Here is a 64,145-nt window from a genome sequence, read left to right as displayed (position 1 = left end):
AAAATCTGCACAGTAACTAGTAACTAAAGGTTTTCAAATAAACAGTGGAGTAAGTACAATATTTTGATCCGAGATGTACAGTATAGTGGAAGTAAAAGTATTGGAATTTGGAAATACAAATACCTCAACATTGTACTTAACCCATTAGGACGGGAATCCCTTTTGGTGTTTTAAGCATTATGTTATACTTTAGCTATAGAACAATAGCTAAAGTATTAACTATTTTAAAAAGATCGTGCAAATCTGGTGCAAATCTTTGAATATTCTTTCAGAATGAACATGTTAAACTCAAAGGTTTGCTTCTGGCGGCGTCCCTGGAACAACATATTCAGATGGGGGGAACCATCTGAAAATATGTATTCTGATACAGAAACATAGGTTTTTCAGAAAACTGTCAGGATTTAGAAGACGTTTTGTAGAATCTGGTCTCAGTCCTAAATGGGTACAGTACTTAAGAAAATGTACTTAGTTACTTTCCACCACTATATATAAATATATATATATATATATATATATATATATATATAGATCCAGTTATACAGCCAGAGAGTATGTGGTTGTGTGTTTTCACGTTTTCAGCGCCAAAACCTCCAACACTGAAGAGAAGCAACGGAGGAGTGATCCGCATCGGGAGGTATACAAGTACAGCAGCAGAGAAATCACGGGGTGGGGTGAAGGAATGGACCACGAAGAACAGGAGAGGGAAGAGCGGAAGGGATGAAGGAGTTGCCTGTACTTATTGGTCATCAGCATAGTCAGGGAAAGAGAACAAGCAAGAAGGGATGCATGTATGGCTGGCTGGATGGATGGATGGATGGATGGATGGATGGGGGGTTATGCAATAACCGTGGTTATTTAAGCAACATAAGCAAGTAATTACGCTTTGCGTGATTAGGAGCGTCATGTTCCTTAAAATAACGAAATAAAAACTAAGCTACGATGACTATAACTAAGACTAGATATATTGCCAATTTTGTCAACACATGAAAAATAGACTAAAATGCCAAGGGAGTACTGGAGAAGAGATCCCAAGTATATCATTCCCAGGTGTGTTACATTTATCCCACAGCTCTGTAGCTCAACTGGGGAAAGGGGGGGGGGGGGGGGGGGGGCGCTTGATTGCCTTAAAGACCTGCAGGACATGCAGTGTGTTAATGTATAGATCCAGTCACAAGATGTACATATTGGCCACATGACGTCAATGTTTGTGTAACTGCTGTAAACAAGCAAATAGACTTGGCCCGGACGGTTAGCTCAACCGTCTGCAGCTGCGTGTCTTCCCCCCCCCATCTCTCTCTCCCCATTTCCTGTCAGTCTACTTTCATCCTATCAATAAAGGCAGAAAAACATCTAGACTTGGCTGCCACCTGACGTCACGTTTAGTGCTCTAGTCTAAAACCATTGGTTCCCAACCGTTTTATACTGAAGTACCACCTCAATAACTTTTTTTTTAACCCATTTAGACCTGAGATCAGATTCTAAAAATGTCTTCTACATCCTGACAGGTTTCTGAAAAAGCTATGTTCTAAGTGGTTCTTCGATTCTTCGAGACCTACAAGCTCGTATGCAGGAGCGCATGCCTGCCCTTTTTGTTCCATTCCTAAAGTCAATAATGCTGCTGCTCTGACAAAACTCTGTCTAATCACTAATCAGCACAACTGATCTCAAATATTCTATGAAGGTGTGCTGCCATGCTCATTTCAGCACGGTTGGATAGCCTATTTCAATTGCTTGGTCAGAAGAACTACCTGTAATAATATATATAAATATTTCATTCCACTTTTGTCTTTTTTCTCCTTTTTTTGGGGCGACTCCTCTGTGTAGCACCAGAGGGGGACTCAAGTACCACCAGTGGTGCTAGTGCCAGTGGCTGGGAACCTCTAGCCTGGTTAATAAACCAGACCGAATCAGCCGTTGGCCGTTCTGCCTGCCGGCGGATTACGGTCTGGAGAGGCTCAATTGTACGCCCATTTCCTACACCAGAGAAATGGGGCGGCCAATCGGGACACGGTATGCAATATGGGCAGGCTTTGGTACAGTGACATTCAATGCTTGAGACCTTTGACTGACAGTAGCTCTGACCAATTGCGTCAAAGAGAAAATGTTTCAACCCGCCCCCCTGGAAATGAAATCCAAGCTGAGCCTCCCCAGACTAATATCCCGCGGTCCGTGCGATATTAGTCTGGTTTATTAACCAGGCTAGGGAACCTCTCCTCTAAACAAACACTAAAAAGTCCCTAGACTTGCCTGCCAGATTAAATCATTCCAAAAGCGAGACATTGGAGGGGCGAGCGCCCCTCAAACATACAGGGTAATGCTAATAAGGTATTGCATGAGAGAAAATAAATAGCAGTAGAAGTATCCAACACGTCCCAAACAGGTTTCATTCGTCTATCCAGTCATTACCACACTACCAGCATTTAATCAGAGAAATAGGTAAAGGAATGTTCTGATATGGGTTTAAATGTTGTAAAAGGTGAATAAATAAATAGAGTAGTGAGTAGGACAAAAGAAAGAAAAGGACATTTGGAGCGAGATAAATAATTAAATAGCTGATTGAGCCAGTAACTGGGGGAGGAGGGAGAGCGGTTGGTTGAATGAACTGGAATGAACCCACACTATACGAGTAGGTACCTGCAAAGAAGCAGGAATATTACCTTTTGGCCAGATGGATGGATGGATGGATGGATGGATGGATGGATGGGTGGGTGGGTGGATGGATGGATGGATGGATGGATGGATGGATGGATGGATGGATGGATGGGTGGGTGGGTGGGTGGACGGACGGACGGACGGACGTGAAAGAGGGGAGGGTGAAAACACTTGGCATTTAGAAACAATTGCTCGCGTATCTATTCTTTTTCGTCTGAGAATAAAAAAAGTTTGGCTGCCAAAAAACCTTCAGTCAAAACTGCAGAGAGGGTATAGAAGAGCGAGGCATGGATGGATGAATGGATGGATGGATGGCTGGACGGACGGACGGACGGACGGACGGACGGACGGACGGACAGACGACTAGAAGGAGAGAGGGAGGTGTCAAAACCGTCCGCACAACTGAACGCATACTACAGTATACCTATTCTAACTGAACGTATACTACAGTATACCTATTCCTTTTTTTTACCAGCGCCCCGCGTGATTATATTTTTCTATTACCGCTTGGATACTTTCCTTTGTCACATCCCATCTCTCATTCCATCAATCCAGGTCCGTTCCTCCCTCCCTCCTCCTCCTCCTCCTCCTCCTCTCTCTCTCCTCCGTATAGCATCCAAGCAGAAGTCCATCGTCACCCCCACACCTCCCCCCCACAATCCACCAACTTCTCTCTTCATCATCCCCCCCCCCCTTCCCCATCACGTCTCCATCAGTCTTCTCCAGTTCCTGAATCCTTTAAGCGTCCCTTCAATCGTCACCTCCTCCTCCTCCTCCTCTTCCTCCTCCGGGCCACTTGTTCCCCCATGTCTCCTCGTCGTCGTCCGCTACATGGGGAACACCAGAAACCCGGAGAAGGTGGAGTACTTCCAGCCTCCCATCAGGTTGCCCCGCTCCAGTTTGAGGTAGGCCCGGTCTCCCTTCTCCATCTGGATCAGCACGCCGTTGCTGGCCGCCTCGCGCGTCACGTCCTGGTCGCCGGCGAACGCCGAGATCACCGGCCAGCCGTTGTGCATCAGGCTCACCTGGAGACGACACACACATGCAGTATAGCGGTGATTTTAACCTTTATGCATATAGATGCGTGCCAATGTCATGTCACAAACACAGGTGTTATAGAGAAAGGATACAAATGCATGTACACACACACATGCACGCACACACGCACACTCATTGTCACACACCTGTTCCCACGCCATCCCCAGCCCAGCAGGGCCACGCCCACAATACACACCTGCGAACACTTCCACAATCAACCTGCTCACTATAAGACTGGACTCAAACCACACTGTCGGAACATAATCCATTGTCTGGTGTTCCATGTTGGTGTTTTCCTGTACCTGGATTGTCCTTGTTCTCGTAAGGTTTTTGACTTCCTATATGTTTTGTGCCTTTGGCTAGTTTGACCTTGTTGGATTTCCTAGTTTCCCCGTTTTTGAACAGTTTGGCTCTCCTGAGTTACTGCTGCATTTTGGCATTTTTACTTTGCCGTAAACTAAGCTGCCTTCTGCTTAAATAAACTGTTTTTGAAACTACTCTGCCTCTGCATTTGGGTTCAGTCATTCTGCCACCGTGACAATTCCACAATCTACAAATGCCAGATAGAGTCTGGAACTGTACACCTCCCATCATCTATTTCGTATGTATTGGTGCGTTTTAAAGCATCCTTTAAAGCATTGTAAACTGTGGATCGATGTGAAAAGGTTATAATGTAAACAGTCGGATAACAGCAATTCAAACATTCAGGACATCTTAATCCTTAACTCACCGGGATTCATTTATAACGTGCCAGGATATCGCCCCGTGCAACCCTTATTTTGAAGATCCAAAACACCGCGACCGGATGTTGTGTCAGCTTAATGGTGTGTGTGTGTTGTCGGATCGATTGTTATTGTTTCACAAGCCGAGAAGAAGCATAGGCCGGCGCCATTACTGCAACCGCTAGGTTCTGTGCAAGGGGCGTTGTTTTGACCAGAAATGCCGCCTCGGAGGGGGATTTCGAGACTAAAGGAGGCACAATGAAGATGGCTCAGCCCAGGGTCTAAGCTAACAACAGATAGCCATCCGAAGCTAATGTGCGTAGCCTTTCCACTAGATTGGATCAAACACTTTTATACAACCGAATAAACGTATAGGCTACGTATTTTGGTAGTGTCGCTTCCCGACAAATAACGCAGGCTATACGTTTTTTTGGCGGGGGAAATGGTTAACAATGCTTCGTTGTGATGTTTAGCCAACAAAATATAACTGTACTGTATGAACAGACAATGCAATTATTATATTTTTAGAGAGACACCACGAACGCACGCGTGAGCGCACGCACGCACACACACACACACACAGTCACACACACACACACACACACACACACACACAGTCACACACACACACACACACACACACACACACACACACACACACACCAAACATTTGGAGGTAGAAAAGGCAATATGAAGGGGTTGGAAAGTGAACAGTCGACTCTATCCTCCATTGTCTCCCGTCCAATTCATCAGGCCCAAAACCTGGTGTCCCATCATCACACCTGGCACTGGTTCTCTGTCTCCAGAGCGAGTCCTCCAGCTAAGGAGGCTCACTAACTAACACACAGTCTGGGCCCTATCTGGTTCCCTTATCCCCACTAAGGAGGCTCACTAACTAACACACAGTCTGGGCCATATCTTGTTCCCTTATCCCCACTAAGGAGGCTCACTAACACACAGCCTGGGCCATATCTTGTTCCCTTATCCCCACTAAGGAGGCTCACTAACTAACACACAGTCTGGGCCCTATCTGGTTCCCTTATCCCCACTAAGGAGGCTCACTAACTAACACACAGTCTGGGCCATATCTTGTTCCCTTATCCCCACTAAGGAGGCTCACTAACACACAGTCTGGGCCATATCTTGTTCCCTTATCCCCACTAAGGAGGCTCACTAACTAACACACAGTCTGGGCCCTATCTTGTTCCCTTATCCCCACTAAGGAGGCTCACTAAATAACACAGTCTGGGCCCTATCTTGTTCCCTTATCCCCACTAAGGAGGCTCACTTATAGGGGATTCACACTGAGACGGACTGAATCCGTTTCATTGGAACCGTTTCCGAATATGGTTGCCTGGTCCCCGATGGCCATGATTCACATTACCCGAGATTCAACAGCGCACCCGGGTACACTTGCATAACACACTTTAACCCATTCTGACCTGAGATCAGATTCTAAAAATGTCTATTACATCCTGACAGTTTCATTATTAACCCATTCTGACCTGAGATCAGATTCTAAAAGTGTCTTCGATTTTTCAAAAATAGCAGACCTACAAGCTCGTATCGCGCCACTCGGTGGCGCGATATGAGCTTGTAGATCTGCTATTTTTCAATAGCTAAAGCATAACATGATGCCAACACCAAAATGGGTGCCCAGTCAGAATGGGTTAATCCTCCTGATGGCGGTGTGCTGGCGGCTGATGGCTGGCGCGCACGGACACTGACCATCAACTGTGCGACATTGTCTCAAATAAATCCAGACACACTGAATTGCATTGCCTCTTTGCCGTTATACTACTATACTGTCAGCCTAGCTGCTATTCACTGTGTCAGTCAGTTCTGTGCTCCAGTGTCGTGTTTGATATTAGTTTGCTATGGATTCTACTTTAGCATTATTATTATTTTGTTTTACTTTGGAAACTATGCCAAGCAAAGCCCAAGAGCCACGTGTAATAAGATCAGCGCGTACTGCGGTGCTGCGCGTATACGCAGATTCAACAGGAGACGGGCGGCGTTGAGAAATGAGCTGTTGTTACGCGTTGTGCAGCGGCTGTGTGTTTTTTTTTTGTTGACGCTTGGCTTGTCGACTAGAGATTATGTCACGTTCTTAAAAAAAAAACAGTCCACTTCCTTCCTTAGGTACGCATGCATTCACATTGGAACGATCCGTATCTGAATAGAGACCCGCCCCCCATGCGGTCCCGGGACGGTTGGGCAATCCGCTCCCGGGAACGGTACGCATCATTCACACTACCACAACATCTGCCAAGTGGTCCCGAGTGCGCACCCGGGACCATAGTGTGAATCCCCTATAACACACAGTCTGGGCCCTATCTTGTTCTCTTATCCCCACTAAGGAGGCTCACTAAATAACACAGTCTGGGCCCTATCTTGTTCTCTTATCCCCACTAAGGAGGCTCACTAAATAACACAGTCTGGGCCCTATCTTTTCCCTTATCCCCACTAAGGAGGCTCACTAACACACAGTCTGGGCCCTATCTTGTTCCCTTATCCCCACTAAGGAGGCTCACTAAATAACACAGCCTGGGCCCTATCTTTTCCCTTATCCCCACTAAGGAGGCTCACTAAATAACACAGTCTGGGCCCTATCTTTTCCCTTATCCCCACTAAGGAGGCTCACTAAATAACACAGTCTGGGCCCTATCTGGTTCCCTTATCCCCACTAAGGAGGCTCACTAAATAACACAGTCTGGGCCCTATCTGGTTCCCTTATCCCCACGAAGGAGGCTCACTAAATAACACAGTCTGGGCCCTATCTTTTCCCTTATCCCCACTAAGGAGGCTCACTAAATAACACAGTCTGGGCCCTATCTGGTTCCCTTATCCCCACTAAGGAGGCTCACTAAATAACACAGTCTGGGCCCTATCTGGTTCCCTTATCCCCACTAAGGAGGCTCACTAAATAACACAGTCTGGGCCCTATCTTTTCCCTTATCCCCACACGTATACTTGCCATCTTTTACTATTTAGAAAAACATTTTAAAATAGTTCAACTAGGTGATCTACATCGACACGTTGTGAGCTTGTAGATTGGCTATTTGAACTATTTTAAAAGGTTTTTTTTTTAATAGTAATAGTAAAAAATAGCAAATACGTTTAGGGATAAGGGATAAGGGTGGCAAGATACAGTCCCTATATATATATATATATATATATATATATATATATATATATATATTACCCATCAACGTCCCCATTGTCCCCGTCAGTGGTGTAAAGAAATGAAGTACATTTACTACTGTACTTTACTTCTACTCCACTACATCTTGGATCCAAATATTGTACTCCACAATGCACTGATTTGAAAATTAGTTTTGATTATTATTACAAAACAAAACATACACTAACCACATCAGCCCTATATTAATTTTGGGTATTTGAAAATAGATCTACAGGTTTGTAAAATTGTAATGCCAATATGTTTGTACTTTTACTTTTTTAGTAGAGAGTATGTCTATATTGCAGTATTGATACTTTATTTAACCCATTCTGACCGGGCATCCATTTTGGTGTCAGCATCATGTTATGCTTTAGCTATTGAAAAATAGCAGATCTACAAGCTCATATCGCGCCACCGAGTGGCGCGATACGAGCTTGTAGGTCTGCTATTTTTGAAAAATCGAAGAGCGACTGACATTTCTAGAATCTGATCTCAGGTCAGAATGGGTTCATCAGACCAGTGTGTGTCCGGTGGAAACCTCGTATGAATCTGATCTCAGGTCAGAATGGGTTAAGTACCACTGGTCCCTGTCGGTTTTGGTTTTTTTTTTTTTTTAACTTAAATTTTTATTAATTTTACAGGACAGACAAAAAACGCACAGTATACAACAACACCACAAACATACAAAGAAAGAAACAAAACAAAAAAGGACAGAAAAAAGAAAAAGACATCGACATTGCATTGCATTTCAAAATGGTTACATAAGTGTATCTAGGCATTTACTATTGACTCTCATTCCCCCATACTCTTAAATACTGTCCATTTATACCATTTGTCCTCCATTTTTTCTTCCTGTAGTCTCAGACGATGTGTCAGTTTCTCCATGAAATGAATCTCCTGAATCAAGTCCTCCCATTGCCCCTGTGTTGGAGGCTCCATCTGTCCCCATTTTCTTGTGATAGCTTTCTTTCCTGCCGCCAACAAAATGTTTATCAAGTATCTATCCTCTCCTCGAATCTTACCCCCCGTCAAGTTTCCTAAATACAGAACATCACACTTCATAGGCACCTCATATCCCAATATTTTTTGTATCTGATCATGTATCATCTTCCAAAAATCATCCATTTTGGGACATTTCCAAAACACGTGTGAGTGATCCACATTTACATCCCCACAACCTCTCCAGCATTGTATCTGTTGCTTCAACTGTTTACTCTTGATTTTTGGTGTTATAAAAAATCTGCATAGATTTTTCCAAGAGAATTCCCTCCATATCCGTGAATTGGTAGTTGATTGGTGCATACTCCACATATGTGTCCAATCTTTTTCTGTAATTTCTATGTTTAGTTCTGCTTCCCATTTCTTTTTAATGTATTCCGTTGAATGACTGCCACTCATCAGAGTTGTATATAATGCTGATATAATTCGAATCTTATTCCCCTTGTATATATTTTTAATGATTTGGACAATACCATTCACTTCTATGGAGGGCCTCCCTTTGACTTCCTTATTGTAATAATCCCTTAGTTGCAAATATCTGAAGAAATCATGTTTATCCAACATGTATTTAACACTCAAATCCGTGAAACTCTCCAATGTACCATTTTTCTCCAAAACACACCATGCTGTCATTCCTCTATTACTCCATATTTTAAATTCCTTATCATACCCTGCAGGTTTAAATAAACTATCAAATGCCATCCATTTTAAAATCTTTATATCCTCTTCTAACTTATAATTTTTTACTATTTTAAACCAGATCTCCAGTGTAAATAGGGTGATTGGATCTATACTGTGTTTTATTTTCTTAAACTTCTCCTTGTCTCCTATAATATTCTGAATAGGATGTTTGTTGAATTCTTTTTCCATATCTTTCCATTTTGCTATATAATCTGGTTTACACCAACATCCTACATACCGTAACTGGGCCGCATGGTAGTACATTTTTAGGTTGGGAAGACTCATACCCCCTCTTTCCTTTGGGAGTTGAAGGGTTTGAAATCTGACCCTTGGCCTCTGTCCGGCCCACACAAACCTAGAGATCATTCTGTCCCATGTAATAAATTGCCCTTGTGGGACCTCTACAGGCAAGGACTGGAATAGAAAGAGCAATCTGGATAATACATTTATTTTAACTGCCTCCAACCTTGAGTTCAGGTCTAGTGGCAAAGTAGCCCATCTATCAATGTCTTTTTTTATCTCCTGATTTAATTTTTCGTAATTGGCTTTATATAGTGTGGACAGATTTTTTGTTATGTTTATACCCAAATATTTAATACTTTTTTGTTCCCAATTAAAGTTGAAGGCTCCCCTTATAGCTGGATTTGGAGCATAGTTTAAAGCCAAAATCTGTGTTTTGGCTATGTTGATCTTGTACCCTGATAAACGACCAAATTCTTCTAATACCTTGCTTAAAATGGGGAGTGAGTCATTTGGTTTCTGGAGGAAGGCAATTACATCATCGGCAAAAAGTCCTATCTTGTGTTCGTTACCGTTTACCGTCACCCCTTGTATACCTTCATTATCTCTCACGGCTTGTGCTAGGGGTTCAATAAAAAACGCGAACAACGTAGGCGAAAGACAGCATCCTTGCCTAGTCGATCGTTGTAGGTTGAATTTCCCAGACAAGCTCCCATTCACTTTAATTCTAGCCGTAGGTTGTTGGTATAATGTTTTTACACACTGTAATGCTTTCTTATTGAACCCAAATCTTGTCAATACAGCGTAAAGGAACCTCCAATTGACCCTATCATAGGCAGCCTCTGCATCAACACTCACTAATAGAGTGCTTGTTTTAGTCCTCTGTGCTTGATCTACAACATGTATAGTTCTCCTTACATTGTCATGAGTTTGACGACTGACTATGAAGCCTGTCTGGTCCTCGTCCAAAAGCTCGTTGGCTATGTTCGCTAACCTTCTAGATATAATCTTGGTGTAAATTTTATAGTCCACATTCAAAATGGATATGGGTCTATAGCTCCCACATTGCTCTTTATCCCTTCCCGGCTTTGGTATCACTGAGATTATTGCTTCGGACCAAGATGGTGGTATTTTATGTTTGTTTAGGGTCCAATTAAAGGATGCTATCAGCATAGGTATCAACTCTTCTCTGAACATTTTGTACCACTCCACAGGGAACCCATCACTTCCTGGTGATTTATTATTTTTAAAGGAACTAATTGCCTCCATAATGTCGTCTGCCGTAATATTAGCCGTTATTTTACGGTTCTGCATTGCCCCTATATTTGGCAGGTCCAGCTGATCTAAATATGTTTTCATTTCTTCTTCCTCTGCCTGTTCGGGCTGTGTATAGAGCTCCTCATAATATTGTTTAAAAACTCTCTCTATTTCCTCTGGTTCAGTTGCTAATTTCTTGGTTTTAGGATCTCTGATTTTGCTAATATTGCTCAATGTCTGTTGCTTACGCATACGTTTAGCCAATAATTTAGTGGCCCTTGCCCCGGCCTCATAATAGTTTTGTTTTACATATTTACTTTTCCTTTCAATTTCGTCTAATTGGGCCTCCTTTATTTTAATTTTCAAGTCTTTAATATTTTTATATATTTCCTCATTTTTTGTCATCTGGTATTCCTGTTCCAATGCCCTTAAATCTTCATTATTTTTCTTATAAGTTATTAGTTTAGCCTTCTTCATTAATGCAGTCTCCACTATCAATTTACCTCTCATGACAGCTTTCATAGCGTCCCATACTATAGTCGGATCCACTTCCCCATTGTTATTTTCCTCAAGGTATGTACTTAAATCTGTCCTGACTTTCTCTTTTCTCACTTCACTGTTCAACATACCCATATTAAGTCTCCATGCTGTCTGCCTCTTCCTATTATTTAAACCAATTTTCAAAAACAGTGGGTTGTGGTCCGATAGATCTGCCCCTCCTATCTCACATTCCTTAACTCTGTAACTATCCCCCTTATTCACAAAAAATTGGTCGATCCTAGAGTGGACTTTATGTGCAGCGGAGTAATGGGTGAAGTCCATATCTGTCGGGTGGAGTCTCCTCCATATATCTACCAGCCCCATCTCACTCAATGATGCGTTTACAAACTTAGCTAAATGTGTCTTGCTTCTTTTCTTACTTGTTGTATCTTTTTTATCAGATAAAACCACATTTGTGTCCCCTCCTGCAATCAAAATACCCTTTGTTTCCACAGCTATAACGTCAAACATGTCTTTAAAAAACTTCTTGTCACTTTCTGGCGGTGCATATATGTTTACTAAAGTTACCGGTTCATTATCTATTCTCCCCTTCACAATAATGTACCTCCCTTCTTTATCTTTAATCTCCTTTTCAAAATCAAAGTTGACTGTATTAGCTATTAGTATTATAACTCCTCTTCTCTTCCCGTTTTTGTATGAACTATAATATGAGTTCCTATAACCAAACCTTTTTAGTTTATCATGTTCTGTTTTGTTTAGATGAGTTTCTTGTAGAAAAAAGACTTGCATTTTTTCTTTTCTCAATTTTGTCATGACCCTTTTTCTCTTAACTGGTGAATTCAACCCATTTACATTCAGCGACATTATCCCCAACTTATTAGACATTGTTATTCCTTATGGTTCCCTTCATATTTGATTCCTGCCTAGTTACATTACAGTATTTGCATCCGCTTGTCGATAAAACAAAAACATAAAACACTAAACACACACATAGCTTCCAAACACGATGTAAAACATCCGTGACCCTTAAACCCTCATAAAGGGGTGAGGGGACAGTCCCCGTCTTGCACGGGGGCCCCTCTCTAGACAAACTAGTACTACTCTCAACCTGTGAGTTTCCCCAGTGCCTAGCCATTCCCTACCTAATTAAGCAAACCCCTCCAGTTGGTACATTTAAATATCAATGAAGCCCAAGATAACATATTCCCTACAAAGCGTTGGTTATGTACAAATAAAACAATATATATGGGATTTCAATCTTACTTAGAAATGAACCAAATTGTTATATATATGGTATCCTCTGTATATCCATTTATCTTTCTTTTCCTTCCTTTCTTTCTTTCTTAAAAAATAAAACCAAACAGAAAAAGTCCTTCTTCGCCTATTTACCCCCCTCGTTCATTCAACCCAACTCTATGTTACCTCTTTTCCCAGCCTATTTCCTCATAAACATTCGTAGGTTGTCCTTAGCTCTCCACGCCGCTCCTCGCCTCTTTTCCATCTTCCTCCACTCCGGTTCCCACCGTTGTCCCCCTTCAGCTCGTCGCCGCTCTCTCTCCACCCCCGCGACTCCCGAGCCCTCCGCATCCACCTCCGCCGATGCGCCGGGTCCCGCTGCCGAGTCGCGGTTGTATTCTCCTTCCATATAGCCTCTCTCCTCCATGGCCTGGGCAACGTCCTCCGCACTTCTGTATGTCTTCTCACCGTCAGGCCACTGTATCCTCATCTTCGTGAACGGCGTCTGGAACCGGATTCCTTTTGCTTTCAACCTTCTTTTGAACGGAATATAGTCCTTTCTCTTCTTCACAACTTCGGGTGGGTAATCGTGATCGAAACCGAGCTGTTTGTCTCCTACTTGTATTTTCGCCTCCCAGGCTTTTCTCAGCACCAATTCCTTCGTCTCGAATTGAAGAAAGTTTGCCACAATGGATCGTGGTGTTGCAGACGGGCGAGTAGGTTTCTGAGCCAGTGCACGGTGCGCCCTCTGCAGCTGGAGCTGAGTCCCTGCTGGTAAATCAAGCTCTGTGTGAAACAGCTGTTCCAAATATTGAATTACAGTGGTCCCTTGTTCGCTGTTTTCTGGACAGTTGAATACACGGATATTATTCCGTCTTGCTCTGGCGTCAGCATTCAGTTGCCTTTCTTGTAGTTGTTCAATCTGGTCCACCAGTGTCATCATGGCCTCGGTCGCTCCCGTCCTCCAGTCCTCCACCTCTGATATCCGTGTCTGCGCCTCGGCCATGTTCGTCTTCTGCTCCGTCACCTCCTCGTCTTGTCGTTGTAGCTCCCGATCCACTATTACACGATAGTTTGTGAATTCTTCCTTCATTTCCCTCTTCATTTCTTCTTTAAACTTAGCCAGCTCCTGTTGTATGCCTTCTTTAAAAGTCTTTAGCTCTTTGGTGATTTCAGCGAGCCCGGCTCGTATGACTTCGGCGCAGTCCTCCGCCATGCTGTCGGTGTTTTCTTTCACTCCACTCCCGTCGTCGTTTTCTTTAGTTTGTTTATCTGCTCTATAACTTCGAGTTATCCTACGGCTTCCTTGTTGTTCACCACTCATTTCGTGTCATAACTTTTCCATTTTGAATCTGTTTTTCCGTGGTTATTTTAACTTATCATGCCCAACTTTGGGGAGCTCACTAATCAAGCAGCTCCTTCCTCCGCCATCCTACCGGAAGTCCCTCCGGTTTTGGTTTTTGATGGGGAAGACATCACTCACTGACACAAGGCTTCATTCCTGTTACTGTATAGTATAAAATAAATCACAACCCAATTAGCCATTCACTAAGTCCCTCCCCAACCCGTCCTTGTCCAATAGGCACGTTAGCAGCGAGGAGACAGGGCAAGCTGTCCTTCTCTCCCATAGAGATGCACGTTAAATGACGGGATTTCTCTTAATAATCAATTGTTTCAGTAGCAAGAGTATCAAAATATCTTCTAAATCCAGTCAACCAGGCCTGCAGTATAGGCTATGCAGTGGAGTAATTTGCATGACATTATTTAAATAAACTAGAAATACGAGGAAATCAACTTTTAACGACCATGGATTGGCCACTGGGGCCTATACATCAACAACATCAACCGCCATAATAGGATTGCCATTATGCCATAACTCGGAATTGATGCCCGAGTTGCCAAAAGAAGATCTGTTGTATAAACCGATCAGTTGTTTTGGTATGACATTTTCTATTTAACCCATTCTGACCGGGCACCCATTTTGGTGTCAGCATCATGTTATGCTTTAGCTATTTAAAAATAGCAGATCTACAAGCTCGTATCGCGCCACCGAGTGGCGCGATACGAGCTTGTAGGTCTGCTATTTTTTTTAAATTGAAGACACTTTTAGAATCTGATCTCAGGTCAGAATGGGTTAATAATGAAACTGTCAGGATGTAATAGACATTTTTTTAATCTGATCTCAGGTCAGAATGGGTTAACAAAGTATCCTATATCATAACCTGACCTGAAATCATGGCTCCATCTACACACTCACTGGTCATAGTTAGCTTCCGACCCTGGATAGCCCATCTCCCATGCTCAGGACTATTCTCTCAGGGTACCTCTTGTCCTATGTATATATATAGCTCCCAGCCTTATATATACAGTAAGGATTATTTATTATTTGTTCCATGGTTGTTTTGTCTGTACAGTATGTATGTGTATAGTTTCATGTTACCAAGTGGACCACAATGGAAACAAGCGAAGGCTTTTTTGTGTCTAAGTCCATTTGGCGTTTTTTTTTTAATTATGTCATTTTCTGTAATTTTCTTAAACTGCCAATAAAGTATATGCTATCTATCTATCTATAATTTAGCTACGGTAAATCTTGACTTGTTCTAAATTCACACAAAGCAAACCGCTTAAAAATGGGTTGAGAGTTATGATGATTTGAATTGAGCAGAGACCGAGCTCCTCGTTGGTTAGACACACATGGCAGGGGAATGCACACATCAGGAGGCTCGACTTAACCCTCTTAATGTAACAGCCGTGTTGACAATGAGCAGCAGCCTTTCCACAATGTTCATCTGTGGAACCGAGTCAAACTGAATGCAATGCCTCCATTCAAATAATATGAACATTTTTGAGGGTCCCCTGTTCAGTTATGATTATTGTTATTATTATTATTATGGGGGGGGGGAGGGGGGTGTCACGGCCTGAAAAGGTTGAGAACCACTGTGCTAGCTAACAGGACAATGAGCAAACCCATAATTACAGCCCTCATATCACCCTCACTCACACTCCACAGTGACGCAGTTCAGGAGGGTGTGTGTGTGTGTGTGTGTGTGTGTGTGTGTGTGTGTGTGTGTGTGTGGGAAGATGATTGAGGGCCTGTCAGAGTTAAGAGCTACTTTAGTCCACTACTGCTCTTAACAGCAAGCTGCACCCAAAACAGTCCATTGCTGCATGTCCTCCAAACACAGGTGGTTTTGTTTACAGAAATACTCTGTTTCTAATCTCATTCAAGATGACATCCAGACAGTGTATTACTCGTTTTAAACTTAAAGGCGTAGTGAAATGAAAAACATGTTTTTCATACTTTTAGACCATAAAAAGGGGTACATTTTCATTTTTGTGTATATACTTTTATATCAAGTCCATAAGAATCAAATTTTAATCAGTTCCTTAAAATTAAAACGTACTGCGTGATGACGATCGATAAAAGCCAATAAAAATAAAGCTCACCCGTTTGATTCCCCATATCTGCACGTCCGTCCAACACTGTCCAACACAGCTGCTATACTGATTACAGAAATCCTCTGTTTTTATTCCCATTCAAGATACCATCCAGACAGTGTAGTACTTAATCATCACCCTACAACATGTATCTGAAAACATTATAGGGTAGAAATAAGCCACATAACAGTAAACTGGTGCAGCTGGCCGACTATCTGACTTGTAAACAAACACACGCACTCCATGCGTCCTGCATATAGCATAGCTACCGTCCCTAGCTACCATCCCATCGCCTGAAGGGATGCGACGCTCTGATTGGTTCAGAAACTTCACAGCCAGTGTTTCAGGCTGAAACACTATAACACTATTATAACACTATTAAAAGGATAGAGAGTTAGAGACTGAACTGGCGCGAAGCTCCGCCCCCTCCGCTATTCATGTCAGTGGAAGTTGCTCAGTGGCGTTTTGAAGCCGCCGGAGGGACCGTCTATTTCCGCCTTTTTGGGCGCATTTCCGCATTTGACCTCCAAAATTTGGAGGTCAAATGCGGAAGTGCAAACGAGCGCTCAATGTTAAAGCCCAGCTGCACGGGGTTTCCTCGTCATGAATCCACGGGTCCGCCTGCAGTCCTTCCTCTTACCACTAGGGCCCAGCGCTTCAACATTGGAGTGCCTAGCTGGCCCCTTGGGCTGAAACCGTCTGAATCTTCAAAATAAAATGGTGTACAGGTTAAAAAAAGCCTCACATTGTAAACAAACTCTGCAACTCTGCATACCGGTATATGCATGCATGTGTCCGTGCATGAGACGGACCTACATCCCATAGCCTGGAGAGATGCGACGCTCTGATTGGTTCAGAAACTAAGATCCCGCCGCCTGAGGCTGAAACTTCAAAATAAAATGCCCAAAAAAGCAATTTCACTATACACCTTGAAAGAAATTGAATAAGGAAGTGCACTGGTCACTCACTCACTTAATAAGGGGACATTTGCAAAATGTGTGTCAAATCTGCAAAAAAAAAAGGCTACCACTAGCTTTCTTCACAAAATGTTTTTATAAAGATGTCTACTATCACTCATCTTTTTTCTAATTTTCTTCCCTTGGGAAACTTTGTGACAGCAGCTGGTAAATGGTGCATAGCGCCTTTATCCAAAGGGCTTTATTGTGCATTTGTGCATTACATTCACCCATTCACACACACATTCATATACCGATGGCAGAGGAAACCATGCGAGGCACCAACCTGCACATCGGGAGCAAAGGGGTTCAGAGTCTTGCTCAAGGACACTTCGATACACTATCTCTTACTTGGGGAAACCGGGATCGAACTGGGAACCTTCCGGTTCTCAAGTGGCTGAGCCACTGTCGCACAGTTTTATCGTGGCACCTTATGAATCAGATAAACCAGATAATCCCATTGCATGTAAGCTTTGGCGCGTGCCACTGAGAACTGAAAGCTTCAATTCAGCTTCACTCGCCAATGCAAAGTGAGCAAGAGAGACCGAGGAACAAGAGACAGAGGATAACAGATGGACAAAAGCAGGAGAGAAACAAAAAAGGTAATACTTAAAAAGGTGAATTAACAGTGAAACATACATTTTGCATTTCTGTGAGAGGAAGGGAAGGTTGGAGGAAAATGGAAAAGAGAAATAAAGGCAGACTTTGCTGAGATGGAGAGGAAGTATAGCCTATGAGAAAACAGTAGAGAGAGTCAGAGCTGTCAAAGAGAGGTGGTGCGTGGACGGGGAGAAAGAGAGAGGTGGTCGCTGTTCAGTGTGCATGTGATGACACGGTGACATGGCGCTGGCAGACAAAGGAGGGCCAAGCACACTACAGCTCTTTATACCCCTGGGGACACACACGCACGACTGCATCTTTATATACCCCTGGGGACACACACGCACAACTGCATCTTTATATACCCCTGGGGACACACACGCACGACTGCATTTTATATACCCCTGGGGACACGCACGCATGCACGCACGCACCTAGTCACAAAGACACACCTAGTCACAAAGACACACACCTAGTCACAAAGACACACAATAGTCACAAAGATACACAATAGTCACAAAGATACACACCTAGTCACAAAGACACACCTAGTCACAAAGACACATACCTAGTCACAAAGACACACAATAGTCACAAAGACACACAATAGTCACAAAGATACACACCTAGTCACAAAGACACACACCTAGTCACAAAGACACACACCTAGTCACAAAGACAGACCTATTCACAAATACACACACCTAGGCACAAAGACACACCTATTCACAAAGACACACACCTAGTCACAAATACACACCTAGTCACAAAGACACACACCTAGTCACAAAGACACACACCTAGTCACAAAGACACACACCTAGTCACAAAGACACACACCTAGTCACAAAGACACACACCTAGTCACAAATACACACCTAGTCACAAAGACACACACCTAGTCACAAAGACACACACACGTAGTCACAAAGACACACACCTAGTCACAAAGACACACACACGTAGTCACAAAGACACACACCTAGTCACAAATACACACCTAGTCACAAAGACACACACCTATTCACAAATACACACCTAGTCACAAAGACACACCTAGTCACAAAGACACACACCTAGTCACAAATACACACCTAGTCACAAAGACACACACCTAGTCACAAAGACACATACCTTATCACAAAGACACACACCTAGTCACAAATACACACCTTGTCACAAAGACACACACCTAGTCACAAAGACACACACCTAGTCACAAATACACACCTTGTCACAAAGACACACACCTAGTCACAAAGACACACACCTAGTCACAAATACACACCTAGTCACAAAGACACACACCTAGTCACAAATACACACCTAGTCACAAAGACACACACCTAGTCACAAAGACACACACCTAGTCACAAATACACACCTTGTCACAAAGACACACACCTAGTCACAAAGACACACACCTAGTCACAAATACACACCTAGTCACAAAGACACACACCTAGTCACAAAGACACACACCTAGTCACAAATACACACCTAGTCACAAAGACATACCTTATCACAAAGACACACACCTAGTCACAAAGACACACCTAGTCACAAAGACACATACCTTATCACAAAGACGCACACCTAGTCACAAATACACACACCTAGTCACAAAGACACACACCTAGTCACAAAGACACACCTATTCACAAATACACACCTAGTCACAAAGACACACCTAGTCACAAAGACACACACCTAGTCACAAATACACACCTAGTCACAAAGACACACACCTATTCACAAATACACACCTAGTCACAAATACACACCTAGTCACAAAGACACACCTAGTCACAAAGACACACCTAGTCACAAAGACACACACCTAGTCACAAAGACACACCTATTCACAAATACACACCTAGTCACAAAGACACACCTAGTCACAAAGACACACACCTAGTCACAAATACACACCTAGTCACAAAGACACACCTATTCACAAATACACACCTAGTCACAAATACACACCTAGTCACAAAGACACACCTATTCACAAATACACACCTAGTCACAAAGACACACCTAGTCACAAATACACACCTAGTCACAAAGACACACCTAGTCACAAAGACACACCTATTCACAAATACACACCTAGTCACAAAGACACACCTAGTCACAAATACACACCTAGTCACAAATACACACCTAGTCACAAATACACACACCTAGGCACAAAGACACACCTAGTCACAAATACACACCTAGTCACAAATACACACCTAGTCACAAAGACACACACCTAGGCACAAAGACACACACCTAGTCACAAAGACACACACCTAGGCACAAAGACACACACCTAGTCACAAAGACACACACCTAGTCACAAAGACACACACCTAGTCACAAAGACACACACCTAGTCACAAAGACACACACCTAGTCACAAAGACACACCTATTCACAAATACACACCTTGTCACAAAGACGCACACCTAGTCACAAATACACACACCTAGGCACAAAGACACACCTAGTCACAAAGACACACCTAGTCACAAATACACACCTAGTCACAAATACACACCTAGTCACAAAGACACACACCTAGGCACAAAGACACACACCTAGTCACAAAGACACACACCTAGGCACAAAGACACACACCTAGTCACAAAGACACACACCTAGTCACAAAGACGCACACCTAGTCACAAATACACACCTAGTCACAAAGACACACCTAGTCACAAAGACACATACCTTATCACAAAGACGCACACCTAGTCACAAAGACACACACCTAGTCACAAAGACACACACCTAGTCACAAAGACACACCTATTCACAAATACACACCTAGTCACAAAGACACACCTAGTCACAAAGACACACACCTAGTCACAAATACACACCTAGTCACAAAGACACACCTATTCACAAATACACACCTAGTCACAAATACACACCTAGTCACAAATACACACCTAGTCACAAAGACACACCTATTCACAATTACACACCTAGTCACAAAGACACACCTAGTCACAAATACACACCTAGTCACAAAGACACACCTAGTCACAAATACACACCTAGTCACAAAGACACACCTAGTCACAAATACACACCTAGTCACAAAGACACACCTATTCACAAATACACACCTAGTCACAAAGACACACCTAGTCACAAATACACACCTAGTCACAAAGACACACCTAGTCACAAATACACACCTAGTCACAAAGACACACCTAGTCACAAATACACACCTAGTCACAAAGACACACCTAGTCACAAATACACACCTAGTCACAAAGACACACCTAGTCACAAATACACACCTAGTCACAAAGACACACCTAGTCACAAATACACACACCTAGTCACAAATACACACACCTAGTCACAAAGACACACCTAGTCACAAAGATAAGGATGAAGCATTTGACATATTGAGTTCCTTCCATAGCAAGGTCACAGTTGACAGTTCAGCAGACCCCATGTGTCACCTGGACTGCATGAATGGACCAGCGACAATGGTTTGTGACGTCTACACTAAACACTAAAACATTTCTGACAAAAAAGATTATGAAAAACGAAATAGAAAATTGCAGTCAAAATCTACAATGGAGAGAGAGAGATACAGAGTGGGAGAGAGGATTAGGTGGGGGGGGGGGGGAGTGGGCGAGGGAAGGGGAGTGAGAGAGTGTAAGGGTTTCAAACAAAATGCCCCACATCGTGTGAGTTCTGTGAAATTGTGCACGCACATTCCCACTAGGCCGAGGAAGAAATGCCACTTGAACATTTTCAACTCAGCCTCGCGGTGACCCTATCACAGTCCGATTAGTGTTTTTACCTCTAACTGCACGGATCTGTGTAAAACTTTGCATGCACACTCCCTAGAGGAGTGTGCATACATCTGCTCTTTATGTAAATATATGTAAAACACATTTTCTAATATTACTCCTTCAGAGTCTAGTTTTTGCTATGATCAAATGACATGAAAAAAATAAAAGATCCACAATGACAGTCCTTCTATAGTTCTAATACAAGTAGTCACATATGTTTGCCTTTGAATAATTGAAAGGCAACAGACTAGACTAGAGTGACATGCATTTCTCACATGGCATAAGTATTGTATAAAATATAAAGTTCGGATCGGGAAAAAATCGGTATCGGCATGTCTCAAAATCAAATAAAACGTGACCAGTACGTCCCTAGTTAGCAAAACAAGACCATATAATAAACAAATTATCACACAGCACATTGATATATTGTGTGTGCGTTCGTGCGTGCGTGCATATTTTGTTGTCATTGGCTAAGATTTTGTCCACGATTCAAACGTTGATCAAAATACAAGTAAAGATGAACAATAATGTAATAATAATAATCGAGAGCCTAAAATGAAACCAAATGGACCCATACGGGTCAATTTGGTTTCATTTTCCACCACTGGCGCACGCACACGCACACACACACACACACACACACACACACACACACACACACACACACACACACACACACACACACACACACACACACACACACACACACACACACACACACACACACATATATATAATGTGCAGATCTCTCTGTTCCTACACCAAGTCGTTTATTGACACAAATGGTCTCTATCTGTCTCTATGTCTCGGTCACTGGCACACACCCAGGGTCAGCATGTGCTGTGTCAGTGATGTATGGCTCTAATAAAGTCATGACAGTGGCTTTGGGAGGATGAGCCAGTGGTCACAAGCATGTGCACGCAGCCACGCACGCAAATTATCATCCATTAGTACTGAATTGAATTGAGGTCTGTAGTGTCAGTCTTTCATTTTTCCATGGCCTCTAGGAAGTGTGCATAGTACATACGTTGTACACAGATCGATGCAGTTATAGGTCAAAACAGGAACTGCCCTGTTATAGCGCCACCGTGAGGCTTATTTTGAAAATAATGAGCATGTCATCCTCGGCCTATAGTGGAAATGTGTGTGTATAATTTCACAGAAATTGCACACTGTTTTGATTTGTGGCATTTTGTTCGAAACGGACCAATCATGAGAGCTTTGGAAGCCAATCTTTATAGCCAATCAGGATGGAAGATGGGAAATGGTGCAGATCCGTGTTGATCATGTCGTATATTGGACAATAATTTGTATACTATATCCATGCTTGTTCATGACCAAATGGTACTCTGTGCTAAAGTCAATGTTGGAGTCTGTGTTTCTAGCTGAAGCCATCATGCATAGTGAAGTAGCCTGGCTCGGCTGGGTGTGATAGGAATTAGCATTCTATTGTTTAAACCAAGTGGCCAGTTGATTAAATCTCAGACGTCACTCTGTATGCAACACCCCAGAAACACCTCTGTTTGATGGAACTCTGTATAAAATGTCCCATTGTAAGTGAAAGAGGGAGGCTTGTTGGGCAGGCTGACCGCACGGTCAGTCTGTGGTTATGCTGCCGTGGGCTGACAAGGGCCTACGGGGAAGCTCTGCTGTTTTTGGTCTCGGTTGCAATAAATGGTCAATTCAACACTTCAGTCCAACTCTCTGCCTGCGTGTTTCTTCATCCGATCGTCTGATGCCATTGCCTGGTACTTTTCCTGGAGTTTGCTATTTAGTATAGAGAATCTCCTTCAGCCTTTTTGTCTCTATTTTAGTCCAGTTTTAGTTAGTGTACTTGAAGTAGAAAATATACTTCAATCACATGACTATGGAGTAGTGTATACCGAATTGTGTGATGTATGGATAAAATGTGTACGAGTAATCTACAGGAATGTGTTTTGCCAAAGTCGGCCTCATGGTGACGCTATAACAGGCCGTTGTGGAATATTTGGGGCAAAGGTTCGTCGTTGGCATCCAGGGAGTGTGTGTGCAAAGTTTGGCATGGATCGGGCCAACGGTGTCGGAGATTAGCTGGTAACAGACGGACGGAAGGACGGACATATACAGTACACATACACACATGGACGGAGTGCAAAACATACTCTCTCCCGATGCTTTCGGCCTGGTGGAGACAATTAATATAAAAAGGTAGTGACGCAAGGAGGCTCCTTTCTTTCCCCTCCATCTGGAGACCCCGGCTGGCCCCTGGCCCCTGGCCTGGTCGCCAGATGGAGGGGAAAGTAATGTGTTCCTTTTTTTTAAATACATTTTTATCCCACAATTTCGTAACCCAGTTTTCTTTTCACCCAGTGCCAATTATCTAATGTAATCCTGGGCACTACACTTCCTCTGCCAACCTGGGGGGGGGCAGCGGACTGACCTCATGCCTCCTTCTATGCATGAGGAGTCCAAGCTGCTTCTTTTCACCTGACAGGGGGGAATTTCCCCGGCCGGACGTAGCGCGTGGTAGGGGCACGTTATTCAGACCAGTTCCTTTCCCCTCCATCAGGCGCCCCGGCTGGCCAGGGGGAGGTAGTTTTAGAGACCAGGATTACTGCATGTTTTTGTGAGGGTATCTACCCTGGGGGACACGGGGAGAACATGCAAACTCCACACAGAAAGGCTCTATCGCCAACCCCCGCCTCGGGTATGGGCACTGGAATAATGTGTTCCTTCCAGGCGCTACGTCCGGCCGGGGGAAACTCCCCCCCTGTCAGGTCAAAAGAAGCAGCTTGGACTCCTCATGCATAGAAGGAAGCATGAGGTCAGTCCGCTGCCCACCCAGGTTGGCAGAGGAAGTGTAAGCGCCTAGGATAACATTATATAATTGACACTGTGAAAAAATGGGTTGCAAAATCCTGGGATAAAAATTATGCAGTATTAAAAAATATATATATATGATGCCATCAAGGCCCACCAAAATATTTTTTTTTTAAATAAAATCAACTGTAGATTTAGTTTACTAAAACCATGATATTTAGTCGACTAAACATTTCAGATGACTAGAATATGACAAAAACTAAATGGAACTTTATTCAAAAGACTATGACTGAAACTAAATCACTGTCAAAATCAACACTAGTGAGTCTATAATTCCAATGAGAAACAATGAGTTAGTGTGGTTGTCATAGGATTCTTTTTGCCAGCAAAGTGAACAGGGAGACAGGAAGAACCGGAGATATAAAAGTGACTAAGAGAGTAAAAAGGGGGGAGGGGGGGGGGGGGGGGGGGGGGGTCAGCAGCCACATACAGATCATTCTGAGGGTCCTTGACATGAAAAAGGTTGAGCACCGCCGACATAGAAACATAATACTGTAGGTTTTTCAGAAAACTGTTAGGATTTAGACGCCATTTCTTTAATAGAATCAGCCTCGGTCCTAAATGGGTTAAAAAGGCAACAGCCAGCATGTTTCGACCATAACTGCGCTTCATCAGGGCGAGAAATGATGAAGACCAGTTATTGTCGAAACATGTTGGCTGTTGCCTTTTCATTAAATAAAGGCTCCTCTTTGAGTGCCCGTATTTTTTCTGTATTTTTCTAAAGTGAACCTGTCTTTTCGTATAACTTTTGCACAACAGAAAAGTGAAGCTTTTGGTCATGCTTCACACACAATATAGAATATAAATGGTAAGACGGAATTCAGCTCCCAATGACGTTCGTGACTTGCGTCAGTGCAGCCGCACACTTTCTTTATAGTTTTTTCCCCACCCCAGCATGACCCTTCATTTCCATGCTTCAATCTCTCAGAACTAGCCCCTGCTGGCCTTTTTCTGTCATTTTTCTAAATGGCATTCCCATTGTGAGCAGTGACAGAAGAAACACGCGTTTAGCATGTCATCTCTCTCTCTCTCTCTCTCTCTCTCTGTATGAACCATCAAATCTAATTCACTTTCGGCTATAGGCAATATCTCCTCCAATTAACCCATTCAGGCCTGAAAAAAATGTCTTCTAAATCCTGACAGTTTTCTGAAATATCTCATGTTTCTAAGCCTATATCACTCAATATTTCATGTCAAGGACCCCAAAAATGATCTGTAATTGGCCTCCAAGACCCCCATCTGAAAGTATGTTGTTCCAGGGACCCTCCCCAGAAGCAAAGATTTGAGTTAAAAACTTTTGTTCTGAAAAAATATATTCCAACTTTGAGGCACATTTTCACGATTTTTCATAAATAGCAGACCTACAAGCTTGTAGCGCGCTATGAGCTTGTAGATCTGCTATTTTTCAATAGCTAAATTATAACATAATGTTTAAAACACCAAAAGGGGTGCCCGCCCAAAATGGGTTAAGATGGCTCAGATTAAGATGACTTTAATAAATGTGAGGTCGGTGTGCAACAAGTCGTTAAGGGACTTCTGATCTGATCCCTATACTCCTTGTTTATAACTGGGACCTGTTTGAAATGTGGAGAGGACACGATTCCTTTATCTGAGCAGTATCCCAGCTGTTGCAGCCCTGTTGGGCTTCACGGTCCATCCATGCTACTGTAGGATACTTAAAGACATGCAGGCCTACTGTACAAACAACATGTAGGATGTATTTTACATCTGTGTATTGTTGGGTATATATCTCTGATTATTAGTAATTATTTTTAGACTTGATACTTGTGATATCTATAGATTAAGAATATATTAAAGGTTTTTTGACATTAATTTTCATTTCTTTTTCTTTTTCTTTTTTCTTTTAGGTTTTATGACCTCAATCACACCCAAAAAACCTGAACTTTGAACATTCAGTGGATTTTCTGTGGTCTGAAGTTTTCTTTGGGGTTTTTTGGGCCTTTTGAGCTACAATGAAAACAGGCAACACAGTGAACACATCTGCTGGCAAATCCCATTGACATATATGGGATTTGCAGTAAGTGATGTCACTTACTGCCGGCAAATCAGAGCACCTGTTTGAGCCAGAAAACCCCAGATCACAGAAAATCTACTGAATGTTAAAAGTTCATGTTTTTTGGGTGCAATTGAGATTAGAAAACCTAAAAAAAACAAGAACAATTTCCAAAACCTTTTTTTTAATGTCACAATCCCTTTAAATTGAATGTATTCAATGTAATATATTCTCCATCTTGGGATGGTTATGCTGCCCAGCCCTATAGGTAGGTCTAGCAGCTGTTTTTGCCAACCAGTTCTGCCTCTCTGTGCCTCCCTCTGAAAAACATTTGAGGCGCATATGGACAGGGGGTTGGACTGGCCAATCCTTTCTTCTCTGTGTTGATACAAAAACAATGGTTATCAGGTGTTGTAACTACATTAGTTGAGTCTGTTTGTCTGTCTCAGTCAGTCTAGGGGCAGCCCTAAAGATTATGTGGGCCCGTTGCCAGAGCTAATGTGTGTAGTTGTAATTCGTTGCATATTTTACTACACCAGTGCTTACATTGTCCATGATTATTAGATAAAAGGAAATGGAAAGGACAACAACACCGAAGCAAGCTGTTAATGTCTAGGTTTACACAGGTGTGATTACATTGTATTTTCCTCCCTTAGCTCCAGCCGCATTGAGAGAGACCGAATGTAATCTGATTTGATGTTACTTCAAACGGGATGAAAAGATGAGATGAGGGTGGAGGGGGAAAGAATTAAATAATGCAGCACCAGATGTTCCAGCTAAGATCCACTTCATATGCTGTCATTCATTCTAGGGGAGATATAAAGGGAGTGGGAGTCGGTGTGGGTAATAAAAGAAATAACAGCTCTCTCTAATAGTGGGGAGTATCCATAATAGGAGATTTGACAGCAGGCAGCGTACAGCTAATAACTTCACTCCGACTGCTCACATTATCCCATTCTGACCTGAGATCAGATTCATACGAGGTTTCCGCCGGACAAACACTGGGTCTGATGAACCCATTCTGACCTGAGATCAGATTCTAAAAATGTCAGTCGCTCTTCGATTTTTCAAAAATAGCAGACCTACAAGCTCGTATCGCGCCACTCGGTGGCGCGATATGAGCTTGTAGATCTGCTATTTTTCAATAGCTAAAGCATAACATGATGCCAACACCAAAATGGGTGCCCGGTCAGAATGGGTTATGTAAAGGTGCGGCGCAATGTGATGGCTCGGTTCGTCAACACTGCCTGGCAAAGGTGTATGCTGGGAAACAGACGCAGTGCGAGTATATCCATTCATACAATGCTCTCAGGTGTGAAGGTCCAAGTCAGCCACCGGTTGCTATACTGTGTTGAATCAGACAATCAGTGGTGGAAAATGTATTTTTTTACTAAACCCATTTAGACCTTTTCTACAAAAATCTTGTTTCTATATCAGTGGTTCTCAAACTATTGAATATATATATTCAAAGATGTCCTGCACATTTTCGCAAGCTATGAGCTTGTAGATCTGCTATTATTTCAATAGCTAAATTATAACATGATGCTTGAAACACCAAAAGGGGTTCCCGTCCTGAATGGTATCGATACTGCAATGTAGGAAACACTCCCGTCACAAGAAAATGGTGTGATCTTGGTGCTGCTGATCGCCACACCATCAGTCACGAGGGCATCTCGCACACCTCCAGGAGAAGACCACACCTCCAGGAGAAGACCACACCTCCAGGAGAAGACCACACCTCCAGACCACACCTCCAGGAGAAGACCACACCTCCAGACCACACCTCCAGGAGAAGACCACACCTCCAGACCACACCTCCAGGAGAAGACCACACCTCCAGACCACACCTCCAGGAGAAGACCACACCTCCAGGAGAAGACCACACCTCCAGGAGAAGACCACACCTCCAGACCACACCTCCAGGAGAAGACCACACCTCCAGACCACACCTCCAGGAGAAGACCACACCTCCAGACCACACCTCCAGGAGAAGACCACACCTCCAAGAGAAGACCACACCTCCAGACCACACCTCCAGGAGAAGACCACACCTCCAAGAGAAGACCACACCTCCAGGAGAAGACCACACCTCCAAGAGAAGACCACACCTCCAAGAGAAGACCACACCTCCAGACCACACCTCCAAGAGAAGACCACACCTCCAGACCACACCTCCAAGAGAAGACCACACCTCCAGACCACACCTCCAGGAGTAGACCACACCTCCAGGAGAAGACCACACCTCCAGACCACACCTCCAGACCACACCTCCAGGAGAAGACCACACCTCCAGACCACACCTCCAGACCACACCTCCAGGAGAAGACCACACCTCCAGGAGAAGACCACACCTCCAGGAGAAGACCACACCTCCAGACCACACCTCCAGGAGAAGACCACACCTCCAGGAGAAGACCACACCTCCAGGAGAAGACCACACCTCCAGACCACACCTCCAGGAGAAGACCACACCTCCAGACCACACCTCCAGACCACACCTCCAGGAGAAGACCACACCTCCAGGAGAAGACCACACCTCCAGACCACACCTCCAGACCACACCTCCAGGAGAAGACCACACCTCCAAGAGAAGACCACACCTCCAGACCACACCTCCAGGAGTAGACCACACCTCCAGGAGAAGACCACACCTCCAGACCACACCTCCAGGAGAAGACCACACCTCCAAGAGAAGACCACACCTCCAGACCACACCTCCAAGAGAAGACCACACCTCCAGACCACACCTCCAGGAGTAGACCACACCTCCAGGAGAAGACCACACCTCCAGACCACACCTCCAGACCACACCTCCAGGAGAAGACCACACCTCCAGACCACACCTCCAGACCACACCTCCAGGAGAAGACCACACCTCCAGGAGAAGACCACACCTCCAGGAGAAGACCACACCTCCAGGAGAAGACCACACCTCCAGACCACACCTCCAGGAGAAGACCACACCTCCAGGAGAAGACCACACCTCCAGGAGAAGACCACACCTCCAGACCACACCTCCAGACCACACCTCCAGGAGAAGACCACACCTCCAGACCACACCTCCAGGAAAAGACCACACCTCCAGACCACACCTCCAGGAAAAGACCACACCTCCAGACCACACCTCCAGGAGAAGACCACACCTCCAGGAGAAGACCACACCTCCAGGAGAAGACCACACCTCCAGACCACACCTCCAGGAGAAGACCACACCTCCAGGAGAAGACCACACCTCCAGGAGAAGACCACACCTCCAGGAGAAGACCACACGTCCAGACCACACCTCCAGGAGAAGACCACACCTCCAGGAGAAGACCACACCTCCAGGAGAAGACCACACCTCCAGGCCACACCTCCAGACCACACCTCCAGGAGAAGACCACACCTCCAGACCACACCTCCAGACCACACACACCTCCAGGAGAAGTCCACACCTCCAGACCACACCTCCAGACCACACACACCTCCAGGAGAAGTCCACACCTCCAAGAGCAGACCACAGAGAGGAGAAAACAGCAACGCGTACAGCGAAACCAGCGTGCTGCAGGCCGGGGCCCCCCGCCTATGTGTGTGGACTTCATCTGCACCACATGTGGCAAACCATGCGCTTCACGCATAGCCACATGCAATGGCACTGTCGCAACCCCCTTTTAAGATATGGGGGTGCCATACCTCTGGTTGCTTTGAAGGCCAGTATCAGAGCTTTGTACTCAACCGGGAGCCAGGGTATGTACAGGCAAAATGCACTAGAAGTACGAAAAGTAAAAGTACTCATCCTACTATAAATGCGCCACGTGTCTGTCTGTCTGCGTGTGTGTGTGTGTGTGTGTGTGTGTGTGTGTGTGTGTGTGTGTGTGTGTGTGTGTGTGTGTGTACGGTCGTAATGCACGTAACTCGAGAATAGTTTGACCCACCGACTTCACATGCAACACATGCGTTCCACACCCCCACAGGGAGTGCAGTGCCAGGTATTTTGTCGGTCGAACCCACGGTTCTCCAGAATCACCACAAAAGGCTCTGGTCAGGCTCTGCCAGTGGGCCTAATGAGGCCAACTCCTTTCACCTGGGCCAGGCTCCGCCAGTGGGCCTAATGAGGCCAACTCCTTTCACCTGGGCCAGGCTCCGCCAGTGGGCCTAATGAGGCCAACTCCTTTCACCTGTGCAATTTCCAGCCTCTGCCTCAACAAATCAGGCTCTGCCAGTGGGCCAAGTTGATTGCCAAGTATACTTCACATGCAGTCACACACAGTTTGCAGTCTTCACACACAGGCACATACACAGATCTCCATGTGGGACACCGGCTGACAGTTAACCCATTCTGACCTGAGATCAGATTCATACGAGGTTTCCACCGGACACACGCTGGTCTGACGAACCCATTCTGACCTGAGATCAGATTCTAAAAATGTCAGTCGTTCTTCGATTTTTTTCAAAAATAGCAGACCTACAAGCTCGTATCGCGCCACTCGGTGGCGCGATATGAGCTTGTAGATCTGCTATTTTTCAATAGCTAAAGCATAACACGATGCCGACACCAAAATGGGTGCCCGGTCAGAATGGGTTAAAACGTATATCAGGTATATCAGGTTCCCGGTGGCCAACTGCGACGGGCAGGTCTAGTTAAGTTATACATAATGTCCCATTTAAAGTCTCCTAATGTATAAAAATCTTTTGAAAATAGCAGATCTACAAGCTCACGATGAAAATTGTAAATGACAAACAGATTACTCAGATTCTACTCAGATTACCAGACTCTATCTCTATATAGCATTCGGATTGTGATTGTGATTGTGAAATAGTTGTGATTGTGAAATAGTTGTCTGGCTACGCGAGACCACAGAGGGGGCATATCCAAGCGCGAAACCAACAACAGAACAAAACTGTTGCATCTCATTTCTGGTGGAGTGACGGTGCTAAAAAAACTCAACAAGAACAATAATCACATCCCAAACCAGCAAAGAAAAACACAGCCCAGTAACTTAAGTCTCTGGAGTCTGGATGCGATTCTTAGCTCAGTTAGAGAAAAACGATATACTGAGCATCCTGAATGCCAGTGACAGCAGATCCCCAGGAGACATCTATCTTCCTGGAGGATGACTGCTCCTTATACAGTAACTACGGGGGTGTGCATATATACAAAAACAAACATGGAGATACGTACATGATACCAAAGAGAATTGCAGAATACTTGAAGCCTAAAAACTGTGACGCTATAGTACATTGATTCGCTGTCCTTTATGACATGACAGATAAAGAAAACAACAATGAATATTATTAAACAGTTTGCACATGCATGTGTTTGTGTTTGTGTGTTTGTGCGTGTGTGTGTGTGTGTGTGTGTGTGTGTGTGTGTGTGTGCGCGTGCGTGATAACATCTAACCTCTAACCACATCTAAAGAGAAGACGTGTCATGCCACCCCTGTGTTCATTCCCAACAGCTAACAATACAGTCACATAAATTATTAATACCTCTCAAAAATCCTGCTATCTCTATCTACACAACCCCAATCACCCAGCCAACGTCACACACGCAGGTCACGGGACAGGTCTGATTAATAAAAGATTAACAGATCATTAATATTTGGTGTTCCTGTTAAAACACTTTGCTCACACTTCTGTACACGTACTGTAGGTGGCAAAGAAAGTGACGATTCAGCGTGCGTACGTCTAATGTAGAGATGACAGATGGGAAGCTTTATCACCGTTATCAGTGAGTCAGACTGTACAAAGCAAGCAATATGTATTCACGCGCACACGCGCACACACACGCACACACACGTACGCACACACACACACACACACACACACACACACACACACACACACACACACACACACACACACACACACACACACACACAGTACAGTACAGTACAGGAAGAAAGTGTGCTGCAAATCGTACGAAAGCATACAGGCTTCTACAGACACATGCACGCATGTGCACATGTAGGCATGTATACACGTGTGCGCGCACACACACACACACACACGCACACACACTGAATCGTCACTATCATTGCCACCTACGCGTACAGAAGGGTGAGCAAAGTGTTTTAACAGGAACACCAAATATAATCATCTTTGTATCTGTCACTTTGCTGAAAGTGTGCCCATCACATCAGTGTCTCCCTTTAGTACGGAGAATACCACATACAGTAGATATGATTGGCGGAAGAAAATACCAGATACAGTAGATATGAGTGGCATCGTTGCTGATCAACACACTCTGGCAGTGGCTCAGGGGCACAGTGACCGGTAGAGCGGCCGGACTCGATCCCGTTCTTCCCCAGCTTTAGTGTCTGCCCACCTGTGGTGTCGCTATATACAGGTGCAGCAGTACCAGACGACTAACTGGGGCTAATAATGACTGCAGGATGCTATGGAGAGCTCCAAGAAGCTCCAGTGCAAGCCAGATGTTTGTTAGTGTCGGTTACCCACCTGCTGTGCTGTGCTGTGCTGTGCTACGCAATCTTATGTACAGATGTACACTGCGTTTGTTATAGTGTTGGGGTACCCAACTGCTCTGCTGCTATACATAACCTTATCCCATTCTGACCTGAGATCAGATTCATACAAGGTTTCCACGGGACACACACTGGTCTGATTAACCCATTCTGACCTGAGATCAGATTCTAAAAAATGTCAGTCGTTCTTCGATTTTTCAAAAATAGCAGACCTACAAGCTCGTATCGCGCCACTCGGTGGCGCGATATGAGCTTGTAGATCTGCTATTTTTAAATAGCTAAAGCATAACATGATGCTAACACCGAAATGGGTGCCCAGTCAGAATGGGTTATAGATGTATATGTGCAGGGCATCAGTCAGGATAACTAACCCAATACATATAGTTCTGTCAGGTTCTCCTTTAGTCTGTATGTTCCAAACTGAACATGATGGAAGTCTTTTTATTGCATTTTATTATATTGTGTTCTTATTGTGTGATATATATGGATCTCCTTTGAGTCTGGAATAAAGATCGAATCGGGGAAGGCAGTCACTTGTGCCGCCCATGCCTATTTACATAATAATTATCCTTCTGAAACTCCAAGTACATGCAGAGTTGCTCACACTCGTCCTTGAAACAATAACACACTGTAACACACACAACCAGCTGGAAGAAACTGTGTCTGTGGGGGTCCGGCAACAACACCCAGAATGCACTGCCTCTCTCCCTGGCCAACAGCACACACAAACAAAAGCCCAGAGAACCGTGTGGAAGATGAGAAAAGAGATACGATGTGTATTTCTGTCGTGCACACTCCCTTAAGCTGGCTGCCATCTTCCTGTTTGGAGATCAAATAAGGATTGAGCTGGCCGTGAACAGGGGTAACACTGCTGTATAGATAGGATGTATTTCGTGTAGAGTATTACCTACATGTGTTAGTGTGTTCAGTAGAATAACCTGATGGTAAACTGGAGTCCAGGACAATGATAAGCATTCATGACCAGCTATAAACATTCTGTATACTGTATGCATTAAAGGGAGATAAGTCGGCTATGGCAATAGATATACAGTATGTAATAGTTGTGATAACGACGTAAAAAATGTGCTGTTCAACCTATACACTCCACAAAGGCTATATTACAACTTCAAGCCATGTTCTGATTTCACCAATACAGTACTATTATATTATATTACAGTACATGTGCTCATGAAAAGTCACATAGACCAAAAGATTGCATTGTTGTACAATGTGTGTGAGAAGCTCAGCCTCTATACCTACAGCTCCTTATGGTCTAGTTGTGTGTTACTGTAAGCAGATGAAGTACAGTACAGTACTGTACAGTACTCAGCCTCTACCTACAGCTCCTTACGGTCCAGTTGTGTGTTACTGTAAGCAGACGAAGTACAAAATGATCAATTTAGTGTCACTCATGCCAATTTGTAAAAACTGCAGTTTTCCACTTAGTCCCGCCTCTCCTCAATTGTGATTGCTGATTGAACAATATTGACACTAATGAAATATGTCCCGCTGGAGGTGTGGATTGCATTCTTTATTTATCATTAAAGGTTGTGTATATTACATATATAGGGTGCGTTCGGAAATACCGCACCGGGAGTGCACTGGCCTATTAGTTTGCATTGCACACTGCGCTCAGTGCGCCATTTCCGAACGCTCCCATAATGTAGTAACATCCACATGGTAGATAGACGATTATATTCTGACCTGAGATCAGATTCATACGAGGTTTCCACCAGACACACACTGGTCTGATTAACCCATTCTGACCTGAGATCAGATTCTAGAAATGTCAGTCGCTCTTTGATTTTTCAAAAATAGCAGACCTACAAGCTCGTATCGTGCCACTCGGTGGCGCGATATGAGCTTGTAGATCTGCTATTTTTCAATAGCTAAAGCATAACATGATGCCAACACCAAAATGGGTGCCCGGTCAGAATGGGTTAAGGTTGCAGGTACATTTTTAACTTTTAATTTATTTTATTGAAAAGACATGTTTTTAAATATATAGGGGTCACATGTATATATGCTAGCACTTTTGCTTGAATTATAGTGCTTAGACAGTGTTATATATTATAATTCTATAAAAGGCATGACTATAGGTACGTATGTTTAGGGATGTCCTGATCAAATTATTTTTACTGGATATAGTAAAATATTTCTATAGAACACTAATCACAATAGTACAATATCTCAAATTACAGAACAATATCCAGTCTAATATCATGATACGATATACAGTAGGGAGGGATGTCGTGATAACGTTTATTTTTTTCTTGCAAAGTATTTGCATCACATTCATTTGACAGCATCTGCAAAAAACATGAAACTGTTTACATGCTTGTTTCAAGGGTGCCAATATAAGACAAATATGTATGGATCCTTTAGTCCAGAAAACACAAGGAATGTTCCTGAGTGATTCAACGTCTGGCTGGTTGGATTACTGACTTTACTGTGAGAGACTTGGTTAATCTAGCCTTAAGGCTCTGCTATTTTTAGGAAGAGGTATAACACTCCATTGGCAGCTAGCAAATGGCAAAAATGTGATGATCTGCCAGACATGTTATATTGGCAGGCAATTGGTGAATTTGAAAAGATATATCCTGTTAGCCTCATTATGGGCCCACTCCAGCTCCAGCACACACCTGATTACTTACGTGATGTTTTCCTTGAGATTAATTTGTTTTGATGTCACTACAGATACTGTAATCTATTGAATACAAACACTGTTGCGGGACTTGCATAAGGAGAAGAGACTGGAGCAGCACGGACATTTAGAGCCGTTTATTTAGGTGCTGAGTATACAAAAGACTAACGTTTCGACCTTGCGGTCTTCTTCAGAGTCATGTCAGAGTCACTGTTGCGGGACTGTTACAGACGTCCCCGGTTTTGCTAAATAGTTATAGTCTTTGACTTTGCCGCATTTTTGGCTTTGACTTTGGCACTTTTAATTTCGTTGTGCTTGTTGCAACGACAATAAAGATCTATCTCTATCTTTAGAAAACAGACTGTTTAGACTGTTGCCATGTTGAGGCCTAAGATTTTACCAAAGCACTAAAGATTTGTCTACCTGTATCTGTATCTCTCTCTGCCTCTGCATGCCTCTCTTTCTGCCTTTGTGTGCAAGTGAATGTATATTGTGCACAGGGAACTTTGTTTAACCCATTCTGACCTGAGATCAGATTAAAAAAATGTCTTTTACATCCTGACAGTTTCATTATTAACCCATTCTGACTTGAGATCAGATTAAAAAAATGTCAGTCGTTCTTCGATTTTTCAAAAATAGCAGACCTACAAGCTCGTAGCGCGCCACTCGGTGGCGCGCTATGAGCTTGTAGATCTGCTAATTTTCAATAGCTAAAGCATAACATGATGCCAACACCAAAATGGGTGCCCGTTCAGAATGGGTTAAGGAATGCACTTAATAATACACTTAATAATACATACATAATACATGTTGAGAATATAAATATGTGTCTCTTCGTAATTTCTTTTTTATTTTATTTTAATTTATATTTTTTTGTCCCACGATTTTGTAACCCATTTTTCACCCCTGTGTCAATCATCCTGTGATGTGATCCTGGGCTATACACACCCTCCGCCAACCTAGGGAGAGCAACGGACTTAACTCATGCTTCCTTCATGCCTGAGTGTCCAAGTTGCTCCTTTACACCTGACAGGGGGGAGTTTCCCTGGTTGGACGTATAGCGCGTGGAAGGAACATGTTATTCCAACCAGTTCCTTTCCCCTCCATCAGGCGTCCCGGCTGGCCAGGGGGAGGCAGTTTCTCTTCGTAATTTCAAGTATATTGTATTTACCGGTAGGTTACTGCAAACATATTACTATTAATTGTGATTTGATTATTATACAAAATATGCATTTGCTGAAAGGACATTTTTTATTTAAACTAAGTGAATATATTTGCTTTGTAGGAAGGTATTTTCCTAATTTGAGAAAAAAAAAAGAATAATAACAAGTTGGCGCAAATTTTCAGTGTGTGAAACAGGCATCAAAACATCACACCACCCACATCTCATAGCTTGAAGAATGGATATCACAAGTTGAATGTCCATATAGCCATCTGCAGGCTGCAATGACTACAAAAGTGTAATCATTGCAACACATTGAAAATAGCACAAGCTCTCACAACGTGTAGTGCTGCAACGCCCCAATGCATGTCAGTTTATAGATCATCATATTTGTGGTGATGAGATTGGTGTAGAGGGTGGGAAAAGTACAGACCCCAAGCCAGTCAACTAGTTTACTAGCCTTATAGATTAAGACTCTCGTAGATGGATTTTAATCGATTTTGACAATTTAATAGCCGGGATTAAGCTCAATGTAAACCAGGACGTTCGGCCACGGACGGGATTAAAACACGTCTTTATTGAGAACTATACGGATTTATACATTGTACGAGGCTATACGAGTACAACGCCAGCCTCCTTTTAGTGCAAGAGGGTATAAGCACCTCATATTTTGCATTTGCACATGTTCGGAGCCTTGTGGGCTTCGCTGGAGTCCCTGCAGTGAGTGACCACAGGGGGAAGAGCACTAAGACTCTCGTAGTTATGAAAATAACGAGTCTTAAACTAAGGGTACAAGTTTACTAAGTATCTCTCTCTCTCTCTCTCTCTCTCTCTCCTGCTGTCTCTCTCTCCCCTCCGTGCACCATGTTATCTTCCTATAAGGCAATCAAGCAGTGGGAGTTTTCAACACAGCAGATGTACTGGCTGGCTGGCGGGACACAGAAGTGTGGGGTAAACAATCAACAGTCTGTTGATTCAACTCTCAGAGTGTGAAAAATGGCCCACAAGAGTTGATTAACACTCACTGTGGTTTTTGCTATACACCACACACGTACAGTATTATTATGCACAAATAGGCATGTACACATGCACACGCACACACACACACACACACACACACACACACTCTCTCGTGCGCACACACCCTTATGGCAGTCCATCGTTGTCGATGATGACTTCATATCTCCTGGGGGTAGGGGGTGGGGGGTGGGGGGTTTCAGCGCTTGTTGCGCTCATGCGCCCTCATGTGGTTGTTTAGATCAATTCCTGATCCGCAATCTGGTCCACACGTGGGGCAGCTGTGTGTTGAACCTGGCTGGACAGGTCTTGCAAGCAGGCTCATGCCGCTGCCCGTGCTTCTCTGCGCGCCTCAGGGATGTCTCCTCCTCCAGGTGGGGAACACCCGTGGAGGCAGAAAGAGCGCCAGGCGTCTCGATCTGCTGCCGTCCTTTCCAGGTTGGAAAGGACGGGATGTTGCAGTCCTTGAGCAGCACCGTCATGTGGTCCTTAATGGCGCTTTCGTTGTGCTCCTGTAGACCTCTGGCCGGATTGGAGTTGGCCGTAGAGGACCTGTCGTTGGCATATACGGACCACATGACCTATAACCAGCGGAGCGGTCTGCGTGCCACAGAATCACCTCTATACGCTGGGAGAGTTGGTATGTGTGTGTAGATCTCTTCATAGGGCATGTGGTGCTCCTGTGTGATATACCCAGGATCCATCGCAGACAGCGGATGTGAAAGGCCTCCAGGGATCGTATGTGCCGTCTGTATGGTGTCCAGGCTTCCGAACCATTGTAGTACACACACACGCGCGCGCGCGCATGCACGCACGCACACACCCACGCACGCACACACACACACATAATCTGGCCACCTTGATGAGTCACACCTGTTTTTTTTTCCTTTTCACAAAGTGATTTCTAGCGGGATTTAACTGGCGTCGAAATAAATAATAAGAAAATAAAATAATTGGGGTACATGGCAAAATGTGAGTCATATCCAGCAAGTGAATCGTTTGCAAACCAAGCAACACAATTTGCACAACCTGTGTGTGGTGCAATGTCTCTAACCAAAGTGTGTGTGTGTGTGTGTTATATATATATTACCATATATATATATATATATATATATATATATATACTGCGTTTTCACACTTCTCTAAATCATAATAAATGTCCACAAAAACAACAAAGTGGCACGCATGGGACATTCTGCATGCATGCCCTGTTGTATAGCCTGTGTATTACAACCCTAATTAGCTCCGTGGCATGAGTCAAGTGCTACAACCGGCGGTGGGTGTGTGTTCTCTCGGTAACATGAAGGTGATTAGGCATACACGGGCACACTTGACAAGAGGGCTTTTCACCCCCCGCACACACCGCCTGCCTTCAACCGTCATCGTGGCGTGCTGTTGTTGTCATGCTAATTAACCCATTCAGGCCTGACGTCGAATTTTTTTAAAGAAATCTTCTAAATCCTCCAGTTTTCTTGAAATAAATATTTTCACGATTTTTCAAAAATAGCAGATCTACAAGCTCGTAGCGCGCCACTCGGTGGCGCGCTACGAGCTTGTGGATCTGTAATTTTTCAATAGCTAAATTACGACGTAATGTTTAAAACACCAAAAGGGGTTCCCGCACAAAATGGGTTAACTCAATATCCCGGTAATAAAGCATAAGTAGCATAATGTGCCGTGCACCCAGGGAACCAAAAGCAGAATTACACACAACAAACATTTAATTAGCCAAATGTGGGCAATGCACTGAATGCACCGAACGTTGTTGGCCGTGTGCGTTCATATGCAGGCCTATAATTAACAGTTTTGTGGAGATTGTAATTCATTCATGTTCGCTGACATCATTTAAGGAATGAGTATACAGTATAGCCTATGACACTGTGCTGGCAGCCAGGACCAGTTGTTTGCCGCAAAGAAATAGGCTATAGGCCCAAATAGTGGCAAAAAAATAAAAATATAATTTATATACATATATACTTGATTTAAAATACATTTCCAAAAACATGCGGCGGGATTTCCCAATAAACAGTGGGTCGGGAACCATTTGTGGGTCACAGACCCAAGTAAAAATTACTCGAGTAAACATAAAATTACAATAAATGAAATATTATATATTTTTAAATGGTATGCATTCAAAATTAATATATATTTTTTTCCATGAATAAAAACAATAACAATCAAGCGTGAACATTGTTATTTTCACTAGTTTGGGTCCCGCGGGCAAACTGAAAAGTTTGGGAACCACTGAAATATCATCTCACTTGCACGGAGCTGTCCATGGTGCTGATGGCACAGTCTAGAGCTGTCCATGGTGCTGATGGCACAGTATAGAGCTGTCCATGGTGCTGATGGCACAGTCTAGAGCTGTCCATGGTGCTGATGGCACAGTCTAGAGCTGTCCATGGGTCTGACTCGAGCATCTGGCTAAACGCTGCATGCCTACTGCACAGCAGCAGCTGGTCCACTGGCTGCACTCCGCTTATAGGCTCCACGCCTATCGATTAATTATGACTGAGCGACGGGCGAGCGCCTGGCTTTCATCTGTATAAACGCCTCCCGCCGGGAGAAAGGCATCACAAACAAACGTCTACAAACTAACTCCAGGGCAAATCTCTCTCTCTCTCTCTCTCTCTCTCTCCCCCCCCACATTCAAGTTTTATGAAGTGAAGAAAAAGCATCTGTGTATCTGGTGTGCACAAAACCACCGCACGCGCGCGCGCGCGCACACACACACACACACACACACACACACACACACACACACACACACACACACACACACACACACACACACAAACTGACACTGACCTGTATGGTTTGGCGGTTGTAGACCTTGACCACGTGGAAGTTAAAACTGTAAATCCCTTTGCGCGGTGAAATGAAATTACTTCGCTCTTCGTCAAAATTCTTCCCAACATTTACTAGGATCTGCAGAGACAGCGTGAAATATTTACACACGAGAGGAGTGTGTGGATAGAGAAAGAGGGAGGATGGAAGGAGGGTGAGATATCGAATCAATCTTCATTATACAGTACAATATTTGGCCTTGCGGCTTGAATTCAAAATTCATTAAGAAATAACAAGGTGTATAAAATTATGGCCATCCCAGAATCAAATCAAATCAAAGAGCTTGTAAATGTATAACAACGACAAAAGGAGCCTGTAGAACTAATGTCCCACACCTTTCAAACGAAATTTCCAATTATGCCTTCTGCACCCAAATGTCTGTTTTTATGAGTGCAAGGCAGGGTGGATGAGAACTAATGTATAATTGAATGGCCATTTGAAGGAAATTAACATTTAAGACACCCGACTAGGACCTCGCCCACAACCTATCGTTGTTAAATTATTTGGCGAGATGTCAGTTCCAATATCCACTATATTGCCAGTTGAAAAGTTTTCCACTTTGCATTCTCTATAAACGCTGCTCCCAGAATGAGAGCAAATAAAATTCATTCCAATTCAATTTTCGCCGTTTTGGAACAGGCAAGCGATTCTGCTTTCTTCCTCACGAGACATTATAACAGCGGGCCACGCGGGAGACGTTCGTGCGCACTTTTACAGGCGTGCGTTTTCGACGCCCTTCTATTTTTGGTAAACTTTTAGAGTCGGGCTTATCCAATATGCCTATAGGCACATTTCCGTCCTTATATGCTCTTCACGCTTTAATTGTATAGGCCTACTACCAAGTGTTTTCTTCTGAACTCTTTGACTTTTATACGCCGTTTATTTTTTCACAGCCTGTGTGAAACTTATATCTGCACAAATGCCACCTTGCCTATTGACAAAATACCGTATACATCGTAATTTCTTATATGCAAATGTATTGAAACGCATGTCTTTAATAGGTTGAAAACATACAGTTCTAGCCTACTGGAAGGGTGGGGATAAAAAAATCTAAAATCTATAAGCTAAAACAATGAAGGCGTCGTGCATGGTCAGTTGTTTTTGAGAAGCAATATAACACGGTCGTACAACAACAATTTACAATTTAGGAATTTAGCAGACGCTCTTAATCCAGTGCGTATAAAGCACAGCCACATAGCATGTGTCTTAATGACTAGAATACGGATACATAAAGTGCCTAGTGTGTCTATACCTGGTCGAAGTAGATGACCATAGTCCTGTTGCTCATCTCGGAGGGCTCGTGGTTGGTGTTCCTGACGGCGGAGAACGCCACCTTGGCGCTGCCCGAGCGCACCGAGATGCCGAGCGCGGTGCCGGTGGGGTCCGCGGCGGGGTTGGAGTCGCACACCACCAGGCACTTGCCCTCGAGCACGATCGGCTCCGTCTCGTTCTGAGCGCGGCTCGGGCTCGCCGCGAGCCACATGGCACCCAGCAGACAAAACGTCAACATGATGTCGAGCACTCTGGGGGGGGTGACTTTCTCACCGTGGGTCTAATCCCGTGGAAAAGGTATATAGGAAGAGTTTCCAAGTTTCTACGAAGAATTACACAGATGTGTATAGTCGCCTTCAGGGGGGGGGAGCAGATAAAAGCTTATACCTGCGTTGAGATTACAACTCAGGTCGTTTTATTCTTTCTCCTATGCCTATGCGCTGACTCCTTTTTCTGGTAGATTAGGCTACTTATTAAATCACACCCGCGGAGTCTTCTGAAGAGAAACGGAGCGTAGCGTAGCAACAGTCCCCCGTTCCGTTCTGCGCTGTTTCTGAGGTGGTGGAGGTGGTGGTGGGTGGAGGAGGGAAACAGTCCTTATAACCTTTAGTCATTGGTTTTTCCAGGTCTGAACTTCTTTGTCCTTGATCGCGAGTCTCAAAGTCAACGCCTTTTCTTTTCCTCTCTCAAGAAGAAGCGGCGGCGGCGGCGGCGGCGGCGAGCAGCGATGCGTCGGGGCCCTTGTCGAGTCGTCGCAGCGCAGTGGAACGCATAGCGCGGCACGGGGCTCCGTCTGCTCTCGCGCGTTGAATTATTGATATGTGAGATATTGGAGTTTCGAACACAAAGGCTCGGGATGAGCGGACGCGCGCAAGTGATATTCCCGCCCCCTCCTATCTCTCTTTTTCCCCCTCTTCCTTCCAGTGACGCCTCCCTCCCCTCCGGTAACCGGTGCCCATCACCCGATTAGACTATACGGGAGTCTCTATTATATCCCATAGCCCGAAGGGCAATGGCGGAGAGTAATGCAGTACATTTACTTGAGAAGTACTGTAGTACAATGTTAAGGTATTTGTATATTTACTTTAATAATTCTAATGTGCAATACTTTTACTCTTCTCAAATCCAAATAATGTACTTTTACTGCACTACATTTATTTGAAAACTGTAGTCACTATAGTTGTATACTTGTAGATTTTGATTATTACAAATCATACATTAACCACTATAAGCCTACCTAATTTGATTATGTTATGCATAATTGAACTTTTTCGGTGCATAATATTATAGCTATACTCATGCTTGAGGTACATCTTTGGCTTTATGTGAGAAGAGCATTTGTTATAGCAGGAGATGGTGTTAAAAATAAAGACGAATGTAGTGATGTGAAGAAAGTTCCTCACCTCTGTGTGGAGCTGGTGGAAAGGTGTATATATATATGCTTATAGGAGGGAGGTGGAAAGGTGCAGTATATATATGCTTATAGGAGGGAGGTGGAAAGGTGTATATATATATGCTTATAGGCGGGAGGTGGAAAGGTGCAGTATATATATGCTTATAGGAGGGAGGTGGAAAGGTGTATATATATATGCTTCTAGGAGGGAGGTGGAAAGGTGTATATATATGCTTATAGGAGGGAGGTGGAAAGGTGTATATATATGCTTATAGGAGGGAGGTGGAAAGGTGTATATATATATGCTTATAGGAGGGAGGTGGAAAGGTGTATATATATGCTTATAGGAGGGAGGTGGAAAGGTGTATATATATGCTTATAGGAGGGAGGTGGAAAGGTGTATATATATGCTTACTAGGAGGGAGGTGGAAAGGTGTATATATATGCTTACTAGGAGGGAGGTGGAAAGGTGTATATATATGCTTATAGGAGGGAGGTGGAAAGGTGTATATATATGCTTACTAGGAGGGAGGTGGAAAGGTGTATATATATGCTTACTAGGAGGGAGGTGGAAAGGTGTATATATATATGCTTATAGGAGGGAGGTGGAAAGGTGCAGTATATATATGCTTATAGGAGGGAGGTGGAAAGGTGTATATATATATGCTTATAGGAGGGAGGTGGAAAGGTGTATATATATGCTTATAGGAGGGAGGTGGAAAGGTGTATATATATGCTTATAGGAGGGAGGTGGAAAGGTGTATATATATGCTTACTAGGAGGGAGGTGGAAAGGTGTATATATATGCTTACTAGGAGGGAGGTGGAAAGGTGTATATATATGCTTATAGGAGGGAGGTGGAAAGGTGCAGTATATATATGCTTATAGGAGGGAGGTGGAAAGGTGTATATATATATGCTTATAGGAGGGAGGTGGAAAGGTGTATATATATATGCTTATAGGAGGGAGGTGGAAAGGTGAAGTATATATATGCTTACTAGGAGGGAGATAAAAATACATCTCCAAGGAAAGACACCTGTCCATTATATTGTGAGCAGGTGGGAAAGAAAGAAAGAAAGAAAGAAAGAAAGAAAGAAAGAAAGAAAGAAAGAAAGAAAGAACCATGCAGTGGAAAAACATAAACACATGTTTTACTTAAGTAAAAGTATCAATACTGCAATAGAAATACTCTGTTGCAAATAAAAGTGTGGTATTTAAAATGTATTTGAGTTTTTTTTTTTTTTTAAGTACCAAAAGTAGAAATAATACTCATTTTGTATATGCAGAATGTCCCATTTCACAAGTTTTCAAATGTATAGTATAGCCTACATAAAAAAAGAAAATCGCAGAAAATAGAAGCTCACAATGTGTCGCATCGCGACGCATTGTGAGGTTGTAGATCAGCTATTTTCAAATGGCTGAAATATAGGGTGAAAGTGGTTTGTGTTGAAACTTGTCATAATCAAAATGTAAAGTAACTTAACTAAAGTGTTCCAAAAAATGTAGTGGAGTACAATTATAGACAATATCTGCTTCTGAGATGTGGAGTAAAAGGAAAAGCAGGAAATTACAGTATTGGAATTTAGTACAACGTAACACATTTAGTGCTATCATTTATTGAAGAATTAGGACCTAATTCACGCCAGCATCTTTTCCAGTCGAGCTCTTTTTTTGAAAAGCCACATTTTCAGTCGACCGGAAGTGGATTATCCCAGCCAGCTATAGACGGAGCCGAGACAACCTTTGTTTACATGATCGATCTATGCCGGAGCACTGGAGAGCTCCACATCGCCGGCTCTGTTCCGTCAAAGAAACACTGTTTTGACCAAAATGCCATCTGGGACAAGGAATAGGAGAATACAGGTGATTGAAAGAAACGGATATAATGGATTATTATTGCTACGACGATCTAAGATGAACGATCCAGTGCTGTGCTAACAACACAGCTAGCTAACCGGCTAACGTGAGTATAGCATTATGGGTCGCTCGATCGAATGCACTATAAAAGCGCAATTGCCGAAGGGCTTCGGCAATGGCGTGAAGCGTCGGTATCAAAATTAGGCTTCAATTGCCGAAGGGCTTCGGCAATGGCGCTGAAAGTATTTTAAGAAGCCTAAATGTACTTAGTTACTTTACACCAGGGGTGTCCAAAGTGCGGCCCACAGGCCAAATGTGGTCCGGAAAGAATGTTATGCGGTCCGTGACTTCATACCTGAATTGTATTATGAATGGTTCTCCCCAACAGTATGTATTTTTTACATTGAAGTTTTTGAGTGTTGCAACCACTCCAAGGAACTGCAACGTCCCTATGGGACTATGTCCCGATGTTTAGAGTACCAGTAGGGGCAAAAGTGGCGCTGTTGTGCCAGAAACAGAGAGAGAGAGTGTTGCACTGTTGCCTGCTAATTACAGAGAGAGGGGGGGGGGGGGGGAGTTTCACCACTCAGTTCACACGTGTGTGATTTTTTTATTCACCCATGGGCATTTCCCAGAGTATAATTTGTTAGGATTCCTTGTTGTCTCATTCTGAAGGGGTCAAAGAAAGACTATTTTAATTAAAAAAATTTACCTTGCACGTCTGGTTATATTTGGTAGGTTGGCCCCTTAATATTTTCTAACATGGCCCCCTTTGAAAAAAGTTTGGACACCCCTGCTTTACACCATTGGAAACAAGCAAACAAAACAACATGGTGGGTGCTTTTCAGCAGCTATATCAGTTACACCAAGGTGCAGCTTCTTCAAGGTAAAACCTTATAAAGTCCTACTATTTGTCACATACATTGTTGTATTATTACAGCCTATAGGGCCTATAGGCTATATGCACAATGTGTTCTCCCCATTTGACCCATCTCTTGGAGCGGTGAGCCGCAGCCATGCTGCGCTCGGGAATCATTTGTATAGTAGATCTACGGGATAGGACATCACGAGAGATAGAAAACACCCTGCAGGCTTATTATAGATTTCTGACCATTGTTCCAAGTTTCTCTCTGACCATTATATATATATATCTGTCTTCATCTCGTCGCTCCCTCAATCTCTGCACTTATTCCTTCCCTAGCTGCTCCCGGGAAGTCTCCCTAGTGCATGTTTTTCTTGCATCTCTTTCTTTCTTCCCTTTGGCTTTGTCCTCTCCTTGTTTCTCTTCCCTCTCCCCCCTCCTTTATCCATGCATCCCTTTGTCTCTTCTCTTCCCCTTCTCACAGAAAGTCTCCCCGCTGTCTTCCCGTGCCAGCGTTCTCTCCTTGGAGCTTATCCCATTCTGACCTGAGATCAGATTCATACGAGGTTTCCACTGGACACACACTGGTCTGATGAACCCATTCTGACCTGAGATCAGATTCTAAAAATGTCAAGTCGTTCTTCGATTTTTCAAAAAATAGCAGACCTACAAGCTCGTATCGCGCCACTCGGTGGCGCGATATGAGCTTGTAGATCTGCTATTTTTCAATAGCTAAAGCACGACGTGATGCTGACACCAAAATGGGTTCCCGGTCAGAATGGGTTATACAGCAGAGAGTCGCTCTTAATACAGGTTGACGGACGGGCCAAAAGGACTTCGATTCTCTCAGATGCAGCATAATGGATGGGGACAAGTGACGTCGAATTATTGTTTCTCTCTCTCTCTCTCTCTCTTACTTTCTCACACACACACACACACACACGCACACGCACACGCACGTACACAAAGCACTGCCAATTACATGGCCTGCCTCTTCATGCCTCCTCCTGCAATTGTGTGTTTGCGAGATTAGCTCCAGACACACAGACAGACGAGAGGACTCAGAGATTCTCAGAATCCACACACACCGCGGTAACAACAGTATTTACTTGCGCAAGCAGAGCGCGCAAGTAATAGTTTCGCCCGGCTCGTATATGCACCGTCCCAGCCAACCCGCCACTTTTGATGCGTATATGCACCGTCCCAGCAAATTGTGCCTGGTTTGCTGGGACCAGATTACATGGTGTGTATATATGTATAACTAGCTCTCAATGATGACGTAAGAAATATGTGGATTAAAGGACCCAAAGCCAGAGTGTAATTGGTTTTCGATGGTGACGTAATGACGATATGTTTTAGTGTTGGGAGGATTAAAGGTAATGCTCCTGTGTATACATGTATGTAATCTGGCACCACTGCCGTATCAGGCACAGTTTGCTGGGACGGTGCATACGCATCAAAAGTGGCGGGTTGGCTGGGACTGCGTACGGCGCAAAGTAACCACAGTATACCGCTAATTACAAATTACAAATTACAATCAATGATGACGTAAGAAATATGTGGATTAAAGGACCCAATGCCAGAGTGTAATTGGTTTTCGATGGTGACGTAATGGCGATATGTTTTAATCTTGGGAGGCACTGATTGACATATACGTCACCATCCAAAGTCGTCACTTACGTATTCATTACAACATTATGTTTCTGAAGTGTATAAAGACAATTACCATTGTTTCATTCTGGCACCACTGCCGTATCAGGCACAAGTAGTAATTACTGAGATTTGACAGTTTGAAGTGGTCGAAAGTACTTGCTCGCTCTGCTTGCTTACTAGTGTGCAACAAGCAAGTATGCACTCGACAGAGTGCAGTTCTAGTTACTTGCGCAAGCAGAGCGCACAAGTAATAATTTCGCCCGGTCTTCGTTCACCGTGACAGCCAACCCGCCATTTGATGTGTATGCAAAAAAAACAGTAAATCTGTGCCTGGTTTGCTGGGACCAGATTACATAAATGACCATATGTCTTACGTCATCATTTAGAGCTAGTCATACGTATACTATATACATAATCATTAAAATAAAATAGCAAATTGTGCCTGATCTGCTGGGACCAGAGTACGTGGTGTGTATATGTATGACTAGCTCTCAATGATGACGTAAGAAATATGGTCATTTATGTAATCTGGTCCCAGCAAACCAGGCACAAATCTGCTGTTTTATTTGCATACGCATCAAGTGGCGAAAGGCTGGCACGGTTTTTGGCGCAAAGTAACCACCGTATACCGCTAATCAACTTACAACTACATACTCTATATAGTATATGTATACGTATATTTTAATTCAGTTTATATACCTTTTTTTTCATCACATATCAATGATTTATTTTTCTTTAAAAAACTAAAAAGGGATCCAGAATATATCTACATCGATAAAAGTGTATTTCTTATATAGATAGAAACTTGAACCATACTTAATAATACTAGGTGTTTATATGCATAAAGTAGGTAGGTAGCAAATAGTTACATCTAATAATTATACATTTCAAACGTTCCTTCACAGAAATACTGAGATTTGACAGTTTACAGCGGTCGAAAGTACTTGCGCGCTCTGCTTGCGCACTAGTTGGCCATTTATGGCCTACTAGTGTGCAACAAGCAAGTATGCACTCGACAGAGTGCAGTTCTAGTTTTGTATTATTTTTTATTGTGAAATTTCTTAGATGTGTTTTTTTGTTTTAGTTTTTAATTTATACAATTATTTGAATGTTTTTACAAAAAAAAAAAAAAAAACGTTTGAGATGCGTGTGTGCATGCGTGCTGTTTCCATGCATGCATGTACAGTATATGCGCGCGTGCATTCTCTGAGGAATAGCTGCGGCTATCATGAATAGAATCCTCATTGCCTGCAGACTATAGGAGTCATATCTTTGTTTCTGTCCTTTGCCTGTCTGTCTATCTGTCTGTCTGTCAGTCCATCTGTCAGTCAGCATTGCTATCTGCGTTTGCTAGTTGTCCTCGCTCCGTCTTCCTACCATCTGCCTGTCTCTCTGCCATTCCATTCATCTGACAATTCCGTATCCTCTCTGAGCTATATGTAAACTGGAAGCATTGCCTATAGGTTGGCTCCATGTAGGAGACAGAGTTGAGCAATTGGAAATGAGATTGACATTCAAAGTGCTTTGCACTCAATGCAAATCCACACACCTCCCTCCATCCATCCATCTTCAACCGCTTATCTGTAGTCGGGTCACAGGGGCAACAGCTCCACCAGAGAACCACAGACATCCCTTTCCAGAGAAACATTAGTACAGTAACTGATGTAAGGGAATCGGCTGCTCAGGGTGATTAGGCATGGAGAGTGGAATTCAACATATGTTAAAAACACAAAAAGACTGTTTTTATACTATATTTTATATTATATTTAATTGTATTGCATTTCCTTCTCCTTCTTCTTCTTCTTTTGAGCGATTCACGTGAAACGTTCCACACACAATCTATGAACCATTATCTGAAATCACAGTTGAAGTTTGTTTGTTTTTTGTGAAAACATGAACAGCGAACACACTGTAGTAATCCATAATGACATGCCCAAAGGCAGGACATATAACATAATTGTCATAAAAAACACTGAATGATTTTGCTGTTAACAATAGAACTGATTGTGTCCAGATCCCTGCCCCCCACAATAAAAAACTAACCATGTCAAAATCCCATGCTCTTCTTTTTCTCAAGTTTAATCTTCCATGTTTCTACGGTGGCTTATTTGTGCATATTGTTCTTATTGCTTACTGCCTTCTTTCTTGGTCCCGTCTTATCGCTGCTTGCAGCTATATTGTTAACCTTCTATTACTAGTGTTAATAGTTTTCTGTGCTGTCTGTCTGTCTGTCTGTCTGTCTGTCTGTCTGTCTGTCTGTCATTAAAACCCAATGTTATCCTAACTGTCAGACCAACATTCATGCTGAAAGTAATACCATATTTATTTCAAGCTTATACTTTAATAACTTTATTACGAGAATGCAATGGGCCCATTAAGTAAGTGATTTGTTCTGGAGCAGAAATAGTCAATGTGTTAGAGTCCCCTTAAGGATGTACAATTATATCAATTATAGACAGGGTGTGGAAGGATGTGAGACTATATAGCAATTTTGAGGAATGTGAGAAAAACACTGTGTGTGTGCGTGTGTGTGCGTGTGTGTGTGTGTGTGTGTGTGTGTGTGTGTGTGTGTGTGTGTGTGTGTGTGTGTGTGTGTGTGTGTGTGTGTGTGTGTGTGTGTGTGTGTGTGTGTGTGTGTGTGTGTGTGTGTGTGCATCTGCCTGCGTGCATACATGTTTTATTCTCACTGGAGAAATCTCAGATACCATTTCCTGCTAAACAAAACGCCCACACACAAACAAACACAAAGAACGATGTTTCACAGAGACACAGGCAATAGCTTCAGTCTTCCATATCTGAAGAAGACACACACACACACACACACACACACACACACGGCCCCAGGAGCCGAGACGTCTGTCAGTAGACAGTACATCCCTACTCTCTTAACCCCAGTCCCATGGCATTTATACCTGCAACTGTGTGTGTGTGTGTGTGTGTGTGTGTGTGTGTGTGTGTGTGTGTGTGTGTGCGTGTGCGTGTGCGTGTGCGTGTGCGTGTGTGTGTGTGTGTGTGTGTGTGTGCGCGCGTGCATGTGTAGCCTCAGGTACATTACATGGTAGGATGAGGTGGCAGAACATGGAGGGCATAAACTATAGTGCATTCTGTCTGTTTGACTTCTTTCCCCCCCCCTGCTGTGGCGTGAGCTGCTTTCCTGCTTGTCATAGTTCTATAACCGATTCTGACCGGGCACCCATTTTGGTGTTGGCATCATGTTATGCTTTAGCTATTGAAAAATAGCAGATCTACAAGCTCATAGCGCGCCACCGAGTGGCGCGCTACGAGCTTGTAGGTCTGCTATTTTTAAAAAAACGAAGAACGACTGAAATTTTTTGTACTCTGATCTCAGGTCAGAATGGGTCAATCAGACCAATGTGTGTCCAGTGGAAACCTCGTATGAATCTGATCTCAGGTCAGAATGGGATAATCTATAGCAGGGGTTCTCAACGTTTTTGGCCGGGGACCCCCAGAAATGCTTTGGCAATGTCTCGGGACCCCCGCCCCACCTCCCTCCCGACCCCCCAATATAAATTGACTGCTACAATAACCTTAATAATATAGAGACAATAAATACACCATGAATAAATACTGAATATAATCATTAGGGAAAGGTGTACAGTATGCATGTACTATATGTAAACTCTTCATTTCCATTTTCCAGCCACCCCCCACCAAGAGGCAAAGATTTGAGTTATAAACGTTTCTCTCTGAAAGAATATTATATTCAAAGATTTTGCGAGCGTGTAGAGATCTGCTACATTTCAACGGCTAAATTATAACATAATGCATAAAACACCAAAAGGGGTTCCCGACCCTGAATGGGTTAAGTGTGGCTTTGGCGAGCAAATTAACCGGTGCTTGGAGACAGTAGAGATGTGCGGCAGGGACTGGAGTATAAGACCAGTCTGGGAAATTACAGCAATCAAAAACTATGGCGTTAGGGAAATTAGTGTTTTCGTCTTGGCACAGCAATATTACTTTCCAGTACTGCCTTGACTACTTTCAGCCTGAGCTCTCTACTGTACAAGCTCATAAAAGTGTCATAATGCAACAGGTTGTGAGCTTGTATAGATTGGCTATTTTTATTTCAAAAATCTGTATATGATACACATGAGTCATGGATCCCATGATATTTATCCCAATATACTATGTGTGGCAATGTGTGTGAGTTTTAGACAATATACTGTAGTTCCCAAACTGGGGTCCGGGGGAACCCTATAGGAACTCCTTGATGGAGTTCCAAGGGGTTCCCAAGCTAAATGACAGTTAGGAACCAAATGGACCCTTATGGGTCTGTAACTCAGAGAGTGTACTGGCGGGCATGTGGTTCCATTGATACGCTCTCAGAGTTAAATTAAATTGATTTTACAATATATACATTGGGGTCCCAGAGATAGAAATGGTGGACCGTAGCCCAATACAGGTCAAACCGGGGGTCCTTGAAAATGAAAATGGTTGAAAATCACGGCTAGAACCGTGAAAATCTTCTCTTATGGGGGGTCCTCGGCATATATTTTCAAATGGGGGGTCCGCGGGCTAATTAGTGTCAATGTGGGGGTCCTTGACATGAAAAGGTTTGGGAACCACTGACCTAGGAGCAGTAGCAAAGGGAGAGAATTCATAATGGCTGCAGGGCTCTGGCCGTACCAAAAACCCAAACTATCTTAACCCATTCTGACCTGAGATCAGATTCATACGAGGTTTCCGCCGGACACACACTGGTCTGATGAACCCATTCTGACCTGAGATCAGATTCAAAAAATGTCAGTCGCTCTTCGATTTTTCAAAAATAGCAGACCTACAAGCTCGTATCGCGCCACTCGGTGGCGCGATATGAGCTTGTAGATCTGCTATTTTTAAATAGCTAAAGCATAACATGATGCTGACACCAAAATGGGTGCCCGGTCAGAATGGGATAAACGACCTTTAAAACCTCTAACAGAGTTATTGCTCAGTATGTTTTTTTTATATATCAACGAGTCAACATGAAATAATTATAATTATTAATAACAGAACAGTGTGCGGACTGCCTCCCTTTTTCAATGTACGTGTATGTATACTGTATATCTTTTGTTCGGCACCTTCGGAATGGTTTTGAAATGTGTGTGCTTCCCTATTTGGACTGGATGCTTGGACATTTACAGACTCACTTTATGTTGTGGCGTTCTCTGATCCAGCAGGTTGATACAAATCTAATAGCCACTCAGCATGGCATTAGCATTAATTAAAACACTCGCTACCTATTTATAGCTATAGATGAGACACGATTAACCCATTCACGACGGGAACCCCTTTTGGTGTTTTAAGGATTATGTTATACTTATATACATCGTGAAAATGTGGCGCAAGTCTTTGAATATAGTCTTTCAGAATGAACGTTTTGAACTTAAATCTTTGCTTCTGGGAAATATTTTCAGATGGGGTCCGCAGCCATGAAATACAGATCCTTCTGGGGGTCCTCGACGTGAAAAAGGTTGAAAACCACTGACATAGAAACATAATAGGTTTTTCAGAAAACCTTTAGGATTTAGAAGACATTTTTTTTAAGAATCGGCATCAGACCTAAACGGGTTAAGTAAATTAGCATCTATCAGCACATCCAGCACTTCCGTCGTAATAATCAAATCAGATATGTAAACCTCTGCCTGTAATGTTATTTACTAAATCGAATTACAGTCTGTCGACACTGGACCTCTGTGATTGAAGCTGGCCCTGACAGCACACACACACACAGTGCTCTGCAAGGTTGCCAGGTCCTATATAGATGCCACAGATTGAAGGTTTACGTGTGATTCTTTATGCTGAGTAATTGTAAGACCGTATATATAGTGTGATATAAACCGATATCAATTGAAAACTGCACACTACCTCAAAACGAAGCTGCTTCACTTACGTAGATAGACAGATATGCCTCCCCAAAAATCGTACTTCTAACAGACAAGTGACAACGACCTGAATCTCTCGCAGCTTTATACAGAAATTAAACGATGGTTCTCCTCTAGACTGCACACCGTGACGTGACAGCATCACAGCTGGGCCACATCATGCAGATTCTGATCTAATGTGTTTGGATAAACCATTGACTTGCCATTGAGTAGAATACGACGCAATATCATGTTAACCCATTCTGACCTGAGATCAGATTCATACGAGGTTTCCACTGGACACACACTGGTCTGATTAACCCATTCTGACCTGAGATCAGATTAAAAAAATGTCAGTCGTTCTTCGATTTTTCAAAAATAGCAGACCTACAAGCTCGTATCGCGCCACTCGGTGGCGCGATATGAGCTTGTAGATCTGCTATTTTTCAATAGCTAAAGCACGACATGATGCCAACACCAAAATGGGTGCCCGGTCAGAATGGATTAAATGTAAATTAAATTCAATAATGTAAATTTGTCTCCCCGACTAGTAAAGTATACTGCAAAATATTCTCAAAAAGGTGTTTATTTTAGAAACACTGAGACGAGTGATACATTTTAAGTTAAAAAATGTTAGTTGACTAACACTAAAACATTGCTGGTAACTAAAATATGACAAAATCTGCTGTCAAAACCAACGCTGCTATGATGAAGTCCCAGACAGATATAGCTGATATACAGTGCATCCAGGCTGTGCAGTAAAGCTAGCCGACTTAAAACAGAAGCTACACATGTTCGGGCTTTACTTCTCGCAGGATGGGTTTACACAGAGATGCCTTAGAAAAGCCCTGGATATTGAACATTATAATCCATTCCTGTGGAGGACAACTTGAGAAACAATTCTTCCTCAAATGGCTTTACTCCAGCTGGCGTCCATATAAATATTGTAGTAGTATTGCCTGCCTCATGCCTCTCTCCATGCTTAATGTATTACAGCAGCTACTGTATTCTTTCGTATTTCTTAAAGCATGGTTTGTTTTTCTTCTCGAGTAAAAAGCACGTAAAGCACGTGAAAGCATTTAGGCCACATGTCACTGAAGCTCCCCGGTGGAAGACAAAAAAAAAAACAAGCTCAATTATGTCCCCATGTGTACGGTATGCCACCATAATGTTCCATTCATGTTCAACGTTGTTCAATAATAGGACAATGTGTACCAAATGTGACATGGGTTGGGTTTAGAATACAGCTTTGTTGCATTCCATGAAAAGTAGCAGTTGTTATTTCTGTTTACTTTACATGTAGCTAGTATCCAAACATAATACTCAACAGAAACCTATTTGTCTATCTGTGAACGTATATGGCACTCAGGGAGAGGCACGTTGCATAGGCATTGCATTAATTGCATTGGCTATTAAAAAAATAGCAGGTATGCAAGCTCACAATGTTGAAACACAAATCGTATCTTCTGGGCGGTCCCGGGCACAAAACATGGGGGGGGGGGGGGGGGGGGAGATTTAGAAGGCATTTGTAGTATGGGCCTCATTAATGGGTTCATATCTAGTAATGCAACTTTCGTGTTGAACGGTAGGCTGTTTGTGTGTTTTAGCTGGACAACAACAGTCTAACCAGTGTTGATTTGTCGTCGACTGCAGTTCCCTCGTTTTTCACTGACAAAAAGCGAAATAAAAACTAAGCCATGATGACTGAAACTATGACTACAGATATACCGACAATTTTTATCAACAAATAAAAACTAGACACACATGTTAGGGAGCGACTAGTGGAGAAGAGATGATTTTATGTTTGGTTTACGATCGGGTTTTGCAAAAGGGCTGGTTATTTGCTGCAAAGACATTGTCCATTGTTCTACGGACACTTCCATCAAACCCTATTTCTGTACATTTGCAAGACCTTTCAGTCTTATAATGAACATTCTACACCAGAACATCAACAGAACATAATGTGCATGACAAACCACTGCAGGATTTCATGCTTACTTAAAGCCACACTTTATACTTGCACAAATGTAATCTGGGGCACGTTTGTAATCTTCATGTATTTGGTAGGGCTCAGTGACCTGATAGATCTGTCTTTTTCCATCCAGACTACTCTGGGTCCCATGCTGTTGGTCGATATTTTGCCAAAAAGCTGCTTAAAAGTGGGCCCTGTTAACATCCTCAATGAATGATTGATGACATGTGGTGTCCTCCTCTTTCATGTCTGAGCAGATGTGTGACAACTCGGGTCCAAGGTCTTCAGGGTCTCTTGCTTCAAGGTTATTCAAATAATCCATCCTGCACTGTGGCCTCACCTCATGAAATGAACTCCATTCCATGCTCCAGCAATGGCACTGGTGTCACATAAAAATATGTGTAGGTATAGCTTTTCAGGTAGCTTTTCATTGTTGTTAAGAGTGTCCATTAGTGCACCTTGCTCACATAATAGAACGTATCTGTGAGAAGTTCCATCCTGCCCCCCAGCCTCAGCAACCTTGTGCACAGGAGCGATTTAAGAGAGCCAAAGACAGGATAGTCTATATTGAGGAAAACAAGAAACAGGATATGCAAGCAAAACAGGTTAACACATTATTCTAGGGTAACCTTTAATATGTTGAACATCCCAATTGTAGCTAAAAAAAAAAAAACATTGCATCGGTATCTGATTAGGTGTTGAAGAGATCACAAGACATGTCAGTATAGGCCTACTACTGAAAGATGAGTGCAAGAGTCTGTGCAAGTGGTTTCCATGACTGAAATACATACAGCCAACTGGGTTTGACATTTCCAGTGACTGAAGCAATTTAAATCCACTAGGCAAGGCTGGCAAGCCACCATGTATCTGGAATTCAGGATCTATATAGGACCAAAATAATTTATGGGCCATCCAAATGAATTTGGACTTAACCCATTCTGACCTGAGATCAGATTCATACGAGGTTTCTGCCAGACACACACTGGTCTGATGAACCCATTCTGACCTGAGATCAGATTCTAAAAAAGTTTAGAAAATTTGAATTTTTCAAAAATAGCAGACCTACAAGCTCGTATCGCGCCACTCGGTGGCGCGATACGAGCTTGTAGATCTGCTATTTTTAAATAGCTAAAGCATAACATGATGCCAACACCAAAATGGGTGCCCGTTCAGAATGGATTAAGCCTTATGCCAGGCTTAGTCCATGGCGTGGACCAAAGTGTCCTCCTTGCCCTCAACAGGACATCAAAGGAGGCACACACCAACAAAGTGTGCTTTTTGCCAATCAAAGGCAACACACCACAGCCGAATGACAAACTGAATCCAACCCCCACCACCACCACAACACATGCAACCTGAAAAGCATTGTTTGGGCCATTTTGTCATTGAACATTTTATTCATATGTTCCCAATAAATCCCTGAATTCCCCAAATGCTCACCAGTCCGGTTTTAAACTTATGGAAGACGTTTGTCAGACACTTAAATTCCATAGCCATGTTCAAAATACACAACCCAGTCATAAAACTTGCACCACTCTTATTCCCCCATTCACCAGCACCCCCAGAATCCTCCAGGTTAGCCTGTATGATACTCTTCATTCTCTTACAAATGCTTGGGTACTGAATAAAATCTTGTTCAACAATTCAATAGACGGGGACTTAAAACTTTGTACAATGGCAGTAATTTGTATTATGCAGATTACCAAAAAGATAGTGTTGGGGCTATAAGGTACAAGGCAAGTGTGGGGAAGTAAGGCAGTTTAAGCAAAAAGTGGAACAAACCCCACCCTAATCTACCTAAGTGACTGAATGTGTCTGTGCAGAGGGGCTTGGGGACGAAGAGAAGAGAAGAGCTCTGCCCTGTGAGGGGCTTGGGGACAGAGAGAGAGAAGAGAGCTCTGCCCTGTGAGGGGCTTGGGGGACAAAGAGAAGAGAAGAGCTCTGCCCTGTGAGGGGCTTGGGACAAAGAGAAGAGAAGAGCTCTGCCCTGTGAGGGGCTTGGGGACAGAGAGAAGAGAAGAGCTCTGCCCTGTGAGGGGCTTGGGGACAGAGAGAAGAGAAGAGCTCTGCCCTGTGAGGGGCTTGGGGACGAAGAGAAGAGCTCTGGAAAGAGCTTGCTGCTGCTGATTCCACCAGCAAAATATACTTGCAAAGTACAGTATCGAGATTTAAATGCAGCACCACAAGATCATGTCAGGCAGCCTTAAGAGGCTTAAGACAGGGACAAGATTATAAGATCTATTTGCAGTGGCAGAGAAATGTCTGAGGGGGTGTGGGGGGGGGGACTGAAATTGACCTTTCCTCACTATGTCTCTCCCCACGGCCCGCTCTCGATCGTGCTCATATCCCCAGCGAATGCAAAAACTCAATTTCCCACAGTTCCCTGGATGCAACCTCTCTCTGTATCTTGATAATGGATTGCGGTAATAGATAATAAATTGCGATATCCCCATGACCTGAGTTGTAATACCATTTAAGGTGAACACTCACTTTGCCTCTCCTATCTCACAGTAATCTGATTAGCTGTCATCACCCCTTGCATGCACATTTTCAAAATCTTCTCCCGTCCGTCCGTCCGTCCGTCCCCTCTCTCTCTCTCTCTCTCTCTCTCTCTCTCTCTCTCTCTCTCTCTCATCTCTCTCTTCTCTCTCTCTCTCTCTCTCTCTCTCTCTCTCTCTCTCTCTCTCTCTCTCTCTCTCTCTCTCTCTCTCTCTCTCTCTCTCTCTCTCTCTCTCTCTCTCTCTCTCTCTCTCTCTCTCTCTCTCTCTCTCTCTCTCTCTCTCTCTCTCTCTCTCTCTCTCTCTCTCTCTCTCTCTCTCTCTCTCTCTCTCTCTCTCTCTCCCCCCAGAATCGTTTAATGAATCCGTTAATCTCTTTCTTTGTTTCTTTGGTCCTTTGAACTCTCAGATACTTTCATATTTTATTAATATAGAGCTTTAACTTTTTAACAAAAATTGTGTTTCGACATAAATAAATAACTTGCTTAACATTTAATGTATACTCGCACATGGAAAATAGCAGATCAGCTATTTCTGAAACACAACACTATTGTACAATGAAGTGCAGTTTAAGTTTTCACACACACACACACACACACACACACACACACACACACACACACACACACACACACACACACACACACACACACACACACACACACACACACACACACACACACACAAAATCACACTCGTGTGAAGTGAGGGGCACTCTTATCATCATACATAATCTCATTCATTCCATGTATACATGTTGTATTCTCACTTTTGTCTTCAATGTTTGTGTAAAAAAAAATGTGTCACTCAATATTGTCCATTCATTGTCAATGGCATTTCATGTTTGTGTAGGACAAAGTTTGTGTTTGTACACCAAAAGCTGGATATAGGAAGGGCTAGCGCCCCTCAAAAAACATGTTTTGAGCCGATTATGGGGCTCTGCGTCCACGGGCGGACAAACGCCGGATATGTCACTCCAACCACCCGCTCAGAAACATAAATGATGCCCAGCCTTCCGGGTTTGTGTGAAGTCTGTAGCAAAGTACATATGGAAGATAAAAGTGAGGGCAGAATAGTGAAGACCGAAAATTGAGGACGCAAATTGTGATTGGCCAGAATGAGATGACGTATGATGATGTATGATGGTTATGTATACGCACATAATATGACCACTAAAGCCTAATTCATAGTACACCGGAAACAACAGTGTTATACCCGTCACAGTGCGTCACTGGCGTTTTTGTAGCACACAATATGCAAGTGAATGTGTGTGTGTCTGTGCGTGCGTTTGTGTGCGTGTGCGTACATGTGCGTGTGTGTGTGTGTGTGTGTGTGTGTGTGTGTGCATACATGTGCATGCGTGTGTGCGCACATGTGCATGCGTAAAGGTAGAAACTGAATAGGATGAATCATGGGAGTAGAGGTTGGAGTGATACCATAATCATTTAGAGCACTCACAGAATGCACTCTAATGGTTTTGTTTTCTTTTACAGATTGACACACACGGCTCACAACTATGCATGTGTGTGCGTGCGTGCAGTGTGCGTGCATGTGTGCGTGCGTGTGTGTGTGTGTGTGCATGCATGCGTGCGTGCATGCGTGAGTGCGTGCGTGCACCACACCTACATGCACTGAGAGAATTGGACTCATGTGTGCACTTGCATATAAGCACTGCTGCTGAGTCATGTGAAATGCCTGCTCCGCTGGCAAACCTGTCCTTCAACACATTTCCAGATGCCTCTCGCAATTCTAATTCCAGAAACCTTCAAATAACGAGAAATTGTCTCTTTTCTTTCTGATTCCATCAAACACAACCGCCATTTATGTTCGTATAAACGCTTGGCAAGCCGGAACCACTGCAGTGGATTCGAACCCATATTTAGTCTGTTACTTATCCCATTCTGACCGGGCACCCATTTTGGTGTCAGCATCATGTTATGCTTTAGCTATTGAAAAATAGCAGATCTACAAGCTCATATCGCGCCACCGAGTGGCGCGATACGAGCTTGTAGGTCTGCTATTTTTGAAAAATCGAAGAACGACTGACATTTTTAGAATCTGATCTCAGGTCAGAATGGGTTAATCAGACCAGTGTGTGTCCAGTGGAAAACTCGTATGAATCTGATCTCAGGTCAGAATGGGTTATTTATGATTATCCGATTCCATGCCGCTATACGATAGGCGGTAACGTGAGGCTAGTGACAGTGAAATGCGCGACATAAACGAAGAAGAAGAGCCCTCATCCGGCCGACCCGGAAGTGATTGCCCTACATTGTGGCTCCAGGCTCGCTCACGGCCATGATCTGCTGCCCGGACTGTTATTTGTCATAGCGCGAACTCAAATTAATGTTTTATCAAGATCTAAACATGGTCCTTTATCTCAATCTGAGCCCTAAAACACCTTAGATTAGAATAGATAGATAGATAGAGATTTGGGATATTCGATGACTACACACCATAGGAGCTACCGGAGGTTAACCATGTCTACTAAAAACTGTAAACAAAATACTCTTAATTCTGAATTAAGTTACATTAAACAAACCCGAGAGATCTTGTGTTGGCAAAGGGGGTTGCGAGCACGAATCCCGAGACTTTGCGCGTGTAGGAAATATTGCATTAATAAATAAGTAAGTATGTCGTCGAGGCTTAGGTATCAGCCTGCATGAGAAAGTGATTGTGGTAGTGGTCAGGTATAGGCCTACTTCACCCCTGCACCAACCAAGCTGCCTCTCATCATAGTGCAGTGCAGGCATAGTAGCTCCGATATTCAGACACTTTTTAGAACTTCGATTAGTGAGCAATCCAGTGAAAATTCAGCCATTGCGACACCATCAAATCCGCCAAAATGCAGATCATATGATGCTAGATGCTAGACTATAACAGAAAAACATTTCAGGTGACTAAAATATGACAAAAACAATATGAATGTATTCAAAAGACTGACAAAAACTAAATCTGCAGTGCTGTCAAAATCAACACTAGTGTGCGTGAGCGACCGTGCGCGCGAGTTTCCGTCTGCGAGGTCTGTGTTGTAAGCTGTATGTAATAAAAGGGTTCATTTGGTTATAGATCTTCAGAAGGGCCACCCAGAGAAGCTTTAGATTGGATCTGCGTACTGTCCCAAGGAGAATGCCTGGGAAAATAACATCAGCTAAGAGAAGAGGAGAGGTGAAAAATATCCTGTCATCACTTCTCTCTCTGCCTTTCTACGGTTTCTCACTGCTCTCCTCCCAAAGGACTCTCGGTGTGGTTTCTATTTTTACACTTACAAAGCGGATACATTTTACACTTAAAACCGTTGAATTGAATTGAATTGAATTTCAACATGTGGCTTTTATCTCACACAATTTCTCTCGGTGTCATCTTTATTGTTACGTCACAGTTTTGCAAGTAAAAAACGTGGGTGAAATTGATTTTGTTGAATTAGTTCCCATCGTGTTGTTTTTCCGAGAAAAACTCGAAAGGGAAGAGGCAGGGGGAAACTAGAAGAAGTGCCCCTCGGGGAACAGGTCTCCACCAGGATTAATATTTTGATCAAATCTGAAGGACTAATGTTAACCCATTCTGACTGGGCACCCATTTTGGTGTCAGCATCATGTTATGCTTTAGCTATTGAAAAATAGCAGATCTACAAGCTCATACGAGCTTGTAGATCTGCTTTTTTTTTTTTTTCGAAGAACGACTGACATTTCTACAATCTGATCTCGGGTCAGAATGGGTTCATCAAACCGGTGTGTGTCTGGTGGAAACCTTCGTATGAATCTGATCTCAGGTCAGAATGGGTTAAAAATAGTGTTTCACATAAATGGGCCCATGGTGCTCGAAAAGGCAGAATTTAAAAAATGCAGGCCAGATGTTTGTCCTTGGGCTACAGTATACGTAGGGAGTGTGCATATATACAATATTTTACGCAGATCAGTGCAGATATATGTAAAGACGCGACTTGGCCTGTTATAGCGCCACCATATGAGGCTGATTCTAGTGGCATTTCTTCCTCAGCCTAGTGGGAATTATGAACGCACAGTTTCACCCAGTGGTGTCATGGTGTTTTTTTACTGGTAGGCCTACCGCAGAGTTTTAATGACGCCACGTGCACACGCACGCACATGCACGTGTGTGCATGTGCGCATCGCAGAACACACGTATAGGCTACAGAACAGCTGATATAGCCTATGTAAGTGCTGTTGTTAAAATGTTTACTTTAAAATAGCTAAAATATAAAAGTTCATGGTCATAAGCTCATAAAGCATAATTCATAGCAATTTCATGATGTGTACAATAAATATGTGGTTCATAATTGATTTCATTTAAGGTTAAAAATGTAAAAACACGTGATGATAACTTTCTGAGGCAGAACCAAGTTCTCTGTCTGTCAGTAGCAACACTGGACAATGATTGACTGATTGATGCATGGTTGCCTGGCATTGCACACAGGTGCTACAATCCGTGTCTCACTCATTCAGACTCTGGTCTACACAAGGAAGCAGCACACTCGCAGCAGTGCAGTGTGTTTGCACGTCTACTAAAGTTATAAGAACATTAAGTCAAAGACGGTCAAAGGGACATCCTAAAGACTATGAAACTCAAGCATCAAGAACCTTTTCCACGACAAGCGGCCAACGAGGTATTATTATGTTTAGATTAGTATTTTGTTGTGTTGTTTGTTCGATGGACACGTTCACCTGCGCATCGCGCATTTGATTTATGTGTTTATTATTTTTGTGCAAACTTACAGTTCTCACGGCATGGAACGGAGGGACGAGAAGAATGCCTGACAATAAATGCCCGTTTACAAAGAACCCCACCTGTGTCGTAAATGTTGTGAGAAGAGCTACAGCCTAAGCCTGTTGTTAAATAGTGTATGAGAGTTTTAGACACAAACACAAAAGTAGACTTAAAACCTCTTAAACCTGAGAGGGGTCCAGGGGGGAAATTCTCAACATCGGAGTTGGAACCGGAGACCAATTGGGTCTCCATTGACCCGCTGAGCGCTGTTCAGAGGTGGACAGCCGCTGCCCCTGCCGGCGGGGGCAATGGGGCTCAAGAGGTTTTTAAAATCAGTCAGACAAACATCTTTACTGCTCACTAGCAAAACTAAAAAGTTTGCTCTGGGCGAATGAATCTGTTCTGGAGGAGGCATTCTTCTTGTGTGCAGAACACCACATAGCAGCAGTAGCCTATACTGGAGCCATAGCCTACTGCTGTAAGTGTGCATGCTTATCGTGCGCTCAGGTATAAACAGTTAAAGGTTAAAGTCCTGTTTATGTAAAGTAGTAGCCATTTGATTCGGCACGATACTTGACACGGCGTGAAAATAGGGGGGGGTAATTTTCTGCAAGTGCACGTCAGAAAATTTCTGGTACCACGGCGTGGTACCACTGGTACCACTGGTTTCACCGCAATTGCGTTGATGAGTTGCGGCATTTTGTACAAAACGGGGTACAAAATGGGAATACTTTGGAGGTTTGGAAGCCAATCTTAGCCAATCAGGATGGAATATGAGAAATCCCAACAAACCTGTCTTGATCACATGACTATAGAGATCATGTGTACCGATTTGCGTGGAATTTGGATAACATCTGAAAAATGTGTTTTACATATGTCTGCCTCCTGGTGGTGCAAAGAGCAGATGTGAAAAATGCCAGGCAAAGGTATTTCCTTGGCCTCTAGGGAGCGTGCATACATCCACATGCGGTATTACACAGATCGGTGCAGTTATATAAAACAAATTGGCCAGTTATAGCGCCACCATGAGGCTGAGTTTGACATTTTTCAAGTAGCATTTGTTCCTCGGCCTAGTGGAAATGTGTGAAAGATGTCATGGAAATCACACAAGGTGGTCATGATTTGCGGCATTTTGTTCGAAACGGAGCACTCCTGCAAACTTTGGAAGGCAATATAGGCTTCTCAGCCAATCAAGATGGAGTCTAACAAATCTGAAAGACCCGTTTCATTGGATGGCTATAGAGAGACCGTATACCATGCGATTTGCGTGGTTTGGACAACATTTGTAAGTGTCAAAAAAATGTGTTTTGCAAAAAGCGGCCTCCTGGTGGCGCTATAACAGGACAATGTGAAAACTTTGGGGCAGAGGTTCAGCTCTGACATCCAGGGAGTGTGTGTGCGATCAAGCCATGTGCCAGAGATTAGCTGTCCACAGACGGACACACACACACACACACACACACAGACACACGGACTGCACACGGACGGACGGACTGCACAAACTGTACAAGTAAAGGCCTTCTCCTGCTTAAACAAAAAGCAGACACCAACACGTCTCTGCTTTTTCCACACCATTCACACCAGCGGCAGGGGTAATCAAAAATGTATTTCTCAAACACTGGCACATCCTTAAAAGTGATCCCAAACTTGCAAAATATATGTACTGAACCACCTTTCTTTGCTTTCAGACGCTCCAGAAGCCTCAGAGACCGTCTGGTCCACT

At 43.4% G+C, this 64,145-nt stretch overlaps 1 protein-coding gene across 1 annotated transcript; it reads right to left on the bottom strand.

Annotated features, from left to right (window-relative positions):
* Positions 1–3,479: 3,479 nt before the first annotated feature.
* cbln1 (cerebellin 1 precursor) lies at positions 3,480–41,836 on the bottom strand (the record flags this gene model as incomplete). Its single annotated transcript, XM_083762995.1, has 3 exons — positions 3,480–3,677; positions 40,288–40,407; positions 41,579–41,836. 3 exons carry the CDS (start codon positions 41,834–41,836, stop codon positions 3,480–3,482), a joined length of 576 nt encoding a protein of 191 aa, XP_083619121.1.
* Between the last annotated feature and the right edge of the window lie 22,309 nt (positions 41,837–64,145).

The sequence above is a fragment of the Protomyctophum parallelum genome (genome assembly GCF_964188405.1).
Source record: "Protomyctophum parallelum genome assembly, chromosome: 4".
Taxonomy (NCBI): Eukaryota; Metazoa; Chordata; class Actinopteri; order Myctophiformes; family Myctophidae; genus Protomyctophum; species Protomyctophum parallelum.
The sequence above is the reverse complement of the archived record's forward strand: the minus strand, read 5'-3'. Positions and strand labels throughout refer to the sequence as shown.